The sequence below is a fragment of the Bidens hawaiensis genome, unplaced genomic scaffold (genome assembly GCF_021521415.1).
Source record: "Bidens hawaiensis isolate Kalapana, Puna unplaced genomic scaffold, B.hawaiensis_p1.1 tig00009824_1, whole genome shotgun sequence".
NCBI lineage: Eukaryota > Viridiplantae > Streptophyta > Magnoliopsida > Asterales > Asteraceae > Bidens > Bidens hawaiensis.
Window position 1 is genome coordinate 892,772 of NW_027491734.1, and position 72,089 is coordinate 964,860.

The window sequence follows — 72,089 nt, forward strand, 5'->3', positions numbered from 1 at the left end:
CACACACATGGAAAGAGTTTGCGCGCTTCACTGTTTTTTATTATTATTTTTGTACATATACACGCACTGCGCCAAAGCTTGCACACGCGCACACAGGCACAAACACACACATTCCTTATTTGCTCTCCATTAATTTCGCGATCCATATCTTCATTCAACTGCTGCATCATACTACTTGCTACCGTTCATCTAATCACCAAATGATCTCCAACAAGAAGAATTTTTTTTTTCTGATTTTGGTACAATGTTTTGAGAAGTATCTTCGTCATGAATAAATGGCTAGACCATGATGATTTTCTTTTTCTTTCTGTCTGCAAATTGTGTTTTTCGTTCTCTAAATTACTCTCTGAGATAAATCACCACATGATCTTCACACTACGTTGTTATGTCTAATCCATAGTTACAATCTTTTATTTTTTGTTTTCTGAGTGTTGTTATGTCTAATCCATAGTTACAATCTTTTATTTTTTGTTTTCTGAGTGTTGTACGAATGTATGATCAATGTGTTATTTTATCCAAATCTGATTGCTTTTTGGTTGTTCCATTTTGAAGTCATTAAGCTATCATAATTTGTAAGATAAGCATTTTATTATTTGTTATTCTTTTTTATTTTTAAAACGCAATCCAAACACCTCTCAAATAGGCTGTTAACATGGTAAAAAGATCCATGATAATTATTTTTAGTTTTATGCTAACTTAATATTGTACATAAAAAATTGACAGATGGAATCTACCAAAGAGACCGCGGCTCCCGAAGGCCCCATCCTATGCATCAACAACTGCGGTTTTTTTGGGAGTGCAGCCACCATGAACATGTGCTCCAAATGCCACCGAGAGATGATACTCAAACAAGAAAACGCCAAACTTGCAGCTTCATCTATTGATGACATCATCAACGGCAGTGGTTCAGGTAAGGATGAGGTGGCTGCAGAGGTCATCAAACCCGCCGCTACTCAATCAGCAGCGCCAGTGGAGTTGAATGTGGTCCCAGCTCAAGCATGTTCTGCTGACTCATCATCCCAAGTTCCTGAGGTGAAGGTGGGCCCCAGCAGATGCTCCACCTGCCGCAAACGGGTTGGTTTAACAGGCTTCAACTGCAAATGTGGTAATCTTTTCTGCTCTGCTCATCGTTACTCTGACAAACATGAGTGCCCGTTCGACTACAGAGGTGCGGGTCGTGATGCAATTGCGAAGGCGAACCCGGTGGTGAAAGCTGAAAAGCTTGATAAGATATGATGAAGGGGTCTGGTCAAAGGTAGTGAAAGTATGAAAATGGTTACTACTATTACTCAAAAAAGGTTTTTATATCATCTGCTTTGTGAAGTTGCCAATTTAGGTGTCCTGTCTGTTTGGAAATCCGAATTAGAAATGAAGACGGGGCACTTTGCTCGTGTTATGGACATACTTATTCTACTTGCTGATTGGTAGGGTTGGTTTGGTTTGATTTGGTTCGGTTGCGTTGTCGTTGTGTTTGTTTGTTTGTCTTAAAAGTGTATTGCATGCATGGATGGATCTTGCTGTGTTAAATCTGTAATTTGTTCGCACTATTAGTCTCATTATCTTAGATATATCTAATGGTAGTAAACTGAAATTTAACATTTAAAATCACGTTAAAAGTTACCATAATATTTGTTTTAGAACCTCATTTGCCTCATGCCACTTTAGTTTCTGAGGGGTGTAAGGGGCAATAATATCCATGGAAAAATGACTTATTTAGAAATGATTTTAATAGGGATAGTTAAGATATTCTGATAAAAGAGTTTCCTAAGGAGGTAAGATGCATTAGAGGTACATTTACTTGGTACATGAGATTATGTTTTACGTACGGGATATCAAATGGGACTAGAAATGAAAAATGGGTAGGTGAACAAAGGTCGAAGGATTTATATAAAAGTAGCCAAGTTGTATTGTTAATAGAATCTCTTAGGCTGTCCTGAGCACCGTTAGGGTTGACGTCGGTAGCTTCGGTTTGCACCTCCTGGACACCCTAATACATTGATAGATTCATTCGTGTAACAATATGGTTTCACAATACGTATGATGCATTGAAGAAGAGGAACATTCCAGTGTTATTTGCTTCGTGTGGGTTCGCCCAAACTATGCGGAGTGTAATTGCTCAATGATGTAAGTTATCTTCGTTATTTATCTTCAATTTTGCAGATGCTATGGATGTTCACAAGTTCTCCTCTCCCGAAGGAGAAAGCAAAGATTCTCCATGCTATTTGTTTAACCTCGACTTGGTGTTTGTGGAGAAAAAGAAACGAGTTGGACCATTCCGGGGTACCGTCAAGTGTCAACCTTGTTGGAAGAAATAAAAATGTTGGGCTATCTTTGGATAAAAAAGAGAGCAAAGAAATGCGGGCTTCATCAGAAGGTTGATCTAGATTTTGCGTGTAAATATTGTAATGTGGGGTTGGCTATGGTGGTTGTTTGGTTTCATATCGTTTGGTTTGTATTTGGTGCCTAGCGGCTTGCTAGCGTTTTCTATTATTTTTGTTGGTCGTTCAAAAAAAGGATAAAAGACTACACTTTTTCATTGGTCTATATCTCTTCATACACACCTTACACCTTCCGTACCTGTGTACCATTTTACAAAGCGAAAGTAAGTGACTAAGTTCTCTTGTTTGGTTATCAAATGCCTCATGTGCTTGGTTCTAGTCTATGAAAGATTAAACGGTCTTAACGTTTAGTTCCATTTCATGAAATAGACCTGGTCCATTAATAGCATGCAAATTAATGAATGATTAAACATAAAATACTTGGTCCTTTTCATTCTAATCTATGAAAGATTAGACACAAAAAAAATTATCTACTTTTCATCTTTGCAATTCTTGGTTTGATACATCGATAAAGAGTGATTTGTTAAATATTTATTACGATTCCATGAGATCTAGTTTCATTCAAGTAAATGATTTTAGCCATCCAAAAGGATCTTCCCATCATTCAAATATAATTTTGATTACGTTAGTAAATGATTAATGAGGATTCAGAAAATCCCTAAAACAAGGGAAAAATTCATTTGGTTATCAACTTTTCTTCATTTTGCTTTTGTTTCCTCGTATTTATAAATGTTTTTACTTACTCGTATTTGGTTTCGCTTCTTGTCGAAGTTTTTCTTTTAAATAAAATCTCCGCTGTTAATTCTTTTCTTTTTAAAAAGATTTCGAATTGTATTATGCTAGTATTCAATACAACCCATTTCGACTAGAACCTGTTTGGCCCTGTTTGACAACACGATCCAACAGTCCAACCTGCCCATTTTAAACAATTAGTCGTATATAATAACTAGCGGGTTGTATATATAATCCTTAACAAAATCATCAAGCATCTCGAAAATTATGTGACATTTAAATAGAGTTTTTTTTTCACTGCCACAAATATATGTATCATAGGACATTGTGAATCCCCATTTTTCATAGAAAAAAAGAAAGAAAATAACCATGGTAAAGTTGTAATTTGCTGAAAACTAATTAGTATCAGCATCCAAATGCTTATAATCAACACCCAAGTAAGAGCGCATTTTACAATAGAATGATATATGATACTCATTCCATTGAGTAAGCGTGGTCTGAATAAGTAACCACGGTGAGCAAATAACAAGACGTAAGATCTTCAAAATCTCTTCTTTTGAGAGTGCAAAAGGCCTCGTCGTTGCTGCTAAGCTTCACCTTGCGCTTAAACACAGAATTCTGTAGCCAAACCAAATAATAAATTAATTAGGCTTTAACATGTTGATCATGACGTTGATATATAATATTGTCCTTACATGCTTGTTCGACGAGATCTTCTCACCCACTTCAAATACGGCGTGTCTCCACTCATGTATCCATGCGGAAATGGTGTTCTGTGCTTCCCGTTTTCACCAAAAACACAATATTAGTCAATAGAAAACGAACATGAGCACACATATACTATAATAGAACAAGTACCAACGAGTAAAAAAAAGCACAACATAATATAGTGTTTGTTCTTATTCATCTTGCGATTGCAAGTGCGACTGGAATTGGGATTATTGAGTATGCCCGTCATGCTACGATGCTAAATCCCAAGAACCAAGATGAGGATTTTAAGGTGTGTTTGGGATTCCTTATTTAAGTTGAAAAGACCTTTTTTGTGATAACTTGAAAAGGACTTAGAGACTTTTTAAGGAGTTTTAAAAAAAAAATTTGGATTAACTTATAAGTCAATATGTTAGTTTTTTAGGGTTTGTGATCGATTAATATAGATGATGATGGGTAATTGGGCTGGGTTGGGTTTTAACATTTAACAAGTTTTTGTACCCGCGCGTTGCGGCGCGCGGGCATGCTAGCGAGTTAAACTAATGGTGGACATACGCTTTGTCTTATAGTTCGTGACACATGATTCAAATATATAACAAAACTACACAATTATAATCGTTTGATATCATTAAAATAGACTATTTACAAAAGTTTTGACACCAAACACATCTAGTGAATATCAGAAGTAAGAAAATTTTATATGTTTATAACTTTTGAAAAGCTTAGAGATCTTTAAAGAGTTGCATGTTAAAGTACAAACTTTATGATAATGTAATTAGCAACATGTTTAATATATGGAACAAATATCACAGGCAAGCTTAGATATTAAACCTCTCTAAAGCACAAAAAACTCTATACATACCAAGTGAAGCAAAATACGAAAAAAAAAGTTAGAAATGTGCGGTTCATATTCACCAAGTGAAGCAAAATAAAAAAAAAGTTAGAAACGTGTGGTTAATATTCAAAGTTGATGAATAGTTGTTTCAGTGAGTACGTGAAAAAATGGTTTTTAATATATATATAATTATTTGCAATTATTTTCCAAAACTAAACTTCTTGAGAAATGAGAAACAAATTATCACATCTTCTTCTCTCTTGCTTTTTAAGATTTTATAGTCAAATTAATTAATGAAAAAACCTTGTAGCATCACTGCATCAGCAACCCACAGTTAATTTTATTTTTTGATAGATTTGAATTTCTGCCTGAATTTATGACAAAACAAGTTCACATCTCATATTCCCATTTCATAAAAAAAATTGTTCATAAAAAATAAATATAACACAACACAAAAAAACTGAAAATTTTCATATATAATATAGCCTCAGCTCATAATTTCATACAATAATAAATAACCCAAAAAGAATCAAATCATAATCCAATACAACTATTGGATAATCATACAACCACAAGTCCACAATACAAATCTGTATATAGAGTAACATATTACATCCAGATCAACAAATCAATTCCTGAGTAGAGCCACAAAAGACAAAACCAATGACGTGGCAACCATAACACCAGAAGCCGGAACCGAGAACGCCGCTCCATCGATCGGACCCGGCGCCGGAGCCGGCGATAACTCCTGAGCCGACACCGTGGCAGCTGCCGCTAACGCCACCAACACCACGGCTGATGCCTTCTTCACAATGCTAACCTGCGCCATTATATTCTTAGTAATTGAAAGCGTAAATTAGCAGAGAGCAAATTAGGGTTTTGTTTGTTTGGTTGGTGTTAGTGGTGGTGAAAGTATGAAGTGGTGTGTTTAACTATTTATAGTGGGTGAGGGAGGAGGCGTGTTAAAGTGACAGGTTGTGACCGGTCACCTGTAATATTAGTTTAAAATGTGAACGAATAATGTCGGTGAGAAAAGTATGACAGACGCTTAACGGTTAGTATTTGAGAACGAATGGGGTGTTGACACGTGGTCTTGGTGGACGACTTGTTTTATACGGCTAGTCGGCTACACAATACTTCACGGCACGTTTGTTTTTCCAACCCGATATTGACGTTTTACAATAATGTTTTACTTGGTGATTAAGAATATGAAAGATATTTTTTGGTGCAAAGGTAATGTGTTAAAGAAAATATTTGGTTGGTGTTATGTTTTTGGAAAAGTTGAAATTTTATTAAAAGAATTAAACATTAGAAAAGTTTATAAGGTGTTTAGTCTATAAATTTATAAATGTTTAAAAAATTAATCAACTAAACCATGGGCGAGCCGCGAGCATGTTCATCGTCTTATGTAGTTCATATTAACGCTAAATCCTCCGTATCTGTTGTCTTCGTTTGATCCCAACTTTTTGCTCGATCCCTTCGTGTTTCGTCTTCGTTTGGAGAGCATTATATCTTCATGAACACTTATGTCCTCTTTGAGTCTTTAATTCCAACCTTTGACTCACATTCATGACGAACACTTCATCTTCTTGTTATGTCCACGATGGTTGGTGGAGTTTAAAGGTAGCGTGAACGAAATGGAAATGAAGCGAAGTAGCGAATTATAGGCAATGACTTAATAACACTAGTGATTCAACAATTCCACATTATTTTTTTTGGTTGACATGGATGTTTGTTGATATGGTAGAAGGTAGAGCACTATCATAGAGGAAGAAAAGATTATCTTTTTGGTGATCTTCAAACATCAACTAAAACGATTAGAATCCATTCACTTGATATGATATGAATAAATGTAATTCATTGTTTAAAGATCACCAATTATACACTTTTATTTAATTTTTTAAATCAATAGAGATTTAGCATTAACTAAATATTAATGTGTAATCAAAATAAAGATAATCATTAATAAGTAATGTAAGGTATCAAGAATATCGATCGATTACTTGTATATTAGACTATGCCAATTTATGGGACTAGCAAATATTTAAATACACTTTGGTGAAGGATTTGTAAACTAATAAAAATCATTTAATGGTAAATAGGCATAAAGCAATAGATCATCATGAAAAATATGGAATTTTAGTTTATGTTTAAAGTATAGTTACCATTATACAAATAGAATAAAACACATGAATCCAAGAGAGTAACAAATCAAGTTCATAAACATATACTTATACACGGACACATGTAATTGTATATCTGTATACACATATATCAAATATCTTTTCATAAATATTAGTTGAGACGTCACTCAATTATCATAAATAATAATAATAAGTTAAAAAAGTATCAAAGATATTATATAACACATAAGTTTTTACAAGTGCGAACGTGTCACTTTATAATGATGCCAATTACATATTTGAGCTATTCTCTCTAATATCAGTTAAACTTAAATTAAATCTTCACTTTCTTTTCGATACCAGTTAAGCTAAATTATTGATATATATTATACAAACAAAGGTATACGTATACCAATAAAATGATATAATAATAAAAATATATATAAAAATAGACATAAAAATCTGGACAATCTTGAGGACAGTTGTACACGGCTTTAAAAAATTCAGCCGTTGAATACCAATGATAACCAGAAACATGTATCCATGTGCTGCTTCTGCTCAAATAATTAAAAGTAAAAAACACAAATTAAATATAAAAATACAACGGTTACCAAGCTGTCACCCAAATTTTCCCCTATAAAAACACATCACCACAATATTATTCATCAACCAAATAAGTTTTCTTATTAATATTATTTCACACTTTCAGTCACATAAACCTTCATTTTATTAACATAATGGCACCAGTCAGCAACATGTTGAAGAAGGCTTCAGTTGTTGCCATCGTGGCACTCTCGGCCGCTGCCGCCGTGTCAGCTCAGGCGACAGCTCCGGCACCTTCTCCGGACGCCGGAGCCGCCGTGTCTATTCCGGTATCTGGAGTTGTGATCGGATCGTCTGTGCTTCTGTCTCTCGTTGCTCTCTTCAGGAACTGATCATGCTATGTTATTGGTTATGGAGGATTGAATACTGGATTTTATTTACTATTGTATTTATTTATATATTTGATCTATGTTTCAATGATTCTTTTGTGATAACATATTTGTTAATGTTATTATAAATATATCTCTTTTTCATAAGTGGGTCTTTTCATTTCGAAATTACTTGAATTTCTTGCATGGATACGAAATTAATATGAAGTTTGTGTGTTTGGCGGCTAACTAATCGATTACGATAAGTTAGATCGGATTTTGCATTTTTTTTCTGCAATACATCGACGTGACATGAGCGTGAAAGGGGTTCAAGAATCAGGTCTAAACGAGTTTGGATTAATTTCAGACAAAATGGCAAAAGACGCCATTTACGTTTGCACGGTTTTTCAATGGACGTCCTTTGGCAAACTTAATGACAGAAAACATACTTTATGTTCAAAAAACGTTGCACGGTCCGTCCTTGTCACTAACGAGATTAAGTTTTTCTCGTTAAATCAAGTCAAGTGCACCTCATGTGAGGGCAATTTAGTCTTTTTAACCTCTCAGAGGTTATTTGTGTAATTGACTTAAAATTTTGGGCTTTAAATAAATAAAAGATTTTTTTTTCTTTTTAACCATCGTCACCACAACCAAACACCAGCCACCACCCATCATCATCGTTATCTCAGATCCAACCTAGGTACACATCAGTTGAATTATTCGACCTCCATTAATCATCATCTTCTTTAAAGAAAACAAAAAAAACATAACTCAAATTTCTTAAATCAAAATTACACATCACTCTCACACAATGCTTCCTAACCACCATATTCTCTTCCACTGTCGGATTCCATCCAAAGTTCCATCGTCTCCGGCCGGCCTAAACTCTCAACAGCAACCCCGTTTCTTTTTTTTTAACATTTGTATCATAATTAACATAAACATTAAGAAGAATTATGCTTACACAATGAGGATGATGAACCATAATCATAATCGTTGGCTTTACACCTCGTCGGCCGGTGGTGGTTACAGAAAGAGGCAGCCGACGGTGGTTACAGAGGGACGCGGATCCAGAGGTGGTTTGAGGTGCGTAGCTTGCAAAAGCCCTAATTTTGGGGATCTAGGGTTTCAAAATACTCATCACCCCCTCATCGATTTCATCCCCTGAATACCCTAATCGAACTTATTGGATTTATGGAAGAAGATGAGGTTGAGGAGAGTGCGGCAGTAGTGTAGAGGCTGTGATGGTGTGGACTGAGTGGTGGTGATTGTAGATCTGGAGAGAGAGAGAGAGAGAGAGAGAGAGTTTATATATATATATATATATTTTTTTGAACGGCAAATTAGGATCACTCACGGACCACTGGAGTATCATTGTGTCACCAGCAGAACCACGCTATCATATCCATCTCCACTAGGCAATAATGCCTAACCATCAATTCAGGAGGAAACCCAATAAATCTTGGGAAACCCCCTTGTGGGATTCGAACCCAGGACCTTATGGTCCCTAAGCCTTATCGGTCACACCCTCAAAATCCACTAACGGAGTTTTACCGTCAGAGGGTGTGAACTAACAGGATCAGAATCATTAGTTATAATTAAACATCATAAGTAAAGTTTTCAAACCACGAAACATTTAAGTGTAAATAAGTGCGGAAGCGTAAAATCATAAACCAAATGTTGCGTCACGCAGGACGACTTAAAACCCAATTAATAACAGTTTAAAAATAGTTTGCAAAGACGATAGAGTTCAATGTAATGCATGTTCCTACACCGCGCGCCCGCCTCGGCTACCTGAGAATAACATACTAAAAGTGTCAACACGGGGTTGGTGAGTTCACAAGTTTATATAAATAAAGCGTTTGCGTTTGCGTTTGCGTTACCAGATAATGTTAAATCAATTATATATCTATAGGTAGCTAGCCTATAAAACAAGTATTACTAAGTGTTCGACACCGAAGCTGACTGTTTATCAATTGCCTTGCCACCATGTCTATCCAGACCATGGAAAATGTGTTAGCCAAGATTACACCCGCTCGACCTCCAGTCGAGTTTAGCGTTGGGTGGGGTTTGTCAAACCAAGTAGTACTACTCAACAGTGACTCGCTATTATCCAATACTAAACGGTTCGATGTTATGAAGGAATTTTGTTGTTTCGTTTGCCACTTAGCCTTTACAAGTGATATATAACTAAATAACAAAATCTAAAGCGTTTTGGAGTATGTATTCTCCCCCAAGTGAAAGCGTTTAAAAGAGTAAAAGGGGAACGTGAAACTCACTGTTTGCGAATAATTCAAAAACAAGTCAACCAAGAGATGCGCGTCACAGAAAATCCTCACTAGCGTTCTAAAACAAGAATGAGATTTTCTAAGTGTTGGAACTATTATTGAGTCTCTAGACTCGGCACATAATACCTATGCATAAGATACGTTTCGTGTTTCGTTTGTGAATTGTGTGTGACTCAACAAACACATTGGTAATACGTTACATGTGTGAACAACTACTTACGTGTCAAGTATTAATATTGTACATTACTAGCAATCATTCCCCACAAGGGCAATTTAGTCAATAACATGGCAATTATCTAGCAACAAGCACGTTTCATGTATTTTCATATAGTTCAGCAGCTAGTTCTATCAGGACAGATTTCTACTTGAAAGATTACTCTATTCAACAGATCATAACATATCAATTAATTCACCAAAAATCTTCACAAAAGCACACATGAGTTAGGTTTCCAGAACTATTTTTATTGTATTTTTATTCCACATAGATTTCTCACAATGGTCAAAACATTACAGTAAACTCACAGCATTCAGAATCATGCGCAACAGAATGATATTTGTTATTCCCGTTAAATAGTAATTCCAATTAATGCAAGACCAATTGGGTTAGATTCTTAACTCAATGTATTTTCTTCCAGAAGTGAAACCAACCCATTTGGTCTTGTAGTTTATGAGATATCTTAGTTGCAAAACAGCCTAACAGCAGGTCTCCCAAATCAGCCTTGCACAACAGTTTTATAAAATAATAAAAACCGACTTTTATACGTCCAAAAATTACAAACTCGGACTTTTCAGAAACTAGACTCGACCTAGTATACTGTAGAATCAACAATCGCATCAAAACATAACATTAACATCGAGTTACAGTCGTCCAAACACGAATTCAACAATCTGTCCAGCATCAGTTTTCATCAAAACTCAATAAACAATTAACCTATGAACTAACAATCATGCATGTAACCCTAAATCATCAACAAACAACATATTTAGCACTTAGGGTTTATGATTACAGGTTTAATCATGCAATTATTTAATAGAATGGATTAGATATGGTGTTTATATTACCTAGTTAGCATCTTGAATCTTCAAAACATCTTGAATAACACTTGTATGTGTGTGTGGTGTGTGCTTGTGGCTTTGATCGATCAAGAGCAAGGGGGAGGGGGCTGCCGTCGGGTGAGAGGAGAGGGAGGAAGAGAGGGTTAGGATTTGATAATAAGTTGTTTATATAATTAGTTAAATATATTATAAGTTACACATTGCACCCTAAACTTCTAGTTTAGTTTAATTCTAGCATAACTAGTCAATTACATCCAAATATGATGTTATACATACAAGAACAAATGTACACATATAAACGTAACACGTAATTATACCAAGTACTTGTTTATAATATTTATCATCTGTTCACCAACGGTTTGAGTCGACTCGTGTGTTTTTCGGTGAAATTCCAAAAGACTACTTGTGTAGTGATTGTCATGCATAATTTAAACCCTAGTTTAAATGTAATGAGATATGCGTTATAGTTCGTGTGATCTTAAGTTTGAATTAACGGAGTTCGGATTAACGGAGTTAACCTGAAATTGACGAGTGTCACATTATCCCACCACCAAGATGCCACTAGGCTATAAAGCCATGGACTGTTTATATATTATTAAATATTCTTTAAATAAAATAATGAAATGACTTATATACCCTCATGCGTTTTGCACATGATTAGATTTAATAGAAAATTTTAACTGAGTTAAAGCTAAAGGAAACGTGAAAGACATTTGAAACATAAAGGATGTTTCTGTCATTAAGTTTGCCAAAGGACGTTCATTGAAAATCGTGCAAACATAAAGGACGTTTTTTGCCATTTTGTCTTAATTTCAGGTTAAACGTTGGGTTACTTGTTTGTGTTTTATGGCTAGTTGGATATTTTGTGACAGAAATAAAAGACATCAAGTATTCAAGTTTTATAAATTAAGTCTTAATAGTATTAAAATACGACAAGATAGTAAAACTCGAGTTAAACGGACAACGTTCCTATCAAAGTCATAGGTTTGTGTCCGGTTAGATCAAGGAATACGACTAGTTTAGACGGTCTTTCTATACACATAGAAAGTGTTTAATTGAGGGAAAAATAGAGCTAGTTAACTAGTTAAGTTCATCTTCCATCCATGTGGCTTGATAAAAATTGCCACTTGTATTCAATTTTTGTTGTAGGATTTTGGCAACAAAGTTTGTCGGTTATTGTAAGTAAATTAATCATGGAAGTTGCATATTAATTCATATTTCTCCATGAATATGAATTTATAATTTTTTGTTTTGAACTTGGAGATTCATCCCATCAAAACATTTAACATTGGGATGTTGTGACAGTCAAGAACTCTATAAATCAGCAAATAAGGTAGAAAACGAGTCAATGTGATATTCAAATTCCGAAAACCAAGAAAGGCATTATGGTCATCGATGTTCGGTTAGCGACCATAACGACAACGACATTGAAAACTTTAATGCTTTCTCTTGGTTTTGTGTTTTGAGTCTACAAATACAAGTTCTTACTTAGGGGAGAGGGGCACAAGCGGCGAAGTGAAAACTGGTATGTACTGATCGGTAATACTGTCACACATTCATATTCTCTTCTCGCCATACTCAACCTTCTCAAACAAATTCTCTAATTTTTTATTTTCTACCAACATGAATTTTACGAGCGATGGGATCAGGGTGTTCGTTCCTCCTATCGAATCTGATGACAATAACGATAACAGTTTAGTTTTTTTTTCCAACAATTTAATTAGCTAACTCGAAGACAAAGACAACTACATCTAAAAAACACGCGTGTGGCATGATCGTGAACAAGGTCAACACGTACTCATGGATGATTATTTTGTCAACGACCCGAAATACAAAGATATTTTCCATCAAAGGTTCCATGTCGAAATGGTTGTTTTTAAAAATTATGAAGAATATAAGAGAATTATGAATGGTTACAAGAGGGCTACGGCGGGAAGATGAAAAAGAGTTTTACGGCGATACAAAAAATAACTTTGGCCATTAAACAACTAGCAACCGGTAATCCTCTGGACGAATACGATGAGTATATATGTATGTCCCAAAGGACTTCCTATGAATGTCTTGAATTTTTTTGTAATGCAATGATTGAGTTATACGAAACGGAGTGCTTGCGCATGCCAACTAACCACAATGTTGCGCTTATGCATCAAGCACACAAATGAATATATCACTTTCTCGGGATGTTGGGTAGCCTTGATTGTACACCTCACTTTTATAGCTTGTCCTACCGAGTTGTGCTACCAATATATGAGAGGTGGTCACCGATATCCTACTATAATAGTTGAAGTGGTGGCCTCACGAGATTTATGGTTTTGGCATGTGTTTTGTGGTCCACCCGGGTCAAACAACGACATCACGGTTCTACCACAATCTCTACATTTTCTCCCCAAAAGGAAGGGAATTGCCCTAAGGTGTCCGTTTCATGTGACGATTATACAAATGGGGATACTACCTTACCGACGAGATATGCCCCATTTGGTCGACTTTTGTGAAAGCGTATTCGTTTCCTGTTGAAACGCCGAAAAAAGGCTCAAGAATCAGCAAGAAAAAATATTGAGCGAGGTTTCGATGCTCTAAAAGGGAAATTGTGTATTCTTATGCGACTCATGTAGTCCAGAACATTGCAGAAGCTTAGGAATGTGGCGTATACATGTGTTTTGCTGCAGAACATGATCATAAAGTACGACAGAAATGCAATATCACCGGTACATATAATAGATTCACCGGTTCAGTCCGTTCTGAAGAATATATCTTTCAAGAGTTGATGGGTGATGAAGAAAATTTCCGATTTCGATTAGATCTAGTGGCACGTCTTGAAACATTAGATCTCCCACATCTTGACTCGGATGGGGAACCCGATGAAGAGTAGTTTTTTAATTTTTTTTATTTATATCCTCTTTTAAGGTTTTTTATTTGAATTATGTAAATTTTTATTTTAATTTGGAATAAAGGTTTTTTTTTTTAATTTTAACGGGATAGTTTTTTAATTTAAAAAAGAAAAAAAAAGGTTTTAGAGTAGTTGAGTAGAGTGTTGCGTACTGTTTAAGTGGTTTTAAGGTAGTATAGGATAAAATGACATGGTATAATAGGATTGGTGAGGAACGAGGTACCTTGAGTGACCACCACTCTTGCCCTAACATAGTAACACATTACCTTATCCCCATTTGATTTAAAAGTGCGCACACACACACATCTAGGTGATCTCTCACGATTCCTCATAGTTTATGCATCATATTAATGGTATTTCATACACCGTTTGAAGAAGAGAAGATCAAGTCCAAAAGAGCTACCAAGAAGAAAGTGATGTACTACAAGAATGATCTATTAACATCCAAAATGAGAGTATTTGTAAAACACTATCTAGACATAGTGTTCTAAACTCATTATGTTGGTATAGTGTTGTGAACACACTATCTTGATATATTGTCGGGCTGGGTTGAGAGATACGGTATCTTGATACTGTATTACATTTATACTTGTGTGAGATAACACACCATCTTCATATAGTGTGACATTGAGTTGAGGGAACTCATTATGTGAGGTTTTGAATAAGTGTAAAGTCCACTATCTTGGCATAGTTTCTTGAAGAAGGTGTTCACTACATTAACCTAGTTAAAATGTATAAAGCAAGTTACTCGGTGTAACTATATTGTAGAATCAAGAATGTGCTCACTAACTTTGACTAGTCAAGATTTGTCAAGACACATCATCTTGATATGATTTGTTGGAATACGTGATCTCTATATTTGATTAGAGGGGCGATGTAATAGTGATTCCAACTTTATAGGAAAATTACCAGTGAAGAAACTTGTACGAGCTTGCAAATTTGTATAAGAAATTTTTATTCAAGTTAGATATAATTCATGAATACAAACTTTTAGTAGAATGAAAATTTGAAGCGCACAAATGAAAATATGTAATTTATAGAATCGGAAAACTTTTTAAAAAGTTTAATAGTTGTGTGTGTGCGTAACAAAATATATGTATATAAAAACTTAAGTCGAGCCCACCAAACCGAACGTACCTTTGCTCGTGCTTGACTTGTTTACAAACCGAATTGAGACAATCGACTGATTACAAACCGAGCCGAAATCGAACGAGCTTTTTCCGAGCAAATTATCTTGGTATACAACTGTGCACATGTGCAAGTTTTAAAGTAGGCTGTACATGTAATCACAAGTACAAGGCTTCTTATGAGAAGTTACCAGCTCCAGGCACATGCCTCATATGTGAGGGTACCCACTTAGAAAACGTTTAAATTATATATAAACGTTTTGCACGATCTTGTATCACGATTTTTTTATATTTTGGACGTTACGTTTCAATATATAGCCGAGTCGGCGCCACAACATACTGTTAATTAACGTGTAGATTTTATCTAAGTTTTGATATAAATTTTATGTAAGTCGCTTGAGTTTCTTTATGCACATGCGTTACTATAGTGAATGCGAAAACCATCACGAACTAAATCGGAGTTCCCACCATGTCCAATGCGTGAGATGATAGTAACTAGTTAAGTTATATAACTCAACTATTGTATAGTGTCTCAATCAAATACAAACAACTTTTAATATGAGAAACATACAAATAACTAGAGTAATGATGTTAACATTAAAGTAAATATTACTATTTACAATACTTTAACTACAATAATTATTATTAATGTACTTTATTTTTTGTAGTGTTATTACTTTAGCTATTTATATATTTAATAAGTTAATTTTATTTGTATCGGATCTCAGCCTTATAATATAAGGGTTTATAAGGTTATAAGTGATTTTTTTCTATAATTAGTCTTTTACAACTAAAACTTTAACTAATAATAATCTACATAACTAAACTAGAGTAAAACTCATTTACAAACTATTGGGCAAACAGAGTTACCAAAATTTGGTTGTAGAGGTAACTGGGCTCGAAAGAAATATGGGCTGACTGAGCGGCACATTGCTGGCCCAGCCCATGACACAATCAAATGGCCGAATGCCACAATACAACGAGGGTCGTGCACCGTTGCTCTGCGTTCCGATTGGCAAGACGGTGGGCCGGCTAAGTGGGTGCCGGTGGGGTGGCTACCAGCCTAAGTGCCCTTTCTTCTTATTCGTATCTTGATTCTTTTTTATTTTAATCATTTATGTTGTCTTTTTATTTCTTCTTTATTTCTTCTCTTTTGTCTTTTACTTTTACAAAAAAACAATTTTAAAATTTTGAATTTTAGTTGATATATGATTGTTTATTTATTTATATTATTTAATAAAAAAGGTATTGGGTCACTTTATCCTAAAGAATTGTTGAAAATTTTCGGTCGAAAGCGAGAAAATGTTTGAGTCTTAAGTGAAAAAGGGTGTTTTTATTGGGTTTTAACAACTAAATTTTTAAATGAATTTATTTAGTTATAATTCAATTCAACTAAAAAAAAAACCAATTACAATGGAGAGACAGGTAAGCGAGCAACAAGTTCCGCCGCCACCCCCTTTTAAATGACAAAATCAATCCTACCGAAAACAAAGTTATCGTTCTTCGGCGTCGTTGAGCCACGTCAGCATAGGAGCGGTTTTCATTTTAATGGTGTCGTCGCCCTCTTTTTAATTTTTTATTATTAGTTTCAAACCTACACCGACGGCAAATCTATATCGCCCCTCACTTATCGCCGCGAGGGAGGTGGGGGAGGGGGGGGGGGGCGTGTTGTAGCCCGTTGTCGCCCAAATAACTATCAACTTGTCGCACCCTACACACACTCTTATATCTTTTCACACTCTTATATCTTTTCTTTTTGTTGTTGCACAATTACATATACTTGAAAATGCATACATATACTTTTCTATATTTTAGTTAATAATCATTATGTATTAAGAAATTTAAAAAAATTTCAAATCATACTGTTAACTTTATTTATTTAATTATTTTACTCATAAAAGTATTCTTTATTATTATTATTATCAGTATTATTCTATTTACTAAACTTTACGAGGATTTCACGGAATTTATGAAAGTATATGCAGTGTAAACCTTTTAACTTCTATTCTGCAATGTTGCTGTTGGGTACTAAACGATACTATGTTTATTAAAATGCACGTGAACAGATATTTAAAATATTATAAAGAAGTCACAAGTTGACTGTGTGAGCAACTAGGATAGTGATACTATATCCTTGTCATTTTTCATTTAGCTAGAACCTTAAAGTCTAGTGAATCTTTAGTCTCTTAGCTCTTTATTCCTTCGACTTGGTCAACAATTCAACATAGTTCATTGCACTTTTTTTATCAGGGCAGCTTTGTTTGAAAACGATGTGGGTTGAAAAAAAAAGGATAGTGGGTTTGGAGAAGTGAACGGTAAATTTTTTGGATGGATGGTTCACTAAGGAACTCATATAAAGGCTTCTTTAATGATGTGCTGGCCGGTTAAAGAGATTTCTATATGTGTTGCAACTATCTCTAAAGAGGCTGTTTAGGGCGGACGGGGTAGAGCGTGGTGGGAAACCATCACACGTGATGGCATCACAAACACCGCCGCCGGTGCCCCCATCACGCGTGATGGGGGGTTTTTGCGTAATAGCCATCACACTAGATATATGATGTATGTATGTATATTAAAACCCATCACACTCACACAAAAACCTATATATATATGTATGTATGTATATTAAAACCCATCACACTACCACCAGGTCCACCACCCCCACTAAATTCTATCACCAGTGATGGAATGTGGTGGGGTGAGGTGACGCACCACCATTGAGTGTGGCGGGTGATGGAAATGGAACCACCCCCTCCCCCTTATGATGACGAATCACACTCAAAACTCAAATTTCGATATAGGGGTGGATAACCACTCTCAGGCGAGTTAGGACTTGCTTTGGGTTACGATATCGAGAGATCTAAATTAGAACGTTAAAAAATGTTAGAATTGACGAGTGATAACATGGTGGACCAATAGATGTGTTGTCTAGAAATGTGCGAGGTATTGGGAATGTGGCTAAAGAATTTGTTAATGGGTTCTGTTAAATATACCAAAAATATACCAAAGTCAAAGACTTTTAAGAAAATTTACTTTCTGTCAGACTGAAAACCAACAATTGTCAGCATTTATTTGTAAACCTAGAAAACAATGAAAATTTAAATCTTTACATAACCCAAAATACAGTTGAAAATTTATACCATAACAAAACAAAAAATACAGTTGAAAATTTATGAACAGATTCAATATTATTTAACAATAACAATAACAAAATTCTTAGGATTAAACTAAACTAATATTCCGATTTCTTACCATGGCAGATAACGAATTTATCATGACTACACCACAATTTTTCACTCATCAGGTATAATCAGTGTTGGGTTAGGTTTTCTTTCAAAATCGTGGTGGTAGACGGTGGTTAGGGTTTCGATATCGCCGGCGGTGGTAGCGAAGAACGGAGACAGCGACGAAGATAGGGCTAGGTGTGGTGGTGTGACCAAAACCCACGGTGGTGGAGAAAAGGAGACGACAGAGAAGAGGTTTTGAAGAAGAAAGGCTAGGTGTGGAGATGGCGGCGACGGTGGAGACGGCGGCGACGGCGGCGGCCATGACGGGGAAGGGTTAGGCGTCCGATAGCAAAGAACGACGACGAAGATAGGGCTAGGTGTGGTGGCGGTGAAGACGGAGACGACGGAGACGCTCGCAAACAGAAACGACGCCGTGACCAATGTATAAGTCGCGTCTAGAACTGTACAGCCAACTTTATCGTCCTGAAAGTGGGTTTGTGGATTTAAGTGATTAATTATTTTAGTGTTTTTACATTCATAATGAACTTTTATTTTTGTATTTATATATTTGAGTACTTTTTAGAAGACTAGTAATATTCATAATTGTATAATAAAATATTTAATATACTATTATTAATACTAGTATTGCAAAAAACTAATTACAATAGTCTTTAAAAAAACCTAATTAAAAAATAGATATTAGTAGTTTAAATAATTATTATGTAATGATTAGTAGTTATATTTAAATAAAATAGAATAAAAATGATGATTGATATGATTAGTAGTTGATTGAATGATTAGTAGTAGATTAATAGGGTTGACTTGGTATACCAAATAAAAACTTTTGGTATATTTAAAGCCCCTCTTTGTTAATAAGTTTAGGATCGATTAACTTTTTGGGCATTCAAGAGACATGTATGTCTGCTTTGGATTGTTTACAAGTTAGGGTGGACGGTTACACCCCAAGGGGGTACTACCCTATGGGGGAAACACCGTCGCCATCTTTCAAAAACTTGTCGGTGGGTAGGTTTGAGGGGTATTATTCCCCTGTGAACCACAAAACCAATTTGTCATTAGACCGCTATACCCCGCTTCCAATAAATTTCATTAAATAAAGACCTATAGGAGTCACACAAGCTTTGTCGGATTTAATTCTTGACCGTAAACGTGAAATAACGAAAAATACGGGTTGCCTTGTGATTTTTAGATTAGTTTAGTATGTTATGTATGCTTTAGTTTGAATTATGTAATTTTTAATTTTAATGGAAGTTTATTTGTGTTTAATGGAAGAACTTAGTTTTTAATTTTTAAATTCTTTAAGATAGTTTGGGAACACCATTGCCAAGTAGTCCAGGGTAGTTAGGATAAAAATGATGTGACAACGTAGGATTGGTGAGTGTTTATGATACTTTGATTACTCTTAGATGACCACAACCTCCACCTTAGAAGTTTGTTGGGGGTAAATCGGTGGTTACTATTTTAATTTTGCCATCACTTGTGCTGAGGGTAGGTCAAAACGTATTGTATCTATATGGGATCATGCTGTTTTTATTAAAAAAAACTATTAATTGTACTGACAACCTGGTGATCATGGAAGGGGAATGAGTTTTCTTCAAACTCAAATGTTTTATGGTTAATGTGTATCTGTAAGACCCAAACCCGAGAGGTCGTACAGTTGGCATTTTATAAGCAACATGGTTCAATACTAGAACTAGAATATACTTATAAATCATCACAACAGAAAAGATCGTCCAAAGATTCCATGCATTTTACCTAGTCAGTTGGTTATAGTTGTTTGATTCTGATTAACGGTTCTTGCATTAAGATTCAGTCGTTTATTAATTCGTATATGATTATTGTTGTTGTTTAACGATTCCATTCAATTCGCAATCGTCACTAAGCATCGAATATAAAATCGTTTAGTAAAATACCCGTTGCAACCTACTTGTATCATATATCTATTTAGTGGAACCCTTTCGGCGTTTCTCATTAATTGTTAATTATGTAGAAAATGGTTGAGAACATGAGATGCTTGTTATTGTCGGGGATGGTTCCTTAAAATCTATCTGCTTATCAAGACAATCAAACATGGTTTATTTCATTCCCTTGGAATGATTCATTCTATTCCATCTTCCATTACTTCATACCAAACACTACCTAACGTCATTTTGGTGAGGTGGTAGATTCTTTGTATCACATAGAGGCAGGTGCGTTATCTTATTTTAAAAGGAACAATGTCTAGGTTAGCATGCAAAAGGTCTTTAGGAAACTCAATGACTCAAGTGTGTTTCATATCACGTGATTCAAAGACAAACTGGGAGGGAAATGAGACAATGTTTTGATAACATATGTGGTGTAATAGTTTATTTATAGCAGAAAAGTTCCAAGGTTGCATGCTATAGAGTTGGACAAATATTGCTAGGTGAATTAAAGGACGGGGAGTCGGGGATACCCATGGGCTTGGCATAGAGATATTTGCAGGAGTGCAGAAATGACGCAATTTCTAAAGATGCAAAATCTGATTAATTCCATCTCTCTCTCAAATGGTAATGATCGAGAGTATGGACGATGCAAGAGATGACTGAATTTTCGGTTAGAGGAGTCCGGGAACGTATCGATCATTTCACGCTTCCAACTGGACCGAGGAAAACTATTTGGCTATTTTGCTTACTTCGGAAGAATAATATTTGTGGGTGGAGATTTTTGAGTAATCTCCTCCCAACATGGTCTAATTTAGTGGTTATGAGTATTAATGTACTATCTACTTTATCCCCTTCTTTTCACGTAGTTTTTCTTTGTCCGTCTAGCTTATTGCTAGTCGATGCTTAAAAAAATTGCCACAATTCAATAAAAAAAGGAACGTGACACATATTCTCAACGCATTTATGTTATTTGATGTGAATAAAAAAATAACTCCAGAAAACTAATAAGTAAAATAACTAAAACCGCCAATTTTTTAAACATGAAAAATATTTATCCAATTAGTTTTTTTTTAATATATTTATAATGTTTTAGCAGCAACTAACACACCCATATTATCTACTCTGATTATAGTCCATAGTCCAAAGCATGACTCACTCGACCTCAAAGAGAGGTGCATCATTTAACACACCGAGATACTATTGTTGAAAATGCCACGCCTTTGGTTTCAGTTAGGTTAACAAAGTAATTTTACTTCACCATCATATAATTTCCATTATTATTGTGGTATGAAATTTGTCATTCAAAGTGAGTTTACAATTGGATAATCTAGTAGAATTTGTTTTTAAATTTTTAAAACCTGATTATATCTAAAAGCCGATAACTAACTTTGGATAATCAGTTACTGAACGTGTTTAAACTTCTATGGAGTCTTGTTGCTTTCGGTATTGCGACTTGAGATGACATGTTTCAAGAATGTTAACATTAGTAATTGGTAACTGCAGAACATGTTATGTAGAAAACATGGATCCTGAAAGAGATTTCATTGGATTTAAAAGCTCTTGGTTGTGTACTCATCTCTCTCTTTTGTCATGAACAAAGGCATGGTTTTGGTTGGATTTAATAAAGCTAATTTTGAGTAAAAGTGTCTTTCACATAAAGCAAAAGGAAGAAAAAGTGTGTCCATCCATGGATGGATTAAGAAAAGACATAATGGTTAGTTACTGCCTTTATTTTATAGTGCTTTTATCTTAAACGATCTTGTTTTTCTAGGGTGCGTGCTCATAAACATCTGATAGCTATCTTTAACGATAATTTGTGACATCTTTCTAAAAGGACTGTTTTATCTTGCTTTCTATTTTGGGTGTCTAGATTTATGTTCTAACGATTAGGTGTGTATTATTACAATTCAAAGTTGTAAATCGTCTAAAAAAACAAATATGTTAGTTTAACTTACAAGTTAAATATTTTGCATTTGAGCCATAACAAGGCCATATGGGGTATGGCTTATGGAGGGTAGTTGGGGGGTGCTGAGTGGTGTGTGTGATACCATCTTCATGAAGGTCATTCTTCAAACCCTTCGGTCAGTTTTTTTTTAAATATCCTTTTATTTATTTTTGTTTTTAAATAATAAATAATAAAATAAATGGAATGATGAAGAATGAAGTATAACATGAATTAAGTGATGCGATTCAATGACGGAGGAAAATGTGACACTGATGTAACGAATGATGGAGAGTGATGCACAAAAGATAGCCTAAACTGATTATTCAAGTTCTCTCAAGGGGAAACACGATTGAATTTTATTATTGGGGTTATGTTAGACATAAACTGTTATACACTGTTATTGAACACCTTGGCGTTGTTAAGTTTAAAGTACGACTGAAGAGGTAGGTCCCCGCAAAGCCCAGTTGGACCCGCAAGACACACCTTGATGAGGTACGTCTGCGCAAAGACCAACTGGTTCCGCAGGACCCACCATGCTCAGAGAGATGAAGACCTTACACGCAGTAAGCCAGCTGTTCCCGCAGGAAAGCCTCCCTTGGTACAGTACCCTGCCTGTTCCCGCAGCTATGAGTACAAGCCAAGAAGGAAGGCTACCCGCACTAACAGTAAGGCTACACGCATAAGGCACTAACTCTTATACTTCAGCAATGTCACCTGAAGAAGGAATGAGCAAGGCGGGAATATTCCCGCCCAAAAGAGCCAGTCCGTACGCTTCTGGAAGATCTTTTGTACTATACCTGCCAAGGTATGGACAAAATAGACAAGATCTGACCAAAGCAGCCCATGAACCAATCACAGGGTGACAGCTCACCGACAATAGTACGAGGAGGAGCACGCTCCAGTACAAAATGTCAATATCAGCCGCTGCCTACCCACCAACTCCCATCGTGGCACGTACATAGCCCGTAGTTGGTGGAAAATGAATAGTATACAGCCGGCCATGTCACTATCAGCCGCTGCCTACCCACCAACTCCCATCGTGGCACGTACATAGCCCGTAGTTGGTGGAAAATGTATATTATACAGCTGGCCGTACCTGCTTGGAAACCTACCTTCGGCTATAAATACTCCAACACCTTGGAACGGTATCATCATCTTATCTTATCTTCTCTAGCTATTTCTCTTAATATACACTTATATTCAAAGCAATCTAGTCTGATCTCATGCCAGAGGGTAGTCACAAGGAGGAACCCCCCCTTCTCAGTGACGAGCTCACAATGTCTGTTTTGCATGTCAAGAAGAATAACCATCTTTGCCGGACCTAACCCGCGTGGGAAACATCTACTTAACCCTAAGATTATCCGTAATCTGCCGGGGTCACTTAGTGTTTCTTCATTGGCGCCATCCGTGCATAAAAGCTAGAACTAATTCCGGTAACCACAACCCCAGCCAGGAAAGATGGTTAAGGTTACTCCGATGCCAAGGCCAACGAGTGACCAAGAAACTCCGGTAACCACAACCCCAGCTACTGGGGGGAACACCGGCGAGTACACAATTTTTACGAACACTACCCCGGTTACCCAAGCCGGGGCAAGTGCAGTAAACAATCCTTCCCTGGGATTCATTGATACCCACTTGGAGAAACAACAGACGAGGCTCCCCCGCCAAACACTTGATCAAGTTAAAGCGTGGGCGGAAGCACGTCAGAAAGAATTCCAAGCTGAATTGGATGAACGTTTACGTTCACTCCAACAGGCTAATGACGAATTCGGAAGCACTCGACAACAGCTCAACATGAGCAATGATTGCGAGTACCTGGACGATGATTGGGAGGAGTACGACAGTGACGCAAGCCCTCGTCATAGGGCGGAAGGGAAGCGTAAAGAAACGGACTTCCAGCCGAGAAGAAATTTTGGAGAAACCTTTAAACCAAGGAACGCGGGGGGAAACCCACGTGACTTCTCCAAAACTTTCAGGCCAACTGTTGCAAATGTGAGAACGTCCAAGTTTGCAAGGGACATTGCGGAAGCAATCGCCCCGAAGAGTGCCAAACAGATGTCCAACATCGGCACTTATGATGGCATATCCGACCCAGACGATCACTTGAACAGATTCATAGCGGGGGCAACCGTCAGCAACTGGACGGAACCCACGTGGTGCTATATGTTCCAGATGACGCTGGTCGGAGCGGCCAGGGCGTAGTTTGATCGTCTACCGGTCCACCACATCTATGATTGGGCGGACTTCCAGCACAAGTTCAGCCAGCACTTCAGTCAACAGAGAAAATATACTGAAGAGCAGTGGACGATCCTCAACTGCGTTAGAGAGGAGGATGAATCTTTGCTAGACTTCATCACTCGCTTCAACTCAAAGAAGCTGAGTCTGGGCACCATAAGTGAAGATCTCGTTCGCGCCGCTTTCATCCAGGGCGCCGAATACCCAGAGCTTATCCGCACATTGACGGGTAAAGATGGCATGCCATCCACATGGGATGCCATCATGACGGCAGCTAAACGCTTTGCCGAAACGGAGAAGCAACTGGGTAGGAATCTTCCCCAGAGTACAAACCTCTACACGCAAAGGACCAGAGAGAATAATGTCTGCACCGCCCGACAAAACAAGAAGAGGAAGCTTGGTATTTGGCAGTCAAGGGTAAACTTTGACACCTCATCCAGCTCTCGCCCTCTATTAGGCGGAAGGGATAACACGCACTCATCAAACCGGAACCCTAGATGGACGCCACTCACCAAAAGCGTCACAGAGATATTTGCCACCGAGAAACTCCCATGGCCAAAAGCTCCAATGATCCGACAGCGCCATAACGCTGATCAGAGCAAATCCTGTGACTTCCACGGGACAAAGGGCCACACCACCGAGGAGTGTACATCTTTGAAGGATATTGTCGAAACATTCGTCAAAGATGGAAAACTTACACACCTCGTGGCATCAATCAAGAACGGAGGGAGGAATGATAATCGGTACAAGGGCAACGGACGAAAGCCCGTCGACATCAGCATCCACATGGTTCATGGCAACGTCAGAGGAAGAAAACGACGAACGACAGAACCATGTGCGTGGAAGGAAGCTGAAGTGCGCTTCCCGCGAGTGCCAGGAGGGCCCAACAAAGAAGGCCCTATAGTCATCAAAAGCCAGCGAGGCACTACATCACTTCCCGCAATCTTGCTGATAACGGCGCTTCGTGGTTATCATCAGCAAACGACAGAACCATGTGCGTGGAAGGAAGCTGAAGTGCGCTTCCCGCGAGTGCCAGGAGGGCCCAACAAAGAAGGCCCTATAGTCATCAAAAGCCAGCTGAGGCACTACATCACTTCCCGCAATCTTGCTGATAACGGCGCTTCGTCAACGGTCATGTACAGGCAGTTCTTCGACAAGCTAGACGACGAAGACAAAGAACGCCTGGAAATGGTCTACGCCTCGATGGAAGGGCTCGATGGCAGCACAAACACTCCCCTGGGTATCCTATCTTTCCCCGTCACTCTCACGGACGGGAAACACTCCCGCACAGAAGACGTTGACTTCGTCGTAATGAGGAAGCCACACCACACATACGACATTCTCTTCGGGAGAGATGGGATGGCAAGATTCAATGCCGTGGTGTCTTCAGTCCACGACATGATGGGGTGGCCAACAGCTGAGGGTGTAGCGATGATCACCGGTATTCCCCAGGTATGCATCGCATCTGTCTCATCTAAACCCAAACCAAAGATGGCTAAACCAACCATTACCGAACCAGAAGAATGGGCCTTCAATGGCAAATACCCTGACAAGGCTGTTACCATTGGTCCAACAATCACCGATCCCACACGCACCTTACTCAAACGCTTACTGCAGAAAAACGCTGACATCTTCGCGTGGACACCAGCTGACATGACTGGTGTACCTCGAAGTAAGGCAGAGCATAAGCTCAAGTGTGACCCGGCTTTTACGCCGGTCATACAAAAGCGTTGAGTAATGGGAGATGAACAGGCTAACGCGTGTAGAACCCAAGTCAAGGAACTCCTTGACGCAGGCATCGTACGCGTTAGTAAATATCAAACATGGGTTGCAAATCCCGTCATGGTACCGAAATCTAATAAACAATGGCGCATGTGCATAGATTTTAAAGACCTAAACAAAGAATGCCCCAAAGATTGTTACCCGTTACCCGAAATTGACCTTAAGGTAGATTCGTTAGCACCGTTTCGCCTTAAATGCTTCCTTGATGCGTATAAGAGATACCATCAAATCCACATGGCCGTTGACGATCAGGACAAAACCGCATTCGGACGCCCGATGGCACGTTTTGTTATCAAATGATGCCATTCGGACTTAAGAATGCCGGGTCCACATACCAACGCCTGATGGACAAAGAGTTTCATGCCCAAATTGGGAGGAACTTGGAAGTTTACATGGATGACCTGGTCATCAAAAGCCTTGAGCAAGAAGCGATGTTGAAAGACATCGAGGAAACTTTCAACACGCTCAGAAAGATAAACATGAAGCTCAACCCGAGCAAGTGTTCTTTTTGAATGGAAGAAGGGAAGTTCTTAGGAGTCATCGTTACTAAAGATGGCTTCAGAGCGAAACCTGAAAATGTCAAAGCCATTATCAAAATGGAATCACCTACTACCATCAAACAAGCTCAGACACTGAATGGACAACTAGTCGCACTTAACCGCTTTTTGGCGAATCATGCGGATAGGTCGTTCCCATTCGTGTCAACATTGAGAAATTGTTTAAAGAAAACGCACTTCCGCTGGACACCAGAAGCGGAAACAGCTTTTCAAGAGATTCGGTCACGCTTGATCGAACTCCCAACGCTCACAGCACCAGAAGCGGGGGAGGAGTTAATCCTATACCTCTCCGCCACAGATAGAGCAACCGGGGCAGTCCTGCTAGTAGAACGAAAAGGCATCCAGATGCCCATCTACTATGTTATCCGCGTCTTAACAGACGTAGAAACCCGGTACTCTACTTTGGAAAAATTAGTCTTTGCGCTCGTACAGGCTTCACGCAGGCTAAGACGGTATTTCCAAGGTCACCAAATCACCATTCTCACCAACTTCAAACTTGCAAACTTTCTAGGCAAACCCGAGTTGTCAGGACGCCTAGCCAAATGGGCAATAGAATTGGGAGAATATGCGATAAAGTACAAGCCAAGACCAGCCATAAAAGGCCAGGTCTTGGCCGACTCTATTGTAGAAGTCCCCGCTTCGCGGGAGAAAGAGTGCCAGGAAGAGGCTCAACCCTCTCCAGCACAGGACATTGATGATGTCTGGCGACTCTACACTGATGGAGCAGCCAACAACGAGGGTTCAGGCGCAGGGTTGAAACTAACCAACCCAGCAGGCCAAGAGTACACTTACGCTATTCGACTTGATTTTCCAAGTACGAATAACGAAGCGGAGTACGAAGCATTCCTGGCCGGGTTGAGAATTGCGCGGAAGATGGGGGTGAAAAACCTGGAAGCCCACGTGGATTCCATGTTAGTAGCCAACCAGGTAAACGGGACGTACACGGCCGTTAACGACACAATGGCCTTGTATCTCGCACAAGCAAAAACCCTTAAGCGCGATTTCAACGATTGCAAAGTCATGCACATCAAGCGAAGCGAAAACAAATCTGCGGATGCGTTAAGCAAGCTTGCATCGTTAGCATTCACCCACTTGGGAAATGACATCCGCGTTGAACTCCTTGGAGCACCGTCAGTCCCGCACAAGGAAATTTGTGTCATCCAAACCGGTACGGAAACGTGGATGACACCAATCATAAATTACCTTGCGGCGGGTATACTACCAGAGTCAAAAGCACAGGCAAGAAAGATACGCTGTAAAGCACTAAACTATCAACTCGTTGATGACATAATTTACAGGCGCAATTTTCTTGGCCCACTCCTAAGATGCGTGGACGACCAAGATGCTGATTACCTCCTAAGGGAAGTACACGAAGGCATCTGTGGAGTACACGCAGGTCCACGCGCAGTTGTAGCTAAGCTAAACAACGCGGGATACTTTTGGCCGGGGATGCATACGGATGCGCTGGCATACATCAGAAAATGTAGGTCCTGCCAGCTCTACGCACCCAACAAGCATCGCCCGAAAAATGAACTTGTTCTAGTCACTTCTTCATGGCCATTTCAGAAGTGGGCCATCGATGTGACGGGCCCATTTCCCACAGCAGCAGGGAACGTTCAGTTCCTAGTGGTAGCCATTGACTACTTCACCAAGTGGATAGAAGCAAAACCCTTAGCCCAAACAACCGCAAAACATATCAAAAAATTTATTTGGGAATTTATTATTTGTCGTTTTGGACTTCCACAGAATTTGGTGAGCGATAACGGCACCAACTTTGCTGACAAGAAGCTACAAAAGTGGCTGGAAGAACTTCAAATCACCCACACCTTTACCTCAGTGGCACACCCACAGGGTAATGGTGAGGTGGAAAGAACAAATAAGAGCATCGTCGACGGCATAAAGAAAAGACTCTTGGAACATAGATCCGGCTGGGTGGACGAAGTTCCACACGTCCTTTGGGCAAACAGAACGCTAAAAAAGGCAAGTACGGGAGAAACCCCGTTCAGCCTCACCTATGGCACTGAAGCCATGGTCCCGGTCGAAATTGGTCTACCCTCACCAAGGGTCTTGACTCAACCAGAAGACAATGATGCGGAAAGACGGTTAGACCTTATGCTAACCGAAGAACGCAGAGACTTAGCCGTAGCGCGTGAAGAGAACTACAAGCGACAAATGCAAAAGTACTACAACACGCGGGTAAAACTCTGCAACTTCAATGTCGGAGACAACATACTGCGTAACAACGAGGCTTCGAACCAAGAACGCCCAGGAAAGCTGGCCCCGGTCTGGGAAGGGCCATATATTATCAAAGAAGTTTGGGAAAGGGCGCATACAGGCTCGAAAGGCTCGATGGCACCCCCATCCCAAGAACATGGAATGGAGCTCAATTACGCAAATGTTACATGTAGATCAATTCCAAACTTGTAAAGAAAAGGCCTAGAGCCACTTCTAGTGGAAATGATTCTCCTTTATCACATTGTGTTGATAGCCTTACCTTTATACTTATGAACTTTCCACACTGATATGCCGGTCTTCACTGCATAAATAAGTGTGGAAAGAAGTAAGTCGTTGCGTGTGGAAGGCGGCAAAACCCGCATAAACATAAAAACGGTAAAAATTTCTAAGGAAAAGATGAGGAAAACCTTCACACAGGTCAGATATAGGTAAAGTTTGGCCATTCTACTAAGTGAAAGTGACGGTCTTACCCGCACAATCATGATAGAGGAAGCAAAACTTGAACTTATTATCTACCACGTTGACAGGTTAACTTATCCAAAACACTTAGAAAGTTGCTAAGTTAAACTAAAATATGCATGAGCAAAACATATAAGGTTTACAAGGCAATGCATTAACAAAACATTTATATTCCATAAAAATTCAAACATTACAAGAATAGTTGGGTATCTACCCGCCTACAAAAATATAAATCTATCCTAATAGTGGGAAGGGATCTCAAGGTTAAAACTTCAGGACCACTCCCTCCAAACCCACTTGAACCCGCACCATCAGTTGGCTGTGGCGGTTCAAGGAAAGCCTTGAGAATAGTTAGTCCATCATCAGCAGCATCAATCTCGTTCACCTTCTCCACCACCGGATGCGAGAAGGCAGCATACTGGTTCATCACTGCTTGGTCGTAGGAAGCTTCAGTGTCCACGTCATATAGAGGAAAGTTGGAAGGCGGGATGCCCTTCTCAACAAACCCTAGACCAAGCAGGAAACCAGCCTTTTCCCCATCCTCATGAGAAGCGTTGAGGGCTGCGCCCATGGCATCGTCATAAGATGTGTTCGTGAAGATCCGATGCACAACCTACAAAAAAAATATATATATAAAAAACTTTTCTAAGTATAAAGAAAAGCGTAAAGAAATTATGAAGCTATGCATACCTGAGGCAACGCTTCTCGCAGAAGCCATTCCTTACTTGTCAGAGCCTCCTGAAGGGTAGCTTGAGCTTGATCACGGGCGCGTTCGGCTTCATTCTTGTTGAGGTTGGTAAGCAACACATCCTTCGCAGCAGCCTCTTCAACGCCCTTCAGCTTACGCTCAGTGCGATCAAGCATACCCTTCTGGTCCAGGAGCTCTTGGAGTTTCTTGGCATCTTCTAAGGCCAAAGCATCATGAGCCTGCTGAAGCCTCTCTAGTTTGGCTTTAAGCTCCTCATTCTCGGTGCGCAGAGGCTCAGCAATGGCTTCAGCTTTGGTGGCCCTCTCGGTCGCGTTCCGCGCAGTTTCCTTAGCCAACATAAGCTGTTCGTTAACAGCTTGGGTAGCCTTGGAACGGGCCTCATGCCTGGCCTGGACCTCGACCTCAAGGTCCTTGAAGGCTTTCTCCTTCTCTGCAGCAATGGCGGCAAGCCTCTTATTCTCCTCCCGGATTGCTCGCGCCTGAGCCACTTCCAGGCTACGCGCTGTCTTTAACTTGTCGTTTTCACGACAAAGCAACTCGACGCGCGGCTGCATCCGGGCAAGGAGGATTCGGAGCTCATTCGTTAGCCTACCCTCTTGGTAGCTAGACATGGCCTCCCCCAACGCACCGCTTGGGGCTGCGTGAAGCGCCCACTCGACGCAATCCGCAGCCGTCCGGAGGGTCGTTCCCCGGCGGATACTCCACCGTGGAGCGTACACCTCATTGGAATCCGAAACTGCAAAAACAAAAAACAGTTAGGAAAAAATGATAAAAATGGATAATGGGCCAAAAGAACCCCTCGCACCTGTAGGGTCGGTAACAGGCCGGTAGCCACCAAACCCATCACCTGAACCTAAGGGATATCCATCCAAGAGGTCAAAGAGATGGGAAAGAGGCAAAGATTGGCTAGAAGCCCCAACCCTGAACATACCTGATGAACCGGCCATGGACGAGGTAGTCGCCAGTGCCGGAGGAGGCATGGTAGAAGCCGCCGCGGTAGAGACCATCGGAGGTGAACTCACTGGAGGTGAACTCACAACCGTGGCCGCCGCTGCAGAGGAGCCCGCAGAAAAAATCACCGCCGGCTCAGTGAAGGATGCGGTGAAGATGGCACTGACAGCCGGCGGAGATGATACAATTGGGACGGTTGACTCAACGGGATGAGCAACTGAACCAACACGGGAAACAGTGTGACAATCGTCAATTTCAGGTTAACCCCGTTAACTCAACTCCGTCAATTCAAACTTTAAGATCGTTGAATCTATAACGCACACTTCATTACATTTAAACTAGGGTTTAAATGACGCTTAACACTTACTACATGTGTAGTCTTTCGGGATTTGCACCGAAACGCAAACGAGTTGACGCGAACGATTGATAAATAAACGACAAACGTCAAAACACTAATTATGTGATAATTATGTGTTAGATATATGTGTGTTACTTGATTGTTATGTGGAATGTTAAACAAGAAACAAGAACCAACTAGTTTAGGCTAGAGATGTAACACTTGAAAGATTAGGGACTAGAGTGTAACTTGTATTATTATAAATATAACCTTAACACTAAACCCTAACTTATTATTATTAACCTACAAGACCGATCGGCCTCCCTCCTTGCTCCCTCACGGCTGCCGTCCACAAGAACACACACATACACACATCAAATCAAGTGATTAATCCAAGAACTAGGTGCTAGGAAGGTATACTTGATCATCCCTTACCTCCTTGTTGTTTAATTTTGATGTTTAATGGGTTAAGTATAAACCCTAGGCAGCCGATTGTGTCAATGTATATGGCTAATATGATTGTTGTTATTTGGATAATGAATTGATAACTAGATTGATGTTGTTGCATGATTCATTGTTGTCTTTGATTTGAGTTAAAACACAAACCCTAATCTTGTATGTATGGTGTAATTGAGATGCATGGATAGTAGTATTAGTGTCTAGCATGTTATATGACTTATTTGTGATCCATGGCTAGTGAAATTGTTGAGTTTTGATGTGAACAGAATCTGGACAGAATGTGTGTACGATGTTCAAGTGACTGTAACGAAGTGTAAACGTGAAAATTGGTTGAGATTGTGGGTACTGCAGTAAACTAGGTTGAGTCTAGTTTTCATGAAGTATAAGTTTGAAATTTTTGGACAAGTATAAGTGTACTTTTATGATTTTACAAAAACGTGGTGCAAAGCTGAGCTGCTAGACCTGCTGTTAGGTTATGTTGTAAATGTTATATCTCAGGAACTACGAGACCAATTGGGTTGGTTCCACTTCTGGAAGTTGACCCATTGAGTTAGGAACCAAACCCAAGTGGTCTTGCATTTATTGGATTTTTCGTTTAACGGGAATTGCAAATAACATTTTGTTGCGCATGAATCTGACTGATATGAGTTTGCTGTAATGTTTTGGTCATTATAAGAAAAATATGTGGAATAAAAATAAGATAAAATATGTTCTGGAAACCTAAGATATGTATGCTTCTGTGGTGATTTTTGGTGAATTAATTGAGACGTTATGATCGGTGAAATAGTACAATCTTTCAAGTAGAAATTCTGTCATAATGAAACTAACTGCTGAGTTGTGTAAAAATGCATGAAATATGATAGTTTTTATATATTTGTTATGTTTTGACCAAAATACCCTTGCGGGGAATAGTTGTTAATTGATTTCCATGAATTGACCAAATTTCCCTTATGGGGAATAATGGTTAGTTAATCTTTGTTTGTTGACCAAAATGCCCTTACGGGGATAATTGCTAGTAAAGTATGTTATTAGTACGTGACACGAAAGTAATTGCTCACTCATGTATCGTATCACAATTGTACTTGTTTAAGTCACACACAATTCACAAACGAAACACGAAATCTGTTACGTGCATAGGTATTATGTGCCGAGTCTAGAGACTCGTTAAACGTACCGATACTTAGAAAATCTCTTTGTTAATTAGAACGCTAGAGAGTTTCTACGACGCACATCACTTGGTGATCTAGATCGGGATATTCTTCGCAAACAGTGAGTTTCACCTACCCCGCTCTTTGAACTGTTTTCAAACGTTTTTCACTTGGGGGAGATAACATACTCCGATAAACGTATTTTCTGAGATAAACGCATATTTAAGATTTTGTTATAAATTATATATCACTTGTAAAGGCTAAGCGGCAAACGTAACATTTGAAGTCCCACACATCGGACCGGTTAATATTTGGAATAACGAGTCACTGTTGAGTAGTACTACTGGGTTTGACAAACCCCACCCGACGCTAAGCTCAACTGGAGGTTGAGTGGGTGTAATTTTGGCTAACACTTACCATGGTCTGGGTTGACCTGGTGACGGGCACTTGATAAACAGTCAGCTTCGGTCTCGAACCACTTAGCGATACTTGTTGTATAGATTAGCTACCTATCGATATATAATTTGACGTAACACTATCTGGTAATGCAAAACACTTAAACGCCGTAACGTGGTTACGCAACACTTTAACGCCGTAACGTGGTTACGCAACACTTAAACGCCGTAACGTGGTTACGCAACACTTTAACGCCGTAACGTGGTTACGCAACACTTAAACGCCGTAACGTGGTTACGCAACACTGAAACGCCGTAACGAGGTTACGCAAAACGTTAAACGATTTATCTTATATAACTTGTGAACTCACCAACCTTGTGTTGACACTTTTAGTATGTTATTCTCAGGTAGCCGAGGCGGGCGCGCGGTTTAGGAGCATGCATTAAATGAAAACACTTTTATTCTGCAAACTTATTTTTAACAGTTATCTTTGGTTTTAAGTCGTCCTGCGTGACGCAGCTTTTGAATAAAGGTTTTTACGCTTCCGCACTTATTTGCATTTAAACGTTTTTATGGTTTGATTATAACTGATGATTCCGATCCTGCCAGTTCACACCCTCTGACGGTAAAACTCCGTTAGTGGATTTTGGAGGGTGTGACAAACAGGCGCAGCCGCCTCGGTCATCGCCTCGGATAGGTTGACCAAACCTATCGTCGTGGGTCCAGAACTGCTTTCGCCCACACCACTCTGGAATGCGGTTGCATCCACACCTGAATGAAGATAAAATATTAGAAACAACGGCGGAAAGAAATGCAGGAAAGATAAATAAAATTTATACTTACGGGTTTTCTTAAGCTTGAAGGTTCTGACGGGCGGGGACGAACCCGATGGAACTGGCCTCTTCACGCCAGTCACCGTCGTAACGTTTGGCTGCTCGGAGGTGACAGCTGTCCCAACCTCCGAGACAATGGTCTCACCAGGGTTCCCCGCCGCCTCCTCGCTTTCGGTCTCCGAATCAGACCGATTTCCCTGATCGGCGGTGGAGGTAACCTTCGCCTTGCCCTTCACGCCGGCGGCTTTCTTCTTCCTCACGAAGAAAGGACCATCTGCGGATTCCTCATCAGAAGATGACAAAATTAGAGGAACTCCAGCAGAGGTTTGAGCATGAAGAGGGCGAGGGTTAAAGAATCCCTTACCTGGCCGCGTGGCGCTCAAAATCTCGTGGCCCGGCGGGTAGACCTCCACGAACCTATCCGCCGTTTGCTCCAAAATGGGCAACTCGTTCTCGTCGAGATCACGAGTACCCAGTCGAGCGGGACCACCAGTCTCCCGCGGTTGCAGAAGCGATTGTAAGTTGTTTCCCTCTGAAAATAAAAAGAAAGAAACAGTTAGAAGAAAAACCCTAAATCAGCACAAAAGATGGAGCATACCGTAGGGAGTAGAATTCAAACCGTATTCGAGGATGATAGGTACTTGCGGCGTCCCAGAACCGGCATCCTTCCATACCCGGCTCATCCCGAGCATCACCATCCCAGACTCCGCAAAGCGGTAAACCGGAGTCTGGATCTGGGAGATCCTGGTAAACCATTCCGTCTTCTGGTAGTTGGAGGCGTGAAGGTTGGGGAGTGCTCTCCCGTTCTTGAACGTCATCGCAATGGGGACGACGCGGGCAGAGATGTAGAAGAACTCCCGTTTCCAAGACCGAAGACTGCGCTCGGTAGCGCAGATCTTCAAACCCTTGATCCGAGTGACCAAGGTATACCAGCCCTGGATACACCTCCAGGAGTAGAAGGTCATCAGGCGGTCGACACGGGGCTCGATGCCCAGAATGTAGCACACCCATTCAAAATGGCGGACCTTAGCGATCGCCATTGAGTGTACCTCCGTCAAGTGTACACCGTGTTTCTCCAAAACACGGTATACAAACTTCGTTAATGGGAATCTGAGATTCCCATACATGAATAATGAGGCATAAACCCCTATCTTGCCCTTGGGGGCATCATACACCGTCTGGTGAGGCTCCGGAAACTCAGGCTCGTAAGGATCGAGCATGAACTTCTTGACGATATAGTTGTATAGATCGACAGAAAAAGCACACTGGCACTCGCCAGCAGTACTCTTGTCGTCCTTGTCAGACGCGGACATCGGGTTCTTGGGGTATACATCGGACTCCTCCGCAGTAACCTCATGATCATGAATAGAAGACATGTTTTGGGTATGAAAGAGAACGATTTCAGGAGAATGCTCGACAGAAAAGTTAGAGTATTCGCCGGAAATCGCTTAGAAGAGAGTGAAGTGAAGATGTGAATTGAAATGCACCCTCTCCCCCCTTTATATACTCATCGCAATGAATGCGATGAATTTAATGCGGAGGAGAAAGAAAGCGCAGGTGCAATAAAACGGCGACACGTGGAAAAGAGCAAGCTGGCAACAGCTGTCGAAAGGACGCGTGCCGTAAAATTCGCGCCCACGCGCCCGAAAACTCGCGCCCACGCGCCTGAAAAAGTGTCTAGAATGACCATATACTGTCACGTCGCCATAACTTCCTGCACGTCCTGAAACTATCAGAAGAAACTGTCAGGAGACGCCAACGTCACTTCAACCGTTTGGACTGTTCTTATCCTTTCACCAACTCTTCAAATTTCAAAAAGATTCAAAAAAGATTCAAGAATAAGAGGGAATATACCCCCTTACCTTGGGAAGCAAAAAACCATAAGACAAGTGCGGGTACAGTGTCAAGGCGAAACCCTTCACATACTTAGCACTTGCAGGGAATTGAAGCCAAGAAGGATCTTATGGGCCATGCTTGCGGAAAGGGAAATAACACCTCCGCATGGCGGGAACGTTGAGAACTAGCTTGTGTGAAACTTTAAGGCGGAATTGGTGGTTTAACATAACTGATCACTATGTCCAAAACTACCAAAACCTAGTGAAGAGCCTATACAAATGAAACTCAACGCTCCCGACTTGCGAAGAGGTTAAACACCTACCCGCATCATAACCAAAGATCAGGCATAAAAGTCGGGAATTTCTGCAAGTGACATTAGGAAAACTGCGGGAAGAATCCCCACGGAAAACCTTAAAAAATAAAAACCTCTTTAAAAACCCCTTGCTTAAAGTCCAAAAGTTCACCTCACTTATTAACAATTCATGAGAAGAACAATGGACTGGGAGGACTTGAAGAGGTAGGTCCCCGCAAAGCCCAGTTGGACCCGCAAGACACACCTTGATGAGGTACGTCTGCGCAAAGACCAACCGGTTCCGCAGGACCCACCATGCTCAGAGAGATGAAGACCTTACACGCAGTAAGCCAGCTGTTCCCGCAGGAAAGCCTCCCTTGGTACAGTACCCTGCCTGTTCCCGCAGCTATGAGTACAAGCCAAGAAGGAAGGCTACCCGCACTAACAGTAAGGCTACACGCATAAGGCACTAACTCTTATACTTCAGCAATGTCACCTGAAGAAGGAATGAGCAAGGCGGGAATATTCCCGCCCAAAAGAGCCAGTCCGTACGCTTCTGGAAGATCTTTTGTACTATACCTGCCAAGGTATGGACAAAATAGACAAGATCTGACCAAAGCAGCCCATGAACCAATCACAGGGTGACAGCTCACCGACAATAGTACGAGGAGGAGCACGCTCCAGTACAAAATGTCAATATCAGCCGCTGCCTACCCACCAACTCCCATCGTGGCACGTACATAACCCGTAGTTGGTGGAAAATGAATAGTATACAGCCGGCCATGTCACTATCCGCCGCTGCCTACCCACCAACTCCCATCGTGGCACGTACATAGCCCGTAGTTGGTGGAAAAGGTATATTATACAGCTGGTCGTACCTGCTTGGAAACCTACCTTCGGCTATAAATACTCCAACACCTTGGAACGGTATCATCATCTTATCTTATCTTCTCTAGCTATTTCTCTTAATATACACTTATATTCAGAGCAATCTAGTCTGATTCTCACGCCGGAGGGTGGTCACAAGGAGGAACCCACCCCCCTTTTCAGTGACGAGCTCACGGTGTCTGTTTTGCAGGTCAAGAAGAATAACCATCTTTGCTGGACCTAACCCTCGTGGGAAACATCTACTTAACCCTAAGATTATCCGTAATCTGCCGGGGTCACTTAGTGTTTCTTCAACGACAATTCAAATGTGTTTTTATATTATAATAATCCATACTTAAAAATAAAATTACCTATACTTTCAAAGACGTACAATAGAAATTTGTGTTGCCATGTCATAAAATGTCTCACATTATTTCCTGCAAAACCTCATTTATGGAGTTATACATGACTTTGTAGAACGTGACAATCTCTTCTAAGTCTAACAGGAGTTGTCTAGAACCATTTGTCGCATCTTGAATAACTTCTACGGATCCTAAAATCTTTTACTGATTTCATCATGTTTCAATCTTCGTATGCCGATTGATGGTTGTTAGTAGGCCAGGTCTTTGATGCCAACCAAAATTTCAATAGTAAAATACACTTTAGACTAAGAAACATAGTCACTAGTGATCATATAAATCTGACTAGAGTCATGATAAAAGCCTAAAATATGTTTAAAAATTTCACCATGTCTCTTTCGTTCGTGATTGTAGTTTATCATTTCTAAACTCGCAAAGACAATCTGGTCTTTTAAATATGTGATTGATATGCTTCATCAAACTGTACGTTGGATAGGGTATGGAAAATAATTATAAATAGTTTTCTAGTGTGGCCAAACATTGGTGAGCAGATAGAGTTAACATGATCTAACGCCCGTAAGTCGTATCACGTTGGAATCTTCCGAAAAGAATCAATGAAAAATAATTGTACCACGATCATGAATTCATTGAGTTAAATAACTTTTAATAAAACAAATTAATTTTTTTTAATAATTGGAATAAAAGAAATTTGGTATAAATATTTGGTAACAAAGAAGTTAAAGACGAATTAATTTCAATAATACATGGCAGGACATTAGTTATTCACACACCCTTTGAGTTATTCAAACATCCTTTAACTCCATACGATCGTGTTGACCTATTACTATCATATGAGATTATGGAATTTTCAGCTTTTTTGGACTACCTAGGACGTGCAAGATTCGATTTCTGACAGTATATATAACCCATACGATAGTAAAATGCCCATATGATCGCATGACCTTTTTTTTCGAACCTTTTATTTTATTTTATGGATAACCGAGTTTTCGATCTTATAACCTTTTCTTTTTTTAGTTATTCCTACTTCTGTCTCGTTTCTATATTTTTTTACGTGGCTAAATTTTAACTATTTTTATAAGATTGTAAAAAAAACTAGAATTTTAAATTTTTATACGATCGTATAAACCCTGTATTATCATATTATGACTTGTCCGTAAAATTCGCGCGGCTGCTTTATCAGTGTACGGCGTCATGTGAAGTTGTTTTGTGGGTTCCATACGATCATATAGTCTCTATACGATTGTATAATTGGTGTGTGCATTATGTTAAGGATGTACTAATATCATACCCGAATACATTGTTTAGAGCCGAAAAGGGATTCAGTTTTCAGATTTTGCAGGAAATTACAATTCTAAATATGATATCACACAACTTAATATAAATCTACCATATAAAAAATCTCAAGATTTTGTGTTAGGATTACAAATGAATTGTTTTGGTATGATTCAGGTACATGAGTAAGTATGTTTTAGATAATCGGACCAAATATCGTCTAATATTTACATGTCTTTTAATCCATCTGGCTACATTTTAGTTATTCATATTGACCAAAAACAACCCATTTGAGCTTGTTTTGCCACCCATGGTCTTAGCTCCCATCTTGCCATCGTTTGAAGATCGTGCTCGATTTTGAAATACTTAATTTCTCTCCCACGTCGCTTATCAACAAGCATCTCCCTCAGGTCATCATACTTCCATGCAATGGTCTTAGCCATTAGCTCCTAGGAACTGGTTCCCGTGGTTTAAAATGAATGTCCTAACAATATCCCACTTCTAGTGATGTCGAATTAACATGTATATGCATATATGTATGCCGTATCTATGTGACTATGCATATCCCTCCCTCTTGTATATGTATAAGTGATCAATATCCAACATATGAAACATCTTGACAGCTATAATATATTAGGACAAAATAACGCTTAGAGACATTGGATAATGATAACAGCCATGGAAAAGGCAGAAGAGACGGTTGTAAACATTATGCACGCACCTCCCTTGGAATACTATTAAGCAGGCCCGTCTCCAAAAATGATAAAAAAAATTTAGGCCTCGTGTGAAAAAAAAAAATTTGGGCCTCCTACTTGTATTATAAACTCATCAATTTTATATCAAAAACCACAATACAAATAGAACTGATGTAGAATAAACAAAACAAAAATAGTGTTTCAAAATAACTGAAATTAGTTAAGCGACTTTTGAGGCTCCCCTAGTGTATAGGAACGAGAGACATGATTTGTAGACAAAAACAAAAATATTCAAAGTTTCAAACATTAAGTTTCATTTTGTAAGGCTAAACATCAACTTAACTTTATAAGTCTTATTATATTTAAAATAGCTATAAACTAAATCAATTATTTTAAAACTTTCAAAAATATAAGTATGTTTCAACTCGAATATATACTTCTTTAAAAAGTTAAAAGCATAGAATCATATAAAGTAATAATTTAAAAAATCATGAAATAATACAATTACATCAAATGTATAATTTAACTGATAAATAATGATAATATGATAAAAAAGAACCTATAGTATACAAATTACTAAATGATAAGCCAAAAATAAAATAATAAGTATAAAGGTTAAATTCCATGTAAAAGTTAACTGAGCCCCCCAAAAAGTTTTTGATACAAGTTTTCAACTTTTAACTTATTCTAGATTTAAAAGTGGGCCTACTATTATTTACAAAAAAATGCGCCCAAACTTAAAACCTAATCCTCCCTTCTTTCTTCTTCCTCCCAAGTCCCAATACAGTCACAACTCACAAAACAAAAGAACAGAGTTCCCATGGCTGCTCACCAGAGCCGCCTATGAAAATCAGATTGTTATTCGGACCTTCTTACTTTAGTTTACACATCATGACCAATCTTAGATGTCAAACTATTCAAAAACTGTAACAGTGTTCCAAAAACCTTCGGGCCCCTTTACATTTTGGGCCTCGTGCTATTGCACGGTTTGCACAGCCCTAAAACCGGGCCTGCTATTAAGGAATTAAGACGTTTGTTTTTTGTTTTTTTCTATTTATTTTTATATTTCATTTTCTTTTTTGTCCTCTTTTCTTAGGGAAATAATGGGTCAAGTTTCACTTTGCTTTCCTTCTCTTTTCCTTTTCACAATTGGGTCCTCTAGTAAAGTTGCCCCCTGTATACTTGATGGAAGTATCATTTTAGTCATAAATTCAGATTGCTAGAATTCATTTGATGGCCCAGGTGTCAACTACAGACTTATCTCCGGCCACTAACGACCATAGTATATTTATATATATATATATATATATTTTGAAAAGCCAACGTTTATAAAAAGCAAAGGGGAAACTCAAGCAAGAGCCCAACATAAGCAAATAATAGTATCCAGACACAAAGATAACTACATTTACAAAGGAAAATTAACGATGTTGAAACGACACCGCTTATCCTAATCCACACTCACCTTTTCGTTCCTATTATTCAACCACGGGACAGAGGTACGTAGCTTGTATTTTGTGGGATTTTTATATTAAATGTTTGGTAAAATTAATTTGTATAAATTTAATAAGATGTTATAACCCGTTTAAGAGTTATATGGGTTGGTAAGACTCATACCCGTGAAATTGAGTAAAATGCATGAAAAACTTTCATTTACAAATAAAGTAATCTGATGACTTAATTGTTTTATATTATTCGTTTATAATATTTATATATTTTCTAAATTTTAATTTTATTTATTGTATGAATAACATACTTAAGGTTTGATAATAAAAGATTTCACAAATAAATGAGATGTTATAACTTGATTTAAAAGCTATCTGGGTTTGGTTACACCCAAGACCCGCTTATGTTTTTACATAAAACTGTTTCTTAATTGTAAATAATACAATTTTTTTTATAAAAAAATCAGATATTGATTTTTAGTATAACCCTATTTTATATGATTTTCACATCAAATATTTGATGAGATTAATTTTTAATTTAACGAGTTGTTATAACCCAATTAAGTGCTATCTGGGTTTGGTAAAACCCATACCCATAAATTCGGGTCAAATGCATGATAAACCTCAATTTACAAAAAATAGTGAACAATCAAAAAGCTTTAAAAGGTTTCGTTTATATATATTTAAGATTTAAGATAACAATATAATAAACAATAATGAAGTGGCCGCATTATAAAATGGGGTTCGCCTAAAAGGGTAGAAACCAATGAGGTGACGAAGAAACTTGTATCTACTATCGAGTGGTATTTGTGTCAAATTTTGTACACGAGACACATAATAACATTTATAAAATAGTATATACGGCCGCATCTTGTTAGACAAACCCCATTGCAATCTATGTATTTAAATTGCATTTGTGACATGGATGATGAGAGAGACAAGAAAGAGGGTGTTGGAAAATCCGTGGCCAAGTGCACGCATTTGAGATGCTGTGAGGACTGAGGAGGACCGGAAGTATGAGAAAGAAAATGATAAATAGAATAATTAAATGAAAAGAATGAGTATAGCAGATAATGTGGCATGTATTTACATATTTTGTATTATTGATAGTCTTAATGTCTAAATATAACACTTTCCAAATCCTGTGCAAACATCCGCACTGCATAAGTTCGTTATCACGTACCCGCAGCGCTTAACATTTAATATCACTGAAATAATAAAATTATCCGCAATAATCAGTAATGCAGTATAAACTCTATAAAATAATACACTTTGAACCACAAAAATTTATTAGTTAAATGAGTTATTTTTTAATCAATAAATTAATAATTATTAATTTATATATTAATTAATATTTTATTAATTTATAGTATAATACTTAGTTTACAAACACCTTTCAAGCTTCCACTTAATTATTGTATACAATGCATACATGTATATCAAATGAACGGCCCAATTTGAAAGAAACCTTCAATCTCCCACCTTATTGTGTTCAATGTATCACTTTATGGACATTAAAAATATATTATATATAAATACAAGATCCAAACAGGTTAACACAAACAAATCATATACACAACATGACTTCCCCGAGTCAGGACCAAAAATATATTATCTTATAATTTTAACGAATTACTAATTTAACACCCTATCCCGAGTCAGGACAAAAAAAAATATTATCTTAAAGAGTTTATTAAATATATATATAATTACATTAATTTATCGAATTTCTACTATATATATATAACAATAAAGAATAAATATATTACAGAACAAATAAAATTATACTATGGAGTCTATGAGTACCTATTCACCTTTTAATCACTTTGTGAGCGAAAAGGAAAAATCTGTGTTGACCAATCATTAAACAATAGCCTAGTCCATATCATTGGCTATCATAACCAAAAAATAGGCTTTGCATGTATTGTTGTGCGTGTACACAAAAAAAACAATTGATATGAAGGTAGCTTCATGACTTTATTTATAAGAGGCCTTAAAGTTTGAAAAAGTGTTTATGGGTTTCTAAAATTTACTTATTTTTTTATTTGTTATTAAAAAAATAAAAGTTGTTTGACAAATCCTCTTCAAAAGCTTTAAAATGGAGTTTTTCAAAAGTGTTTTTGTTTTTCGAAAATCCAATCAACAAATAAGCAAGTTTGAAAAGCTCACCGGAACAACCTCTAAGTCTCGCATGAAGCATTTTGTTATCGGTTAAGCCATAGTGTTTTTCTAGTTCTGTGTTTCCTCTTGAGATGGTTGACAGGGTCATCATGTTTTGCTTTTCGGGCGAAAGAGTAATCCATTTGTGTGATCCGGATGTTCGGGTATTTGTTGTTAAAAAATATATAAATAAACAAATCATTATGTATTGAATTGAGAGTAAAGCATGTAAGTAGATGCATGTCTTGGGATGAGAAATTGAGTGCTTTAAAATAAAACATGAAAGCAAACCAGGCCTAGTTATTGGAGCCAAGGGGACATGGTTGTTTTCTTTGTACAGGAATATGAAAACAATATTAAGGATAATATATTGAACACGCATACATTATTCTCTTTTGTGGGATGATTTGTCTCCTTAAATACATATTTCTAAAGTTAAATGTTTACATCATTAGTTTATGAACTTGCTAAAGATTTTGGTTTCATCAAGTTAATTTGTATTTTCAATTAAAAGCCATTTCTTTTAATTAACTATTTAAAGTATTGTTGTCTGAATCACGATCTTCACTCAGTTTACAACTTTACATAATTAAACCCGAATAAGGTTTTTCAATTGTTTTTGAACAATATTTTTATGTTCCATTCCAACTCGTTCAAAACAAGTTGGTGATACTTGAAGTCGATCATTCTTAATGTCTCGCTGTCCCTTGTTTTTCATTATCCAAAAATACGGACACTGTTAGAAAGAATTGCTGTCAAGCAACTTCAATCTCCTTCATTGAGAACTTAATTGGTCTTCTGCATAAGTTGTTTGCAGTGGCGGAACCAGGAATTTACCGTTAGATGGTCAAAATAAAAACGTTTTGCATACATTAGTGAACATCATGGCTTAAGTAAACGGTGCCTTCATTAATCATTGTCTCAATTTTTGTTCTTTAGTATTGATAGAGTAATAGTTAATTGGTTTATGTAAAGTGGGATCACATAAAATTTATTTTTAATAATTCAACAACTTATAGGTATTTTTAATTATTTTTAAACATGAAAATAGTAACAAAAAAATATGAAAGTATTTAACTAAAGAACAACTTCTGTCAAAGAAGGTAGTCGACATCTTTCGAAACCTAAGCCCTTTCTTTTCTAATGTGTTTTTAGTTTGATTGCAGCTAGCGCGCTTGACTAAGAAGATAGAGAGCAATTTTCACTTTGGTTAGTAAAGTCAAGTTTTTAGCCTCCAAATGGATAAGTTATATAATATAAATTAACTTAATAAAAGATCCGATAAAATTAGAAACAGAATATATATATTTTTTTGGTTAATATAAAGTAAGCAAAATAATGAAAGATATATCTAAACCAAATGTAATAGTAAACATAGGAGAATAGACTGCTATTTAGCGCCTGTCAACTCTTGTATCGAAAAGAATAAAGTATTATAAAATACAATATATTAGGGTGTATTTTATTCCCATGTAAAATTACTTTTTACTTTCTTTTTCGTCGTCCTCTCTTCTTCCCCTTCAAGCTTCAGTAACAAAGAGTCTTCCCGGCTGCCGGAAAATCTACAAATCGGATTCAGACTGTATGAGGCTTCCACTTAAGAAACTCAAAGAAGGATAAAACAGAGGGTCAAACCGAACGAATGATTCCCGGTTGCATGCTCCGTATAACATACGGTTTAGCCGGCCGGAGGGTCAGGGGGGTTCCGCCGATGGTTGAATGCATGATTCGTTAGATCTCACATCTTTGAAGATTGTAACCACATAAAGTTGTTGAACCATTAATTGGGGCAGATAACTTGAAATAAGTTAACGTCTATGTCGAGGGCCACATACGTTTGGCTTGGAGACATTAAATGCTATCAGTCTTAAGGAGTTCCTATAGTTCTATTGACGAGCATTTATTATCATTTTTGTACCCTACTTCTATGGACAAGCATTGATCATTTGATATGATCACAACCGCTAGCTTGGTTTAGTTGTAAAGATGCATGGTCTTCAACCAAAAATGTTACGAGTTTTAATTTCATTTAAAACATGAAATATTAGGTGTCAGAAAAAAAAAATAGATAGATCATTTGATTGTTACCCATAATGGGTAACTCAATCCAGTGACGAAGCTTGGACTAAGATACCGGAGGGGCCGGACTCAATATGTATTAAAAAAAATTCAAAAAACGAGGGCCGGGCTCAAATTTTAGAACGAAAACGGCTATATTTACACTACGTATAAAAATTTTCGGGCGAAAACGAGTAAATTTACCCCACCATGCAAAAAAACAGGGGGGGGGAGGCTCAAATTTTAGAATGAAAACGGCTAAATATACACTACGTATAAAAAATTTCTGGCGAAAACGGATAAATTTACACTACCGCGCAAAAAAACAGGAGGGGCCGGGCTCAAATTTTAGAATGAAAAACGGTTATATTTACACTACGTATAAAAAATTTCGAACGAAAATGGATAAATTTACACTTCTCGCAGAAAAACAGGAGGAGCGGGGCCACCCCGTGCCCTAAGTGTACTTCGCCAATGACTCAAATCACTATTACCTGGACAAATTTAATCAGTGTTTTGACTATATATCCCTCCCTACATACAATTATTTAAAAAATCAGTCATTTATTTGCAGATATACATATCTTTAGTGTCCCATAAATATAACAAGTTTGATTGTGCATTTACATTAACATAGTTTTTAATGTTAATCAAGACGAAAAATTACATCGACATTTATCTTATACAAAAGCTAATTACGTTAATCTGTTAGTTATGCAAAGCCTCATATTTTTTCTGTATTTACAAGTATAATAATACTGTTATAATAAATATATTTAAAATATATTTATATATGGCCCTTATAATTATTTATCTTATTATTGATCATTGACCTAAATAACCTTATGTTTATAACTGGTAAATCCTTGATGGACGGAATTACCCTTACTAACATTAATAGGGTTTCCCATTGGGTGTATATATAGAGAGCTTATTAGAGAGGTTAATAACTAATGATGAATAATAACACCATAAGAATCATCCCCTACCTCTCTCTCTCAAATCGTGTTCATCAAGAACACCTAATCTCCATCCTAACCATACACCCTAAAGGGGAACTCGATCAGATTAAGAAGATGTCAATCTCAAACATCACTGGATTATCAGGTATTACATATTTCCTTGTTTCTATTATATCATCGATTGTAGAAACTGATTAACATGTGGTATCAGAGCATGATGTTGATTAATCAGTTTCTTCGATGTCCATAAAAACTGGAATTAAAATAGGAAATGAGTTTTTGATTAAAACCCTTATGTTTACGGTTTTGATCATCATCATAAAACTGATTGGATCTGATGTTCGTATTACTTCTAACGAATTGTTAGGTCTGATTAAAACCTGTTCATTATAAAAACCTGATTATTTTCGAAATCTGTTTTACAAAACTTTCAGATTTCGATTCCAGTATTAAATTTGATAATATAATCGAAAACAGTTTCGTAAAATTCTTGAAACTGTTCTTGTTTTTTTCGAAGATGTTCTTGAAGAACATCATAATTTTCGAAAACTAACCTTTATTATGATTAACTTGGGAAAATGAAATCTGTTAAAGAGATAATATTATCTCTAAGTTTAATTTCAAAATCTTTTAAATAAAATAAAAGATATAATTTTGAAATCTTATTAAAATTAGAGATAATCTAAAACTTTAAAGAAATAATATTATCTCTAAGTTTAATTTCAAAATCTTTAATATAAAATAAAAGATATAATTTTGAAATCTTATTAAAATTAGAGATAATCTAAAACTTTAAAGAGATAATATTATCTCTAAGTTTAATTTCAAAATCTTTTAAATAAGATAAAAGATATAATTTTGAAATCTTATTAAATTTTGAGATAATCTAAAACTTTATAACAGAATCTCCCAAATCCCTTAAAATTAGGAAAAGGTTATCAGGTTGATTATTCTTTTCGAATTCTGCTAATGTTGCGAATCAAGGCATCTATTCACAACAACTGGACTCTAATCGCAACAAATGAAATGTTGCGAAATCGCATGATGTTGCGAGAATTACATATTATCTTGCGAGTAACATGTTGCGAATGTCCACTAATTATGTTGCGATCAGAACCTAGCATCACAGAATGTTGCGAAGGGACATATGTTGCGAAAAGTCACTAATGTTGCGAACCTTAAGATGTTGCGAGTATTACTTAAGATGTTGCGACGAGCTAATTTTGCAAGATGTTGCGAGTATTACCTATTGATGTTGCGATCAGCCCATAAAATCACAGGATGTTGCGAGTACTCTTAATCGCAACAATTATGTTGCGAGTGCTTTAAATCGCAACAATGCTGATTACATCACAACAACTCCATTCGCAACATCTCTCATAACAACATCATTCGCAACATCTCTTATAAAACATCAATCGCAACATTACTTATGACTGCACTGTTCGCAACATCTAAAATCCCCTAACCAAATTCGCAACATCACTTCGAAGAAATCGCAACTTTACTTATATCTTACATGTTGCGAAATGATCAGAAACCCTTATATATAACCTAACTGATTAAGGGGCCCTGCTCCGTTAAATTACTTAACTTAAATAACACTTATAGTTCACTTCTGCCCAACGGTGATGTGTAACCTAATATTGTTATTTAAGTCTAATTAAGTATGTCACTTAAAAGTGTATGTCCTAACATTATCAGACATTCGCATGACTTTAGTTTTGCTTAAATTAAACAACACTTCATGAGTTCACTTCTGCCCAATGGTGATGTGGTAGCTTAACAAAGTTGTTTTAGTCTAACTAAGCATAGTCATCTAAAAGATGAGTATCCTAAAATTGCTAGATACTCAAATGACATTAACTTTGCCTTAAATACCTTAAATGTCTCAATTCTGCCCAACGGTGATTTGTTACATTTATGTATTGCAAACTTACCTTGTGCATAACAACTTGATTGTTCCAATTCTGCCCAACGGTGATTTGTTACAATTATTTTCGCACAAGAATTTTATACTTAAATAATACATTTTCTGCCCAACGGTGATCTATTTTATTTAAGTATAATAAAATTAATTTTGGTGTTATACTTAAAATTATCACATCTTCATAATGATCCTTACATTAATGATCCTTCATTAATGATCCTAATTTCAGTCTGCCTTATTAGATTACCCATAACATAAATCACTCTAAAATTCTTCTATAAAGTTTGAATCTCAAACCTAAATCATCCACTCTTATTACAAAACCTAAGAAGAGTTTTGCTTCTAAAAGGGTCTTATAAAATTTGCCCTTTTGAGTCTTGATTATCCTTAAAGACTTGAAATTCTTACTGCTCATTCTGATAAAAGTATTACAGAAAAACACTTGAGCATAATCAGTGGGATAAATAAATATGTCTCTTATGATAATCAAGAACTCCTTACATGATTCCTATCAGGTGAGCAATTACGGATTCTAAAATTCCTAAATAAAAAGGTTAATTGGCATTTGTGAATACATCCTAATATTTAATTCCATGACCCATAAACTGAGAGCTTATACATGGAACTTAATGAAGTCTTTTCAGTGTATTACTTTTCCACCAGTACAATTAGATGCCTTAAGAATCAACTATAACACTCAGAAGTACTAAAGGAAACTGAGTGTGTTGCTAGCAATATATGTACAGGAAAAAGGAATGCCTAAAATTGAAAATCAAATGTTATTCACCTTATTACCACTAAACCTTAAAAGAGGATAGTTCTAAAGTCTTGAAACAAAATACAAGTACTGCTTCCAGCTCTAAGTTCTCAAAGGGAAAGTCTCACTGCAAAATCATGCCATTAGACTAGGCACGAGCAAAGAGACTATCCATACCTCAAGGGAACAGTTGGCTAAGAAAGGTAGTTACCAATTAATGATATTTAACTCCACTAATATTAATATCCCTATTAACACATGTTAGTTGAGTTTAGTTTTATACGTTTCCTTATCAGAAATCGATAATAATTAAGATGAGAGTCAGTGACTCATTTAATGTTAAGGTTGTACGAACCATAAAAGCTGTTTTGTATTAAGCTTTATGATACCTTAAACATTCTAGAGTTTACTCAGAATTTAGTATCAATACTAAACCTACATTTTGACAGTTATAAGGTTTTAAATGACCAAAACAAAGTCACTACTAACTAAAACTATCATATTATCGGTCGTTATTATCTGAATAGAAACCTTATAAGATAAAACTAAGCGATGCTACAAATTTCACAACCTTTTGTTATCATAGAAATGAGAATTTAACAAAAGATAAATGAGACTTACGTACTTCATCCATTAAGACCAAAATTTTCATGAGAAATCATGACTCGGTTGACAAAGGATGAATTGCCATTAAATCTCATTCTTAGTGATTTGAAAGCATGTGTTAAATGCTCTAAATATAAACTGGATAAAGGGAGTAAGTGAGGTCCACCATAAGTTAAAATTCACTGCTATTAGTGGAGCTTAGAAGAATATCAACTTGTATCTAATCTGTTTCCTACTGGACAAGTTCTTTAAAGAAATCAATTCATATATACTTATCAGTATTCCTTCTAAATATGTCCTTAAAATTTCTTATGAAATATGGACAATAAGGAAATCAAGTCTAAACTGTATGAAAGTTTCCTATGACATGAATCGCCAAAACTTGTATGGAGTTTTAGAGGCCTAAAAGATCAGTGGGAGCACTGAGTGTCCTTATATGCAAGAGATGGGGGAGAAACAACTTAATCTACCTCATAAAACATCCCTTGTATAAGACACTGCTCCATTATATCTTGTCTCCTTAACATTTAATGCTACTCCTAACAAATTTTGTTGGATACCTAAATATGGGAAAACTTAGATTTCTTACCAAGACTAATTAATATAATCCTCAATTAGAATTTATTGGTCTTCTGATGTTGACCCTAAGCATGCTGAATTCTTACATATTTCTAAGGTCAGTAGGAGCAGTAAAAGTCCTTATCATAACTTGGCTAAGTACAAGACGCGGGGGGAGAGATTGTCGCTTACTTTAACTCCGATTACACCTCTTGTACACCATACTGCACCAACTCTTACATACTTAGAAACTAATATTGCTCCTAATATACCTGAAAATATGAAACTCCTTATAAACCCAATAATCAACTCAGGAGGTCATCTAGGTCTCAAAGGCCTACTAACTTTGATGATTATGTACCCTACCTGACTAAAGATTAAATGGATTTTGGAAGGTTTAATGATCCTACCTCTTCTAATTAAACCATTAGTATCAATCAATCTTCTAAAATAGTATAATGTTTGGGATTTGGTTGAATTACCTAAAAGGTAGTCATTACTAAACTAAATCTGAATGAATAACGTTAATACACTAAAGGTATGATTGATTGATAAAGGTATACTCAAGAGGGAATAAATTATCAAAGAACCTAGTTCCTTGTCTTACAAAAGGTTACTTTGAGGATCATCACTGTTCTAGTAGCTTATAATAATTTAGAGCTACATTACATGAACATTAAAACAACTTTCCCTAACACTGGCCTACATGTTCGTAAAATAACCTGTAAGTTCTAAACTGAAGGTTAAGAACACTTAGTTTGTAAGTCAATAAAATCCATGTATGGGTTGATGCAAGAATCAATAATGAAATCATAATGCAACTCTCTTCATCAAGAACTAAGTGGATTGATTTACCTACCTCAAGATGAGTGGGAGCAACTAATGTAAACTTGTCCTTATATAGATGACATTCTTTTGACAAGTATATGTTACATGAGTCAAAGTATTGTTAACGCATATCTTGACCTAATCAATCTCGGAGATACCTCTAATTTAATAGTTATCAAAATACACCGAGATAGACTCATTAGTTTTATATGTTTTACATGAAACGGGTCCTTACACTTGTAACATACAATATTGCTCTCCTTTAGAGGCTAATAGAATAAATGAGATTATTTCCTTATGCATCATTAATTAGATGCCTTAAGAAGGTTCAAATCTATACTCGTTTAGATATTGGTCACATTGCTAAACACTAGACTAATTATTTCTATTGTGAAGCATCTGATAAAATATCACAATATCTCTAAGAAACGAGACACAATAATTTAAAGAAGAATAAGTGAGAACTAAAAAACGGTTGACTACTAATATTCTAACTTTGTCAACTTCTGGGTATATCCTTATGTCAGCAGACATTACTATCTCATGAAGGAGTCCTAACTAACTGATAACAACGACCTAAGTTATAATGACATAATATGTTGCTGATCATAACGCAACGTGTCACTAAATGTTGTTGGAAAACTTTATCAGTTGACTAATAATTTATTAACTTCATATAAATCCAATATTGAAGACTTATTGTGATAAAGTCAGCTACCCTTATTTCTTGAACAGTAACAGTTCAAGCGGAGCTGCATTAGAATTCGATACAAGTCTAAATTATTGTTCGCTTATGACTTAAGAACAAATAGAGGAAACTAAACTTTTGTATCGAATGCATTCATGATATGCTTATGGATCCACTAATTAAAGGTCTGTCACCCATAAGTCTCCTAAATGGCCAATAATAGAGACGGGTTTTACCAATGACCAAGCGCAACTGCGTATCGTACTATGAATGATTAATTATTAATTTTTCCTCATACGTTGAAAATTTGTTTTGTCTCTAAATACGTTCATGCATGCCTAAAGACGTATAGACACTAATTATACAAATCAACGGTAAGGGCTTATTTGTCAATTTGATCCTAAAGTTAGGTTTTAAATTTGAGTTGTAGTATGATTAATGGGGGTCCTGAGTCGAATATTGATTCAACGACTGTATTTCTCTGCTGCAATTTGGGTTTAGAACTAAAATGAGTATTAACCTCTGATCAGACTAATCTAATGCTCATAATAAATAATTACTAGGCCAAGTGGGAGAATGTTAGAATAAATATATTTTATATATATTTATATATGGCCCTTATAATTACTTATCTTATTATTGATCATTGACCTAAATAACCTTATGTTTATAACTGGTAAATCCTTGATGGACGGAATTACCCTTACTAACATTAATAGGGTTTCCCCTTGGGTGTATATATAGAGAGCTTATTAGAGAGGTTAATAACTAATGATGAATAATAACACCATAAGAATCATCCCCTACCTCTCTCTCTCAAATCGTGTTCATCAAGAACACCTAATCTCCATCCTAACCATACACCCTAAAGGGGAACTCGATCAGATTAAGAAGATGTCAATCTCAAACATCACTGGATTATCAGGTATTACATATTTCCTTGTTTCCATTATATCATCGATTGTAGAAACTGATTAACAAATACATCTATTACAACATGGGCCAATATTTTTAAAATCATATATATAGACTTTAAATTAATTTGAATGAAATTTATGCAAGTATTTTATGAGAAATGATTATGTATATCTGTAAAGAACATAAAAACAGGGAAAAAGTGTCATTGACTGGAAAACATAAAGAAACACAAATTGATACTGTTGAGCATGTAAGCAGTGTCATAGTCAAAACCCTTAAAACATGCATTTGCTCATGTGAAGTATATTTCTGTGACTTGCCTTATCAGACGGATCTAAATATATATAACGTCTGTCTTCATCATTAATGTTTCCTCTATTTACATATGCATTATGCATAGTAAAAGTGGTAGATGCATCTGTCTTTGAGAAATAATAATTCTCATTGCACATGTCATTCATTCAATTCTTGATGGCATATAATCATGTATGCACCATGCATGCTGATCAAGTTTTGTAAAAAAAATAAAATTAAGAGTTAAATATATTACAGTTCTAATGCCTATTAAGCACCTAAGGTTTAAACCATAAACCATTAAATAATTAAAAAAAGAACCCACTTTTTAATCCTATCATTTTTAACGAATGGTTGAAATTATGTTGTTTTGATGAAAAATATAGATTAGATCATTAGATGCATTATTTGACACAAGGTTTTTAATGACAACGAGTAAACACTTGAAACAATGTTATGGATTCCTTGTTAAACTTTCCTACAACGACTCAATATCTAAAAAAAATAAATATAGTTTGACTAATGTTGTGGATTCATCGTTAAACTTGAGGTATCAAAGAGAAAAAAGTATTTCATATTTATGATAAAATTTCTGAAGATTGAGCCACAATACAAAGGAATCCTATCTAATTTATTAATTTGTAGGAAAATATTGAACTTTTATATTTGAAAAAAGTTTCAAGAGGAATCTCTGAAGTAAATAACGGTGGGTAAAGGAATCCTTTATCATAATTTTCAGTATGAATATTATGCGCAACCTGAAACTTGTGATTGACAGAAAACATTGATTCTCTCGTTGAGACATATTTATGTCTGGAGATTTCTTTAAAGTTTGTGAAAGAGGATAAATAAGAGTATTCTAGAGAGAAAATCAATATAGAGAGAGAAACCGAGCAAGCGTCCAAGATCTCGCCTTTCTCGATTTTACTTAGTGGCAATCTTGTTCATTAAGACTTGTTTGAGAGAGATTTCATTGAAATGTATATTTGTGTTCAAGCTTTATCACCTCAAATCTTGTTTGAAGCTTTGATTTGGTTAAGGTACACTTTCTTCGGTAAAATGGTAGTTGGACCATGGGAAATATTATTGCTAGGGCCATCTTTGAGAATCCTTTAAAATTTTGGGACTCAGGGCGTGCATAAAAAAAGGTATATGAAATCACATTTTTAATTATGTGCTAAATAATTTAACAAGTTTACCAAGTTAGTTACATTTTCAAAGCCTAATACGGATCCGAGCAAAATAATAATAAAAGTTACTAAAATAGTGTAGATAAAACACAAAGTAAAGTTTTTTTTATATATAAAAAGACATAATTACAAATTTTGTCCTTTAAACAAAATAATTTACGGTTCGTGTCCTTTTTTTTAGTTTCTTTGCAAGCGGTGTACTTTAAACTTTTTTTAACTACACGTTATGTCCTTTACGCTAACTGGGTTAGAAAAACCCAGTTAAATACCCTCACTTGAGGGGCATGTGAGAGCATATGGGTCTTTTCGTCTACCCTGCAACTTCATCACCTTCTTCTTCATTTTGCATATCTCAATCACACACTTCGATAATATACACCAATGCACACTATTATAACATGTCACTCATTTCAAAAATCAGAAATTAAAACCCTAAAAAAAGAGGTATTTTGTGATCTACACAAGAACCCTAATTCCAATTCTCCAATCTTCAATTCAATTCACTGATTCATGAAAGGAACCAAGCGGCTTGGCGTATCGGAACCCACTGCAGACACCAATTCGTTTGTACGAATCCTAAGTCATCATACTTCATCTTCTTCAGACCGACGGAAACCGGACCGGTGGCCGGTGCCAGATCTAATTGAAGACAACCACAGTCCGGCTACCATTACCATCCACTGGAATACCGTTACTCCTCCACCACCGTCCAATCTCCACCACCGTCCTTGTGACACTCGTCAATTTCAGGTTAACTCCGTTAACTCAAACTCCGTCAATTCAAACTTAAGATCACTGGATCTATAACGCACATCTCATTACATTTAAACTAAGGGTTTAAATGACCCTTGACAATTACTACATGTGTAGTCTTTCGGGAATTGCACCGTAACGCAAACGAGTTGACGCAAACCATTGGTAAATAAACAAAAAACAACAAAACAATAATTATGTGATAATTATGTGTTAGATTTATGTGTTATGTGATAATATTGGTTAGAACACTAACTCAATATGCAAACAAGTTAATTTAAGCTAGAAAAGTAATATTTAAAAGTTGAGGGACCTATGCGTAAATGTTATTATTTAATAATAATAATAAACCCTAACTCTCTCTTCTCTCTCTCTTTCTCAACCGATCGCCCCCCCCCCCCTTGGCTCCCTTGGCTGCCGTCAACAATACACACACATACATACAAGAATTGTTCAAGTTTGTTGAAGATTAAGGTGCTAGGAATGTATAAACAACTATTCTATGCATCCTTTATGTTTAATTTTGATTTTTAATGGGTTAATCTAAAATCCTAAGTCACGAAATTGATGAATAAGATGAACTAGGGTTGATTTATGCTAGATGATGATTGATTATGTATTGGTTATTGATATTGATGATCATATGTGATTTTGAACGGTGAAAGATTGTTGAATCATTGATTGTTTGTAAACCCTAGAGGGTTACTACTGATTTTTATGATTAATAATGTTTATTGCATGTTGGAGTTATGTCGTATGCTTAGGATGCATGTTAGACGATTGTTTGTGCTTGCTGAGTTTTGGACAGCAGAGATTGTTAAACTTGAACGACATGTAACTTGTTAATTATAAAAGTAAACTGAGCTATTTATAAGCCTACAAGGTAGTACTCTGAGTCTAGTTTTCAGAAAGTCCAACCACGCCTAATTTGGAGGTGTTTTGGTTGGTCAAACGATTTAAATGTGATTAAAGGTCAAAACTGGTACTGGACAGATTGTAAATTATGTTTAGACAACTGTAACTAAATGTTAATGTGGAAATTGGTCGAGGTTGTTAACACTACAGGATACTATGATGAGTCTAGTTTCAATAAAGTCCAAGTTTGTAATTTTTGGACAAGTAAAGATTAACTTTTATTATTTTGCAAAACTGAAGTGCAAATCTGAATTGTGAGACCTGCTGTTAGGTTGTTTTGTAATTATCATATCTCATGAACTACAAGACCAAATGAGTTGGTTCCACTTCTGGAAGTTAACATGTTGAGTTAAGAACCTAACCCCATTGGTCTTGCATTTATTGGATTTTCCATTTAACGGGAATAAAAAATAACATTCTGTTGCGCATGATTTTGACTGCGGTGAGTTTGTTGTAATGTTTTGATCATTATGAGTAAACGATGTAGAATAAAAATACAATAAAATATGTTCTGGAAACCTAACTCATGTATGCTTTTGTGACGATTTTTGGTAAATTAATTGAGATGCTATGATCTGTTGGATAGAATAATCTTTCAAGTAGAATTCTGTCTTGATGAAACTAGCTGCTAAACTTTGTGAAAATACATGAAACGTGCTAATTGCCAGATAATTGTTATGTTTTGACCAAATTGCTCTTGCGGGGAATAATTGCTAGTAATGTACACCATTAACACTTGACACGTAAATAGTTGTTTAACACACGTAACGTATCACTAATGTGCTTGTTGAGACACACACGATTCACAAACGAAACACGAAACGTATCTTGTGCATAGGTATTATATGCCGAGTCTAGAGACTCAATAATAGTTCCGACACTTAGAAAATCTCCTTGTTGTTTTAGAACGCTAGCGAGAGTTTTTCTATGACGCGCATCACTTGGGTGACTTGTTTTTGGAATTCTTCGCAAACAGTGAGTTTCACTTTCCCCTTTTAAACTTTTTAAACGCTTTTCACTTGGGGGAGATAACATACTCCGAAACGCTTTTAGATTTTGTTATGAAATTATATATCACTTGTAAAGGCTAAGTGGCAAACGAAACAACTGAAGTCCTACACGTCGAACCGTTTAGTATTGGAAAATAGCGAGTCACTGTTGAGTAGTACTACTGGGTTTGACAAACCCCACCCAACGCTAAGCTCGATTGGAGGTCGAGTGGGTGTAATTTTGGCTAACACATTACCATGGTCGGGATAGACCTGGTGGCAAGGCACATGATAAACAGTTAGCTTCGGTGTCGAACACTTAGTAATACTTGCTTTATAGGCTAGCTACCTATAGATATATAATTGATTTAAGACTATCTGGTAACGCAAAACGCTAAACGCAAAACGCTAAACGCAAAACACTAAACGCTTTATTTTATATAAACTTGTGAACTCACCAACCTCGTGTTGACACTTTTAGTATGTTATTCTCAGGTAGCCGAGGCGGGCGCGCGGTATAGGATCATGCATTTATTTGAACGTTACTGTTTATGCAAACTTGTTTTAAACTATTGTTATTGGGTTTTAAGTCGTCCTGCGTGACGCAACGTTTGGCTTATGGTTTTACGCTTCCGCATTTATTTACACTTAAACGTTTCTGTGGCTTGAAAAACTTTATTTATAGTTTGATTATAACTAATGATTCTGATCCTGTTTGTTCACACCCTCTGACGGTAAAACTCCGTTAGTGGATTTTGAGGGTGTGACAGTCCTCACCATCAACGTCACAATCGATTTTCCTCAAAACGGCCGCTTGTGTTCTGTGATCAATCTAGGGTTTCATAGATTCAAGTTCAAGGTATGAATTTGGGTTTTGGGTGGGTTAGGAGAATTGGGTTTTCGGATACGGGTTTTGGAAGAGGATGGTTCGGGTTTGGGAGATGGGGATCGTTTGCGTTTGTGAACGGAAAGTGTGGCGGCGGTTTGTGAGATGGAGAGGAGGTGGTGGAGGAGGGTGGTGGTGGTGGTTGGAGATGGGTGGTTCACAGCGGCAGTGGGGAGTGTGAGGTTGGATATTAAGATGATGTTATTACTTCACAATCAGATCTTCAAGACCCATATGATATGGGTTTGCTTGTTTAACCCAGATGGTTGAAATTGTATTCAAAGCAGATCTTCAAGACCCATATGGTAAATTAACCTCAATGAATGAAGATGATGACAGAGGATTGGGGTGTTATAAATTTGCAGGTACAAACGAAAAGACAAAAATGCCCACACATGGGCCTCACGTGAGGATATTTAACTGTCTAACCTAGTTAGCGTAAAGGACATAACGTGTAGGAAAACAATGTTTAAAGGACACCGCCTGCAAAGAAACTAAAAAAAGGACACGAACAGTAATTTGGCTTTTTTTAAAGGACAAAATTTGTAATTCTGTCATATAAAAATGAAAACATCATCAATAGGAATTGAACCCATAATCTTTGAGTCTATGCACCGCCACTTTTTTCATTGCATCATGAATCATTTTGTAAACTTATGTTTTAAAACAAAACTATATATATGTAAAAAGTATACTAGACGGGTGTCTGCGCGATGCAGTGGGTGTTTGAACCTGCTAATCACGTACAAATATAAGTGTTTATGGTTCGGTTAAAACCTTGAAAGCGTTTAAATCGGTCATTGGTTTGACTTCTTTTTTCTTTTTCTTTTTTACTTTCGGTTTGTTGGTCGGTTTCAAAATTTTCAAAACGTAGTGAACGGTTGGTTCGCGGTTTATATCGGCAACCGGCCATATGAAATTAGAAAAGACTGTAAATTAACCTAATTGCAATATGATTTCTTTTGTAATATTTGTTGTTATTATTTCACGTCCTAGATCTTCCATTAATATTTACCATTTATGTGGCTAAAATTATCATTTTTTTTATTTATGGTCATCTCAAGTATCATATTATGTTGGTTTTTAGCTAAAATTGATGGTACATTTAAATGATTAATTATTTTAAACTAAATTTATTATTAAAGTTTAAACTGTGAAATCAAACTGGAACCAGACCATTAGTAATGATTAGGTTTCAACTTTCAATGGTTGAGTTTGCTTTTGGACGACAAAAAATCAGTAGTAACGGGTGGACTCACAAGTTTAACTTAAAAACCATCAAAACTGATACTGAACACCCCTACGTAACATATTAATTTATTTAAAGTGAAAAAAAATTACAACAATATCATATCCAAATTAAAGAGAATAAAATGCTCTTTTTTATGGTGCAATTTGTTTATAAAAATATTAACGTATGAAAATGCTATAGTCGTTTAAAAATAATGGGTGAGAAGTTAGTTTACAAGTTAAATTAAAAACATAATATGGTTAAAGATGAGGGACCAAACTTGTAAGTTGAATGGATTGTGTTTAAAAATATTACCCTTACTAACACATCTACCTCATGCTTTAAGTGTTGTAAATTACTTAAAAATGGGTGTCTTAATTTTCCCTTGTTTGATGTATTATATATAGTATATATATATAACATTTTTAAACAATTATGGGCCTCTCAGGTGGATGGGCCTGGGTTTGTCGCCCTCCTCGACTCCTCTTTGAGCCGGTCATGGTTATTGCTTAGATTATTATTTTCTAGTATAGTTATTGCATGAATTAGATCCGACATAATATAAGTTATGTGAGAACCGTATTATTGATGGCAGGGTATAAATCATGTGTATATATGTGTTATTTTATGTATTTTAATTGTTTATATATAGCGAACACAATTACTTTGAGTTCTTTTAGGATCGCAAGTGCTCGGAGCTTAAACGAGCTAATTCAGAGCCATCCAAACGAATATTAAGCAAGCCTCAAGAAGACAGAAGCATAGGGAAACATATATGGATAGTTAATAAGGATTCGGGAATGGTTTGGATGAGAAACCCGAAGCCGAAGCGAAAACTGAACAAGAGAGTTACCAGGAAAGTGTTTTTTAGTAAAACGAGCATATCTCAGCCTAGAAAGTGAGTTACGAGACCCACAAGATATGAATTTCGGGTTTCTTGATGAGAAAAATATGAATATGAGGTCAGTTTACTTTGCTCGATGTGAACTAATGATGAAAAAAGCTTCGCGCAACCAACATAAAACGAGAAAAAGAACCCTAACTTGATATAATAAGTTTTGAGCCCCTATTTCGAAATATGCTTCATTCCAGCAACCAGAGAGGAACCCTAGGATGACTTTGCACTATCCGGAAGCTTCCGGTTCGTCAGTTCATCACATGTTTTCATCCTTTCATTATATAAGTGAGTTATTCGTTATGCCGATGTCAGGCTAAATCCATTGTATTCACTTTAGGCTAGGTTTTATGTAAACTACTTTGATCAGATTTTATGAGTTTTAATGATTAAGAACTTGATTGAGTTTTATTATTTGATCTTGTCTACTTTATTAATCGATTGTTTAAATATTATTGTTTTTTTATTATCAAACCTTGCATCACTTATCTGGTTGGGTTCATCACCACTTAGGGTTAGCTCTTGTGCCATTGAACTAATAACCGCTAGTCATTGCTACTTAATTGGTTTTCATAATATAAAACTGGTATTGAGTAGACCGGGTTCAGTTGTGTCAACAATTCACTTTGTCATCACAACCCAACTATTAGGTCTAGTAATTACTGCGCAATTAATTTATCTGAATCTGTGATAAGTCGGTAATTGCATTACCTGAACCTGAAATGAATCGTTTTCTCATTATTGTTTACAGTTCATTTAAAGTAATCGTTAAATCATCTTTTATAAACTGTTTGACATCGCTTGTCCGCCCAATATAATAACTAATCATCATGAATTTTACTTGCACTTTCCACTGATTCCCTGTGGAAACGACCTTACTTACACATACTAGTATAGGTATTTAGGTGAAATAAAATACTTGTTTTTTATTAGAGCACGCCATCTATATCAGTTATGCAATAACCTAGACATGCGATTACCAGGTAGTAACATAACCAGGTCATGCGTTAACTAAGTCGTGTGATGATCATGTTATGTGATAACAATCCATGCGGGAACTTGGTAAGTGATTACTTAGGGATAGGCGATTATACTTGTAGTTCTTGCTTCGCGTATAGTTTATAGCTCTACGTGCGGGCCTTGTAAAGTTGTTCCAAGTGTTCGGCTAGAAAGTCAGTACTTAAGAAGTTCACTAAGATCAAGTGAGTTTTTAGACCCCTCTTTTATGTTATGTTTTGAGACGGTGTACTGTGTACATACTCAAGAAATACTTTAAAAGAATATAAGTGCTTTGACTTTTAGCCCATATTTGAAGAACAAATGAAAAAATATGTTAAGAATGGGTGGTAACGTTTATGATATGAATAAGTAACTATGAGAACATTCACATCGGTATCCTTATTTGTATCCATACAATTTAGCTAAAAACACACGTATACATAAAATTTGTTTTTTTAAAACCCATTGCATCTGATTCATATTTGTACATTTCAGTTAAATAATACTTATTTATCATTTCTTTATTATATTTCTCTTTCTTATACTTACGACAAATATATGGAATGAATATATATACGCTATATAATTGCATACCAAAAAAAATCTAAGGTGTTGTTCTCTGGTTGCTTTCCCCTCCCTATGGTACAATCAGATTGATTCATTCCTGAATGGTAAATTTTTATGCGTTTGACCTGTTTAAGTTAAAAAAATAAGCGGGCCATAAGTCTCACCAAACTCAGGTATCCCTTAAACGGGTTATTACATATCATTTCATCATCAAACAATAATTTTCGTGGTACATGGGTCTCAACAAACATGAATAGCTATTAAACGGGTTATAACATCTCATTTAAGTTAAAAAAAATAATAAACATGTCATGGATCTCACCAAATCCGGATAGCTCTTAAAAGGGTTATAACATCTCATGTATTTGTGAAATATTTTATCATCAAATTCTAATTTAATATCTCTTCTCTACATATTCTCCATCACCGGTCTATCCTCTTCATCACTGGTTAACTTTCAATTACCACCCACCATCATCACCCTCTCATGCATAACCACCATCGTCGTCTACATCAACTGCCCATTCTTTCTTGGTCCTGAATCGCCGAATTAACACCGATTAATCTGCCATATGCTCTGATATGGTTCCCTCTTACCTCCTTTTATATTTATGAAACCATATCTAGGCCAAGCCCTTTTCATCTTCATCACTAATACCACGACCATGACCACCACAACGCAAACCTTGATTCCAGACCTAGAACGGTTGTTATTAGTGGCAAATTATCAACATACAATGTTATCTGTAATTTATAAAAGCATGCCTGGTTTAGTTTTTGATCTTAATACTCTATGATACAAACCCAAGTTATATGTCGTTCATTTAAAATTTAAATGAACAGTTCATGAACATAATTGAACAATTGTAAACGAACGTAAATGAGCATATATAATCAAATGTAAACTTACACAAAGAAACATGAACGAATATAAATAAACACACTTATATGAACACAAACGAGCAAATATAAAATATTAAGTAGATGACTTATTCAATGTTTCATCAAAAAATGAACATAAACGAACATAATCAAACATGAATCACTACAAGAAATTGGGGTGTTTACCCACACATAATTTACCTACATATATAAATGTGTGGGTAGATATATACACATATTTGTATATGTGTGGGTAATAGTTGATGTGTTATTTACATAAATGTTAACATTTAATATGCGTTGGTAATACCTTTTAGCCACACAGAGCGTTGGTGGGAAAATTCCCCCCCAAAATTGGTGATCAAATAAATATAGTATTACCTACACATATGACAATTTTTCGTTATGTGTAGTTAAATTATCTATACATACTTAAAAATTTAATTTAAGTGTAGGTAAGTGATTATCTTTATCAACACATAATATTTGTAAATAGATGTGTAGATAAGAGAAGTAAATAAATTTTATTTTGTTTTTTTTTCAAAATGACATGGAAAATAAATACCTACACATATTTATAAATGAACAATATGTGTAGATAATGGATTTAAGTAAAATAAGTAAATATTTTTTTAGATGACATGGCAAAATAAATACCTTCACATATTTAAAAATGTACAATATGTGTAGATATTAAATACATTTAAATTTATATATAAATATTTTTTTTGAAATGACATGGCAAAATAAATACCTACACATATTTAAAAGTTTTACAATATGTGTAGATATTAGATACACACTATAAGAAGTATGACAACTATAGACTAAATTATTAGGTTCATTATTATTGGTTAATAAGGATAATGATGGTCAATTAGGTCAGTGATGATCACTTAAGGTCACAGGTGGTCAAATGATTCATGTTATGGTAACTTATGGCCAGTTTAAGCCAATATTGGTTGATTATAGATCATTGTTGGTCAATTGTAGTTAGTTAGAGTAACTATTGGTTAATTAGGATAAATGATGGTTAACTGGAACCGTTGATGATCATTTAAGTTCACTAGTGGTCAAGTTGTTCGAGTTATGATCAATTAGAGGTAATGATGATCAACTATAGTAGTTGATCAATGTTTATTTAGTCAAGCTGGATTAGTTATATATGAGTGTAGTTAATTAGGGTCGTAAAAACGGAACAACTTTTTCTCCCACTCACGACACAAATATCAAAACAAGTGTTTTTTTCCTTCTTTTTTTTTGGATTTTGTTTTGTGCCAATTTCTATATTTTTTCTGTTTATTTACTTAACACATACATATACGTAGGAGTATGCAATTCATGAGTCTTACCATGAGACCCATGTGACCAAAACAAACCATTATATAAGGTCGGTTGCAGGTCCATCATACTTAGTCACACGGTTCATGAGTTAGTTTGGTAGAGACCCGACAGTCAATTTTTAGTATGTATGAATGTATGTATGTATGTATGTGTGTATATATATATTATAATTTTAAAATAAGAAATTGAGTAATTAAAAGTAAATTATTATTTATTTTGACAAGTTGGATTATTAAACTTTTCGTAAACTAAAAAAATTAAATATTATTATGAAACTTACGGATACTAAAGTCTAAAACGTTGTAGTTAAGGGAAATATCAAACTTATTTTAAAGGAAATATTAAATTTATAGTGTGCATCATGTGTATGTGTAGAGACTCAAGTCAACATCTTTAATTTAGCCTTCAAATATGATGGAGAAATCATCTCACGAGTTAATTTTATTTTAGACAGTATTCACTCAATCCTCCTGTCCAAAATCCTTTATCAAATTGGCGAGATTTTTCCTTTTTTTTCAATTGGTAAGAGATTTCACATCCTCCAAACAAGGAATGGATTGTGAGCACAACAGGTTATATATTTCCCCTTCTCAACGATTTCCCCCTTCTTCAACAGCACAAGCTTGGCACCATAAACCCTAATTTTCTATCATTCATTGGCTTAATTCAATCCAGAGGTTAGTACTTTCTATATACATCATCAAATTCGAATTTTTGTTGTGAACTTTAATCTTGTTACATATGTGTTGGATTTATATTAATCCTGATTCATAAAAAAAATTAATTATGTGATTTCTTGGTTTTGTTTATAATAATTTTGACAATCAAATGGTATTAGTGTATTGCATAAATAGTTCATGTAATTTAGAGATTACTTATGTGCTCGGATGATTGATTTTGTTTATTTTTTTGTTATGCCATAATTGTTATAGGATTTTTTATACCATTTATGATTTTGGGTCTCACTAATACGTTTCCATGGGCTTATGTGCTCAAATAATACTTATCATTAAGAAATTGAATCTAACATAATTTGGAAAACTAGTTTAATGCTTACTTTTAAAAATAGTCTAAAGAAACCTGACTAAAAATTTAAAGAACCCCAAGAACACATTTCTTAGGGTTCTAAAAGTAAACATTAGCCATTAATGAGGAACCATCTTTTTCAAGCGATTCAGACACCGGAGATGTTCTTTGTGCATCTAAAACGAAGGTACTTGGTTGCATCGGGGTATCTTGACTTCTGCACCAAAAAAGTTAAATAAAGTACCCGTAATTTCTAATCAACTATGATAATCAATTCGTTAGAATATCCTTATATTTTTAAGCTTGTTTTTTTCATTCAAAATAATGGTTACAAACCTGTCTTCTACCCAAGCTTAAGATCACTAACTTGTTCTTGATTTGACTATTATTTTGTTTTAGTTGGTGTAGTTCTCTGTGTTTTATGTTATTAGTATTCTACGATCTTATATATTGAATTCTGATTATCCAAATTCTAATAGTTTTAATTACTCTTTTGCATGATTTTTCATGAAAGCTTTTTTAGTTTTGAGTAACAATCTTTTTTTTACCTGTTTAATTTAACGTCATATATTGACTTATATAACGCTTAATTTTTCTTTGTATTTTCAAAGAGAAAAATGACAAGCCGAGGTGGAAGACGAGGTGGCTGAGGTGGAAGCCGAGGTGGCCGACTTAGAGATGGTTTGCTTTTTCTTACTGGGTACACTAATTTATGCATATGTATTTTGATTTTTAAATTAACGTAACATATGTTACATGAAACAGATCCAGTCCCTTCACTCTCAAGCCATGAACGTGATCCAGTCTCTCCAAACCTGATTATTAATGCTGAGCAATCTCACGGACCTGAGAAAGAAACCGATAATGGTACGACCATCACAAAAAAAAACATGTTCATATATTTAGTAGGCAATGTTGTAGATATAAATGTTCTTCTGCCTTTTTGTAGACACAATTCATGAGACTGAGAAAGAAATTGGTAATGGTGTGACAAGGATAAAACGTGGCTTTACCTGTGGTAAGGGAGCTCGAAAGATAATGAAAGCATCTAAGAAGAGATTGTCATTGGACTTCAATTTTCAAATGAGGCGAGTAATATGTGAAAATGACTCATCATGTACGAGTGTGGCTACATTTTGCGTAACAATTGTAACTTACAATATAAAGAGTGGAGGCTTTGTACCGAATGAAGTTAGGTTGCCGTTACGTCACAAGATAACTGTAAGTGTCTCACTTTTCTTTCTTTAATTTATTTTTTTTTATAATTCAATATGATTTTTAACACCAACATTTACTAATTAGTTAATTATATTTGTTGCTTTAAGACACTTTTTGATATAGACGTGGAGAAATCGAATGTTATTAAGGTTATTGATAGCTAAATGGCAAGGGCATGGAGAGGTCATCGAGCTCAACTGCATGATTACTTGAAAGAGATTGGAGGACTAGATGACCCAACAAAGGCAAAGACCACACCCCCTTCTAATATAAACAACAAAGACTGGGAATATCTTTGTGACATGTGGTCTGAGACAAAATACTTGGTACTATTACAATAATATTCTAATTATTAGATTATTAACAATTATTGAAAAATGTGTAATATTTTATGTTTTATTTGGTTGTATGTCTTTGAAGGAAACTGCAAAAAAGAATGTTACTGCACGTGGAAAGCGAAAGCTGAATAGCAGAAATGGTTCAAAGAGTACAATACGCTATCACATTGAGCGTGGACTTGATTTAGAATAATTAAATTAATGAATTAATCCAAAAAATATATTTACAATATTAAAAACGAAAAATATAAAAATATATCTGTACCATGCATTTGGTAATCAGGTGTCCTGCAAAATATGACAAAATTCTTAAACTTTTCCTTAAATTATATGGTTTTGAATAATATAGGGTTTCCAATTTGAATGCTCTAAGAACGTGAATGTATTAATAATGACTATGAGATTAGTATGTATGATGTATGATAATGCAAACATAGGAAGGACCTATGAGCCGGCTACGTATTTACTTTGTATAAATGGATCTTACGAGATGTGGAATGATGATGACTACAACAATCGCACGATGGGGATGTACGGTCCTACATTACCATGGAATGATGATGACAATAGTCGTCGCCTTATGGATTATAAAGTCCTACCGGGCATATAGAATGATGATGACGACTGTCATCGTCCGACGCGGCTGTACGGTCCTATGCGACATATGAATGATGATAACGGTAGTCATCATCTGACATGGCTACGATCATACGTGACCTATGAAATGATGTTTGTAACATTCGTTACTTTTCAAACCCGAAAATCCGACCCATTTTAAATTTTCGGTTTTGTTTCTATTTAAATTTGTATATTTTTATAATATTATTAATTAATCTCAATTTTCGTTAATATATTTTATGTGATCATTTCTATGCAATTATACTTTTCACCACCCTTGTAGTATTATATACAAATTTAAAACATTCATAATCAAGATCAAATAATTATGTACATGTCCCATGCAATTTACTAGAATTATTATTTAACAACTAATACTACTTTTATTATTATTATTATTATTATTATTATTATTATTATTATCATCATCATCTTTTCATATTATGTTAATTAACTAATAAAAAAAAAGTAATATATGTTTTAATTATATAAAGTTTATTAAAATAGTTAAACCTTTTGAATGCCCAATTAAACTATTTTTAATTTGTGTTTTAATTATATTAAACATGATTTAATTTCTTTAATTCCATAAGACATAACAACTCTATATTTTCACTATAAAAGGAGGGCAAATCCTCCAGTATTTTCACACCTCAATACATTATTTTCTTAAGCTTAAGCGCACTAACAAGTAAGTTTTTACCATTTCATGCATTTTATAGCTATTTTTTTGATATTTATCTTGAATGTTCATACTTGTTCATAAGTTGTTCTTCATGATCATGTTACTTTTATCATAAAAATCTTATATTTTGGTTTTAAGAATCATTATGATCATGGATATCCAAGATAAACACTATGATTTTTCTAAATCTTGGATCAAACCTAGTTATTATGCAAGAACAAGCATGAATATATATTTATTTAAATCTTATGGTTTGTTGATCATCATAAACTTATAAACTTTCTTTTAAATAAGATGATTTATAAAAATTTCTTTTATTTAAAATATTTCACAATAGATATAACATACTTCATATCTTTAAATTAATAATTGAGTAAATTAATTATTGTTTATTTTATTTCAACATAAACTAATATTTATAATTTTTTTAAAAGAATTCATGCAAAACATTTAAGTTAATTAATTAGTAAATTAATTAATTATGTTACTTCGAAAAAAAAACGTTTAATCATAAATTATTATTAATATTGTTATTTAATCTTATATAAATATGTTATAATTATGTATCTACAAATCATTTTTAAACTAATAAACATTAAATGACTTTTATAAACTTTATTTATTGTTGTTAAACTAATTAAAAATTCTCAAGTCCCGATTTGCTATAAGTTAATGAAATAAATATTTAAATAATGCATAATTCCTAAAACTAATATTATTTAACTTTTATAATCCCGATAGTTAGTCTTTAAATTTTGTATTTCCTTTTTAATTATAGTTTGTGAGGTTCGATCATTTATTTCCTTAAACGCGCTTTTGGTTATTATTTCAAGTTATCATCCAATTGTAAAGGTGAGTTTCTCACACCCCATTTTTACCATTTTTTAACTATTTTGGGGGTAACATATATATCCTGTCAACAATTCAATTTCTTTTATTATTACAAACTACAATTCGTTACATTGACTTGTGTGTTTACTTGCTACTTGCTCAAATATTACGTGCATGGATTTCTTCGATAAGTATGATCATACGCCCCCTTTGCACTCAGGACCATCATTTCTAGTGGAAAAGGGACTCCGATCTAAGTACGTTGATGCATAATCTCAACTGGAAAAGACATTCATTTATTCTTTACACTCACGGACCATTGATTCTAGTGTAAAGAACCCTTATGTGTTTTTCACAAGTTTTTATGGAATTGTATGGTTTTTATATATTATTTAAACTGTGTGAACTCACCAACTATTAAGTTAGTTGACATTATTTTATATGTATGTTACAGGTACCTTTATTAGAGGATGAAACAGATGAAGTCACTAGAAGTTAGATTATTTAAATAATAAACAAGAAGACGTTTGTTTTGTTCCTTCCTCTTTGTATTTGTTTTATTGAACAACTTGTGTACTTGGGTTTTGAATGAATTAATGATATTATTGTCACTTAATAGTGTCACATGTGTTTTGGGCAATCTGTACGTCACACTCGGGCGTATTACGCTAAAACCGGGGTATTACAATGTTCACAACAGTTATCGCTTGACAAGACTGCATGGTCCTACGTAATACATGGAATGGTTAAGTAATATAAGTTATTATATGATGGGTGTTCATGCTATATGATGATGTTACGCTTACGAGTGTTATTTTATTACAACCTGATATGATATAATGTGTTACGTTAAGATATGAAGCAGGAAATGATGTTATGTTATGACTTGAAACTAGAACTCACTCAGCGAAACTGACTTTTAGTATGCATATCAGGTTGAGTGCAAGTACATGTTGTCGTTATAGAGTGGCAGGACAGACTATACGTAATAAATTGGCATCTCTTAGTGTGACATCTGCCCCGATCCGACCCGACCCAGGTACCCGTTTCTCTGATCCGATCTCTTTCTTTTGTGATTTAATATTTATTTATACTTATATTTTACTTTTAATAATAATGATATATTTTCCTTCCCGCCTCTTTCTCTTTCTTTCTTTCCGCCGTCCCGTCCCTCTTCTCTATTTCCGCCTTCTTTTCCCTCTTGTCGCCGTCCCGCCCTTAAGCCTTGAACTCCTTGTCCTTTGTTTCTTCCCGCCTAAGGTTGTCTGCGCAGCTCCACGCGCCAGACTCCTTACAAGGAAGCCTGCGTGAAGACCACCTGTTACTGCGATATGCGAGACGAACTGTCCCCGCAGCGCGCTAAGGATTTTAGTTCTTCCCGCGGCGCGCTATGGATACCGTTCTTCCCGCGACGCGCTAAGGAATATAGTTCTTCTCGCGACGCGCTTAGAATTGAAGTTCTTCCCGCGGCGCGCTTAGAAATGTAGTTCCCGCGACGCGTTAAGGTTGGTTCTGTCTGCCTTCGCGCTCGCGCACTCTTGACCTTCTGTGTCTGCCTTCGCGCTCAAGCTTTCTCGCGCTATGTCTTGAGTCTTTTCTGTTTAATCCAGCCGTTTACCTTTTTGCGATATCTTATCTTTTGAACCGTTGACCTAATCTGCTTTATGTCTGAAAAGCCACTTTTGGCGCAGCATGCGCACCAACCCCATTGGTTGACAGAAAAAGTGACTGACATTATCTTTTGAGATCTGCTTTTCCATGCTTGACCAGTACCTTTATCTGACCCTCCCATGCCTGTTTACTGTTCCCTGTCAGCTTTATCTTGCCCCCTGCAGCTGCCATATCTTTTGATATCTTTTGCTTTTGGAATCTTTTACTTTTTGGAGATCTTTTCCCCTTTTCTAGGGATTGTGTTCCCTAGGGTTTCTCTATAAATAATAATGTTATTTTTCCTAACACATCACACACAAAGCACTTAAACTCTCCTGTTCTCTCTTGCTCCTTGCTCTCTCTGCCGTCTTCCTCTCTGCCTCCGTCTTCCTCCCTGTTCTGCCCTGCTTTTCCGGTAATATATAATATATAATATATAATAATTTACTTATTAATTATGCTAACTTATAATCAAGACTTAAAACAAATCATTAAAACAATAATCTTATTTATAGGTTAACTTGTGCTTGTTTAAAGTTGGTTCTTGCTTTATCTTACACCGCATCGTTTATCAAGTGAGTAATCTCGTACCTAATCCCTTTTTATCTTTAATGTTTTGGGATGTTCATGTGTTCATACAAACTTAGAGTCTTAAACTTGTTTATAAACTTTAGTCGCGCAGTATCCCATGTGTTGAGGACGTTTACTTGGCTGTTTATTTGTATGTGTGTATCATTAACCGCTTTGTTCGGCCTATTCCGAAGTTTTCATGGATCCATTAGATGAACACGGGAGACCTATCGTTTACGGTTTTCTTTGTTTACACTTGCACAGATGTTTTCTTGTTTTTGTGCTCATTTGGGAGCACGGATTGAACTATGAACTATGATCTATTTAGGCTTGATCACAATCTGATTACACCCTTGTTAAACACCAGACATACACGTGTTGCGCGCAGTGATTATTGTTATCTATTATTATCTATTAAACTTGATTTCTCACCAACACGCAAGTGTTTGACGTTTTATTTTAACACATGTTCAGGTTTGCAGTAGCTGTTTTGGAGCTTGTGGACACATAGGAAGTTTTCTTTATTTTGGACCTAGATTAAAATGTATCAAGACAAGTTATTGTTCTAATATTTTGCCTTATAATATATTGATTTATGCTATTTTGTGTTTACGTTGCGCGTGCGCGAATGAATATATTTATTAAATATTGACACCCAATAGTGTCACGAGTAATGAAACAATATGTGGCGCCCCGATGTATAATCCGCCTTTGGTCGGGGTGTTACAGATTGGTATCAGAGCTCGTTGACTTTAGGATAGGTGGTTAGACGTAACGGCCTAGAATACCTAAGAGTCCCTTCTCGCGCATGAGAGAAATCTCATGTTTGCGCGCTTATTGTTAATTACTCGTTATTTATAAATATGCTTGCACAGGCGCAGTATATGATTTTATGTTTTATTCCGCGATATTTCGATTTTTGTTGAATTTCGATATTTATTGATTTTACTTACATATTCGTTTGTTGGATTTGAAAATCCGAAAAGTCATGGTGATACATGAATAGTTGATTTTCAATTTCCATTTACGATTATGTTCTGAGGTTGGAGACCTGAAAAGTCATGGTGATACATGAATTGTCAACCTCCAATACTCATTTTCTTGTATATTTTATATTGAAGATTGAAAAGTCATGGTGATACATGAATCGTCAATCTCCAATACTCGTTTACTAGTCATTTTAAATTGAGAATTCGGAAAGTCATGGTGATACAAGAATTGTCGATTCTCGATTCGAATTTGTTATCTGTATTAAGTTTGCATTCAAATTCATGTTTTACTTTAACTGTTGATGGTATCTAACCCCGCGAAACCAAGCTTTATAAGATTATACTTTGCGCCAAGATATTAACTAAAACTAAAACTTTTATAGAATGCCTCCGCTATCTCGCCGCCATCTGAGGAGAGAAGCCTCGCGCAGACGTTCGCAGCAACGTTCCCAGGAAATGGCCGCCGCAATAGCCCAAGCTTTGAGCCAAAACAATACCAACGCCTCTGGTTACAACATTAAGTCCTTTAACGCGGGTAACCCTCCAAAGTTCACAGGTCTTGAAGGAGCCACCGTGATGCTCCAGTGGCTTGAGAAAATAGAAAACACTTTCCTCCACACCCAATGCCCTTCAGACAGACGAACCCTATATGCTTCCAGTGTCCTGGAATCTAGAGCGCTTACATGGTGGAATGGAGTAGCTCATGCGCGTGGCGCAGAAACTGCTTCTAGCATGCTCTGGGAGGAATTTAAGGAAATTTTGACGCGAG

The 72,089-nt window shown here is 36.2% G+C and overlaps 1 protein-coding gene across 2 annotated transcripts in view; it reads left to right on the forward strand.

Annotated features, from left to right (window-relative positions):
• Positions 1-1,547, forward strand: part of LOC143533622 (zinc finger A20 and AN1 domain-containing stress-associated protein 4-like) — a 3,243-nt gene extending 1,696 nt beyond the window's left edge. Inside the window, exons 1-2 of one of the 2 annotated variants that reach the window (XM_077028338.1) lie at positions 610-655; positions 724-1,547. In XM_077028338.1, coding sequence (XP_076884453.1) covers positions 653-655; positions 724-1,236 — 516 coding nt within the window. In that variant the 5' untranslated portion in view covers positions 610-652 and the 3' untranslated portion in view covers positions 1,237-1,547. Of the gene's footprint in view, positions 1-609; positions 656-723 lie in introns of those variants that run through there. The other variant, XM_077028339.1, reaches the window with a different exon arrangement.
• Positions 1,548-72,089: the final 70,542 nt, after the last annotated feature.